This window comes from Myxocyprinus asiaticus, chromosome 6, assembly GCF_019703515.2.
Source record: "Myxocyprinus asiaticus isolate MX2 ecotype Aquarium Trade chromosome 6, UBuf_Myxa_2, whole genome shotgun sequence".
In the NCBI taxonomy this organism is placed as follows: domain Eukaryota; kingdom Metazoa; phylum Chordata; class Actinopteri; order Cypriniformes; family Catostomidae; genus Myxocyprinus; species Myxocyprinus asiaticus.
In genome coordinates this window covers 37713914-37774861 of record NC_059349.1, presented here as the reverse complement: position 1 = coordinate 37774861, position 60948 = coordinate 37713914, and the positions used below count along the sequence as shown (strand labels likewise).

The 60948-nt window shown below is 39.3% G+C and overlaps 3 protein-coding genes and 1 pseudogene across 4 annotated transcripts; 1 reads left to right on the top strand and 3 right to left on the bottom strand.

The window, feature by feature from the left end:
* Window positions 1–416: 416 nt before the first annotated feature.
* LOC127442225 (cyclin-L1-like) lies at window positions 417–7805 on the top strand. 2 transcript variants are annotated; one of them, XM_051700097.1, is made up of 11 exons: window positions 417–734; window positions 1031–1105; window positions 2058–2167; window positions 2277–2394; window positions 2476–2540; window positions 3623–3722; window positions 5667–5771; window positions 5876–6017; window positions 6111–6210; window positions 6325–6420; window positions 7024–7805. In XM_051700097.1, the coding sequence occupies exons 1-11, from the start codon at window positions 495–497 to the stop codon at window positions 7358–7360; spliced, it is 1488 nt and encodes a 495-aa protein (XP_051556057.1). In that variant the 5' UTR covers window positions 417–494; the 3' UTR covers window positions 7361–7805. The 2 variants fall into 2 exon arrangements, with proteins under 2 accessions (XP_051556057.1, XP_051556056.1); XM_051700096.1 differs by having other exon boundaries at window positions 418–734; window positions 6322–6420.
* Window positions 7806–10377: 2572 nt separating this feature from the next.
* On the bottom strand, window positions 10378–13309 carry LOC127442724 (kelch-like protein 6; annotated as a pseudogene).
* Window positions 13310–17173: 3864 nt separating this feature from the next.
* Window positions 17174–41458, bottom strand: LOC127442224 (serine/threonine-protein kinase PAK 2-like). Its single transcript, XM_051700095.1, has 14 exons — window positions 41051–41458; window positions 26629–26861; window positions 24280–24383; window positions 23883–24027; window positions 23674–23795; window positions 22277–22409; window positions 22072–22135; window positions 21867–21915; window positions 21602–21714; window positions 19276–19393; window positions 19090–19189; window positions 18760–18956; window positions 18349–18486; window positions 17174–18170 (listed from the first exon to the last, which is right to left on the bottom strand). Exons 2-14 carry the CDS (start codon window positions 26813–26815, stop codon window positions 18084–18086), a joined length of 1557 nt encoding a protein of 518 aa, XP_051556055.1. The 5' UTR covers window positions 26816–26861; window positions 41051–41458; the 3' UTR covers window positions 17174–18083.
* A 232-nt stretch (window positions 41459–41690) lies between these two features.
* On the bottom strand, window positions 41691–44055 carry LOC127442231 (inhibitor of growth protein 5-like). The gene is made up of 8 exons (XM_051700107.1): window positions 43915–44055; window positions 43478–43549; window positions 43127–43293; window positions 42937–43048; window positions 42661–42754; window positions 42279–42414; window positions 42076–42137; window positions 41691–41966 (listed from the first exon to the last, which is right to left on the bottom strand). Exons 1-8 carry the CDS (start codon window positions 43949–43951, stop codon window positions 41927–41929), a joined length of 720 nt encoding a protein of 239 aa, XP_051556067.1. The 5' UTR covers window positions 43952–44055; the 3' UTR covers window positions 41691–41926.
* Between the last annotated feature and the right edge of the window lie 16893 nt (window positions 44056–60948).

Sequence of the window (60948 nt, the reverse complement as noted above, 5' to 3'; positions counted from 1 at the left end):
AGAATATTATTATTTATTGTATGTGGGTTAATAATTTAAGCAGTAAAGACACATATTGCATGTGTAGTGGTAGTTTTTATATATCACATTTCTTAGGCTTTAGAAGCGTGTTAAACATGTGAGGATGTGTATTCATCAACCTGTAACGTCCGAAATGATCATGCTTACTGAACCAAGTTTAAACTTGTTTTGCTGATATTTCAGAAAATAACCCACATAATTTCTTCACTGTAAACCATAGATAACGCATTTATAATAACTTTTAATTAACATTAAAATACATAATTACATTCTATAAAGCTTAAAAGATTATTAAAACTGCAGCGCTGCCTATTTCAACCACTGAAATCTGCTGCTCAAAAGAACCCGGAAGCGCGGTTTCCTACGGTGTGACGTCAGAGAAACGCCATCTATTGCGTCAATTACGGAACGTAGCTATTTCCGCTTGGCAGAGGAAAGGTTTACGTTTCGCGATACCGATTTACTCCATCAAAATGTCTCTGGGTGTTTTATCTCCAAATGTGACCATTCCACCAAATAACCAAGGCATTCTCATCGGTGATAAAGTGTATTCGGAGGTGTTTCTGGCCATCGACAACTCGACAATACCCGAGGAAAGACTCGCCACGACCCCGTCCATGCTGGATGGCCTCGACCATGAGACAGAGACAGATCTTCGGATTCTGGGCTGCGAGCTCATCCAGTCCGCCGGGATTCTTCTTCGTCTGCCACAGGTCATTGTTTAAACGTGTATTTGTGAATTAGTTCAATGTTAAACTATCTAAAGGGTGGTGTTGATGTTAGCACGGCTGGCTAACTCTAGCCGGCATTTTGGAACCGGCGGCCTTTTGTCTTCCGAGTCCTACAGATTATGTGAAGAGTGTGTTTTTGAGATGTAATTTAAGTCTAATCGTTTGCTATTCCATGTTGTTTAACATTGTAACAGATTTGTGTTGCCCTTATGTAAGTTAAACAATGCTAATAACATAGTAAATACACGTCTTATGTTTATTTTGTTTACCTTTTATAGGTGGCGATGGCGACCGGACAAGTGCTTTTTCAACGATTATTTTACTCGAAGTCGTTTATCAAGCACAACTATGAGGTAAATCAAAAACTATGAATCAACGGAGTCAGGAAAACAAGTAATACAAGTTAAGCTCAATCGACAGCATTAGTGGCATAATGTTGATTACCACAACAACAACAAAAAAATCGACTCGTTCCTCCTTTAAAAACAAAAACAAAAATGGAGGTTACAGTGAGGTACTTAAAATAGAAGTGAATGAGGCCAATTTCTGCAGGTTTAAAGGCAGAAATGTGAAGCTTATTATTTTATAAAAGCACTTATTAATTATTCTGTTAAAACTCACATTATTTGAGCTGTAAAGTTGTTTAAATCAGTGGTTCTCAACCTTTTTGACTCCAAGGCCCCCCACTGTCCAAGACAATACTTAAAGGCCCCCTCACCCGAAACTAGAGGTGTATGATTAAAACAATTAATCATGGATAATTTTTTATTCTAGAAGTTTCAGAAAGAGTATGTTTATCATTTGTAAGCATACCTCTTAAAGTATTTTTTTTTTTTAATTTATTTTAATATTTCGAATTTTAAGTCAATTTAAGGGCCCCTTTGGAAGTGTGCTAAGGCCCCCTGGTTGAGAACCACTGGTTTAAATCATCATTTTTAAAGTAGTTTTTGTGGTTGACTACACCATCATGGCAATGAAGTTGTAAAATTAGCTATAACTTTACACAGAAAATGTCAAAGCGATTTTATCACACTAAAGTCATGTTAACACACAGGTTGTATATGTATTGTGGCAACAGTGTTGAAACAGTGATTATTTTAACGTTTACGGATTGGCCTCATTCACTTCCATTGCAAGTGCCTCACTGGTTTTTTGTTTTTTTGAGAAAAGGGTGTGCAAGTAAAAAAAAATGTTTTTGTGGTCATTAATATTATGTCAGAAATGCTGTCGATTGTGATCAAATCGCTTACTAACCTTGTATTGAACCCGCAATATTCCTTTAATGTTGTTTCCACTTTAAAACAGATTGTTGCTATGGCGTGTGTGAACTTAGCATCGAAGATTGAGGAATCACCAAGACGAGTGAGAGATGTGATCAACGTGTTCCACCATTTGAAACAAGGAAAGGGCAAAAGGTAAATTGATCTAATAGTTTTATGTAAGGCGGTGTAGCTATTGGAAGTAGTTTATGTTAGCTTTTCAAATAAGTCACTTGAATTCATTTATATTTGTGTCTTGAACCAGGAGCATCCCTCTTGTTCTTGATCAAAATTACATTAATACCAAGAACCAAGTGATCAAAGCGGAGCGTCGTGTCCTTAAAGAGCTGGGCTTCTGCGTGCACGTCAAACATCCACACAAGGTGAGTTTGGTTTGGTTCAGTGAACTTTCAATGATCCATTTTCTGTATATGAAAAGCCTGATTATCCATGGTTTATTTCAGATTGTAGTGATGTACCTGCAAGTTCTTGAATGTGAAAAGAATCAGATTCTGGTTCAAACAGCATGGTAAGTCTTGTTTTTTTGTCACTGGAGCTTATGAAAATGTCCTTAAAATCATGACTTGGAATTTTACCCCTTTTAGAGGAAAAATTGGATCAAGTTTATGGTTGGACTTCAGCCGTGTTTCCATTAGTAGACCCAAAACGTTGATATTATTTGCTGCTAAAAGATAGAAATTGTAAGAGATAGTACCTTGCCATGCTACTGGGGGCTCAGGTATCAACAGGATCTAGTGAAATTGTAAGAGAGAGTACCTTGCAGTGCTGCTGGGGGCTCAGGTATCAACAGGATCTAGTGGAAACACTGCATTATAAAGCATGAGTTGCATTATAGCTTGCTATACCTAAAGGTAAGATAGGTTCATGTTATTCTGGAATCAATCCTTCATTTTTATTTTATTTTTAAATGCAGGATTGATCTCCAGGTCATATTCTGTTAACCTTTTGCTCACATCATTGAGGTTAAGGCTTATGGAGAACTCTTTTTAACTTTGTCCTTTCTCTACTCCTTAATTAAAGGGTAGCCCATGGTGGTAAGTGTTACAGAAAACACCCGAACTCCTCAGGCACAAGACTCCAGAGCCCTCCCACCTCAATGGAAGGCCTTGGCCACCAGGCGCCATCAGCCTATTTTGCTGGGTGGTCCAGGATTTGTTTTTGTTCTTTCCAGAGCTCAAAAAAGTGCTAGTAGTTAATAATGCACGTTTTGCTCTTTATATTCAAATGCTCCCCCCCCCTTTTTTAAATTTTTTTTTTAGCATTGACACGGTATGTTACTTTTTCATATGAATCATATGTTCATGTGAATTTTGCTACAGTAAGTTGTCCCCTGACCATTGATTCTTGCCTCTCCTTAAATTGTTTTGATTTGGGGTATGATAAAGTTAAATTTCGTCAAGCATGCACGTTATTTGTGCTTTAATTTTAGAATTGAGATTACTTGTTAACTCATTGGTGTCGATTACATGCTTCTCTATCATGGCTAAGTTTATAAGATAGGGAAAGGACATCAAGTTAAGAGTCTCCAGAAAAAGCCATATGAGCAAGAAAATGGCAGGTTTTGCATAGGTATATCTCCTTGTTTTATAGGAACTACATGAATGATGCCCTCAGAACCGATGCATTTGTGAGATTTGAACCTGAGACCATTGCATGTGCTTGTATCTACCTTGCCGCTCGAGTACTACAGGTAAGACCTTGGATTTTTCTGGGCAAAATGTATTCTTCTAATTTATCTTCTCTTTTAATGCAGAACTCATTTGCATTGCATGCTGTTTTAAGCATAATAGTTAAAAGAATATTCCGGATTTAATACAAGTTTAACTCTATCGCATTTGTGTCATAATGTTTAATACAACAAAAATCTATTTTGACGTATCCCTCCTGTACTTTAAAAAAGCAAAAATCTGGGTTACAGTGAGGCACTTACAATGGAAGTGAATGGGGCCAATCTGTAAATGTTAAAATACTGTTTCAAAAGTATAGCCACAAGATGTAAACATTGTGCCTGTTAACATGATTTAAGTGTGATAGTCATTTACTTACCTTTTTTGTGTAAAGTTACACTGATCAGCCGCAACATTAAAACCACCTGCCTAATATCATATAGGTCCCCCTCGTGCTGCCAAAAAAGCTCTGACCCATCGAGGCATGACCTCCACAAGACCTCTGAAGGGGTCCCTTGTTATCTGGCACCAAGACGTTAGCAGCAGATCCTTTAAGTCCTGTAAGTTGCGAGGTGGGGCCTCCATGGATCGGACTTGTTGGTCCAGCACATCCCATAGATGGAGATCTGAGAAATTTGGAGGCCAAATTAACACCTTGAACTCTTTGGCATGTTCCTCAAACCATTCCTGAACAATTATTGCAGTGTGGCAGGTCGCATTATCCTGCTGAAAGAGGCCACTGCCATCAAGGAATACCATTGCCATGAAGGGGTGTACGTGGTCTGCAACAATCTCTAGGTAGGTGGGACATGTAACATCCACATGTATGCCAGGACCCAAGGTTTACCAGCAGAACATTGCCCAGAGCATCACAATTCCTCCACTGGCCTGCCTTGTTCCCATGGTGCATCCTGCTGCCATCTCTTCCCCAGGTAAATGATGCACACGCATCCGGCCGTCCACATGATCTAAAAGAAAACATGATTCATCAGACCAGGCCACCTTTCATTGCTCTATGGTCCAGTTCTGACGCTCACATGACCATTGTATGCGTTTTCGGCGGTGGACAGGGATTAACATGGGCACTCTGACTGGTCTGTTGCTACGCAGCCTCATACGTAGCAAGCTGCGATGCACTGTGTTCTAACACCTTTCTATCATGGCCAGCATTAAGTTTTTCAACAATTTGTGCTACAGTAGCTCTTCTGTGGGATCGGACCAGACGGGCTAGCCTTCGCTCCCCACATGCATCAATAAGCCTTGGGCACCACTGCATACTGGGAACACCCCACAAGACCTGCCGTTTTGGAGATGCTCTGACCCAGTCGTCTAGCCATCACAATTTGGCTCTTTTCAAAGTCGCTCAGATCCTTACACTTGCCCATCCAACACATGAAATTCAAGAACTGACTGTTGACTTGCTGCCTAATATATCCCACCCCTTGACAGGTGCCAATGTAACGAGATAATAAATGTTATTCACTTCACCTGTCAGTGGTTTTAATGTTGTGGCTGATCAGTGTATTTCCAAGTTTACAACTTCGTTGCCATGACAGCGTAACGCTATAAACACTAAAAGGACCATAAAAATTACGATTTAAACTTTACAGCTCAAATAATGCACATGTTTTAATAGAAGAATTAATGTTTTAATTAATGAATTAAGTGCTTTTATAAAATATAAGCTAAAATAAAAGCTTCATATTTCTGCTTTTTAAACCCTCCAAAATTGTGCCCATTCACTTTGATTGTAAGTGCTCTTCACTGAAACTTCGATTTTTGCTTTTTTTTAAAGAAAAGGTGGGACGAGTGGAAATTAGTTTTTGTGGTAATCAACATTATGCCACAAATGCTGTCAATTGAGCTCAATTTGTATTGACCCATATTCCTGTAAAATACTGAGACATATTGTGTATTGCATTAATTATTGTTGAACCTTGACAATAGCTTGTCTGTTATTGCCTCAGATTCCCCTTCCGGCAAAGCCACACTGGTATCTTCTGTTCGGTGCTACAAAGGAGGACATCAAAGACATCTGTATCAGCACAGTGAAGCTTTATTCTAGGAAAAAGGTAGTAATGGAGTGCACATAGATCTGGAGTATTGTAAATAAGTCCATCCTTATTTCTGCTTTGTTGTTGGTTTGCTGTCATTAATACCCTTATTCATCTCTCAGCCAAACAGTGAGAAGCTTGACAAAGAGGTGGAAAAAAGAAGGCTGGTCCTGGAGGAGGCTAGACTAAAAGCCAAGGGTCAAAATCCCAATGGCACGCCAGCTCTCATTGGCATTGGTAGCTTTTCGCCAGCATCAAAACCCTGTAAGTTGTGTGTCAGTTTGCCTTTTTCTATTGACTGAGCTTTCTGTAAGTACTTGTCAATTCACAGGGTGCTAAAATATTTTCTTTTTCCAGCTTCTCCACGAGACGTGAAGGTTGAAGAAAAATCGCCAAACTCTAAACTAGTAAAGGAGTCTGAGACCAGACAATTGTTCACCAAAAGTCCCTTGAATGGGTAGGTGTTTTAATATTCACTGCCTCACAGCTAAATAAGATTTAGTTAATATATTACTCTTCATATATTATTATAAACTGTATTGTTCACACTTGTATTTCTTTTGTACAGCAGCATGAAAAAGGAGGAAAGCAAAGTGTTTCAGAATGGCAAGAACCACATTCGGTCTCGATCCCGATCTCGCTCACTGTCTCGTTCTCCACACAGACAGTAAGTTTACAAGATGTAGTTTCATTTAACCATTACGGAAAAAGTTCATAATAGACAATTTAAGGGTGCACTTAGTACGTTTTTTTTTTTTTTTTTTTTTCGCCTAAAGAAATTAATAGTACTCTTGAATTTTTTCTTTATATTAAAAGATTTGGACACTCGCATGAGATTAATCCAGTCATATCAGTAGCCTAATAAAAGCTGATTTATTTTGTTTGAAGATGGGCTGCCTCATGGGGGCCACTATTTTGAGATCACATGACCAGTCTAATACTACTAGCTTTTTCTCAGTAACCTCCCTATTATCAGCCATTTTCACGCAAAGAATAAATTAATTCTGGCTAACTGTGAATGCACAATTTCTACAGTGTCACTGGTAACTTTGATTTTGTTTGATGCTGCATCCACAACATATTAGGTGTCAGTATACAGCCATGGCGACTCCCGTTTAGGCAAGCGCAGTGTAAACCAAAATAATTGCTGCATGCATCTTTAACACGTTCATATTTATACTTGCTGGCTTCTTGTTTCCCAAGATACATAACTGAATGTCAAGTAAATGATGAATACCTCTTCATTGATATGACTGTCTTCTTTTTTTAGTCTGAGAAGCCACTCAGGTACATACAGCTCTCACAGCAGCCACAGCTCATCTCCACGGCAACACAAAGGTCACAGGGCATCACCACTTACGCAACTCAGGCCGGAGCAGAGACAGAGCAAGTCTAGTCGGCATGGTAACAAAAGGAGGAGGTCACGAAGCCGTTCTCGCAGTAATTCCCGCGAACGAGGCCATGACCGCGACTATGTGAAACATAAGCCTGATCGTGGCAGCGGTCAACACTGGGACCATCGTGATCGCGAGCATGACCGTTCACACGATCACAGCAGAAGCAAACACCAGAGCAGATCACATTCTGGACACAGACACAGGAGATGAGGCACTCAACACTGCTAAAAGAAATGGAGAACTATTATGGCATTGGACAACAGGACTAAACTTTAGATTGTGGAACAATGCTGGCTTCAAACAATGATTTCCCAGAGTTCTGGGTACCTTGTTAAGAAGTGGATGTTCTCTTGATAATGAATGGTTCTTGCTTCTGACTGGGTTCAGGAAGGCAAAGTAGTGGTGCCTTTTTATATATTTGACAATTGCATTTTACTTGAACGTGAAAGTGTACAGCAATCTGCTAAAAGTCTGCAATATCAGGGATCACATTTGCACAGAGTAAGGAGCTTAAGACATCTGTGCATGTTAATTTACAAATAATGTACAGCTATGTGTTTGTTTGTGCACTGTACATATATAGCTTATTTTTGTCAGAAATGGAAGACGTCTTTGTATTCGTCTCTGAAAATAAAACTGATTGTTATAACTTTTAGATTTTGTAAACTTTGTGTTGCATACATTAAATTTTTTGAACTAATAATTTCATGTTTTTCAGAACTACTGCAAAACAATAGATCCTTAATATAAGCATTGGTATATTTCATATGTTGATTACATGACAAGAATAATTAAATGTATCCATCTATAACGTACCTTATATGTTAAATTTAAACAAAGCTAGGTTTTTATTAATATATTGTGAAAATATTCTCCAAAAGAAATAATATTTGAATAAAGCATTTGGTACAATGCAGTCAGTCAAAGAGGTGGAGTTACCAACACTGCTAAGGTTTAAGCAGGTTTAATATGTGCTGTAAGGGGGTGGCCGCCCAAGGACAGTATCCAGTGGTGTGGCTGAAAGTCTCCCGCACGTTCTGTCTTATCGTGCGCATTAAGTTTATTTCGTTCCGATTAAATAACTTGTTTTATGATCCCCGTTTATTTTATCTGACTCCAATTATAAAAGTTTCCAAGGATATATTAATGTTCCAATCTTAATTATTATTAAATTTGGTTTAACATTTGATCATCATATATAACTCTTTATTTTATATTGTATTCATTCATTCAGATTCCTATGTCGTTTAGAGAGTCTGGCGATCACAAACACGCCAGTCTTGGACATTAGACAGAGGTAATTGACTAAATACTATTTAGATGGCTGCTTATGCTTGCTCTTTTATCTAAAAGTTTTTTGTTTAGTCCCCTTAGATAGTAGACACTTAATTAGAGTAACATTATTTCTACTCAGAGGTCATGACCACTAAAATTTACAAAGATAGACCAATATTACCTAAGTTAAAAATAGCTTTATATAATCATGCCATAGTTTCCTATGTACACTTGGCTAGAAAAATATTACAGTAACCAGAGGTTTAGACTTCACCCTATTTAGGTTGGTTGATCAACTTCATGTTGACCTAAATGGAAATTCCATATCGAGCCTGTACACTCTAAGTACACTTGAACTAATGCCAATTTGTTAGTCGGAGCTCTAAAGTCTCAGTCAGTGTGCCCCATGCTTCACTCAGAACTGAGCTTTAGTCCGCTGCTAACCTGGTTGTAGATTTGCGGAAACGTGGATTTAACGTAATCTACTAAAGATGATAATTTCAGAGTAAATCAGAATAAACTCAAATGTAACAATTTATTTACCAGGTAAAATAATGCATTCATCAATTCCAATTAGACAATAATAAGTCAAATTCAAACATTTATCAAAACATAAGAAATAAGAATTGCATACCGCAATTGTGCGGGAGATCTGACTACAGATTCCCTGTCTCCTTTGCCATCTCTCCTTAAGTACCAAACCATTCTATTGTTATTTCAGATGTGTTTGTTTGATGTTATTCAGGATTTGGTTGACAATTTAGGGGGTTGTAAGTGGACCTTTGAAACTTGTAATTGAGTAGGTCGTTTGATGTTTACAATGAATACACCCAATCTGCATATAGCATATGATTCCTGTGAGAGACCTGGGAGGGGCATGCCCCTGAAAGAATACAGTATTTTACTAAGTTCTTAAATCTTACTTGTGATTTGACTTTGCTGAAGGGGAATAAGACCATTTTACCAGTTGCACTGAGACCTCTTGAATGATACCAAACATGTATGATCAGAAAACCTTTTACATTACAGAACAGGATAAGTCATAACTTAGTTCTTCGTGACTCTAAAGTGACCTGAGGTGTGGGGTATGGAAGAGAGGGAGCAGATGTGAGTGAGATTTGCATTTTATGGTCCTTACTCAGTAGGGTGTGTTATCTCATGTGGAGATGCTCTTCTGTTAGTGTAGTGTTTTAATAAACCTTTGCCCTGACTTACAGAACATGCTGAACCGTTACATTATATGAGCTGGATAATATGGACAGTCAAGTGCATAACCAATACATATGCAAAGGTTTGGGTACTCTGGAACTGTCAATTAAGGTCTGAAACACATCATGCTCTTTTGTGTGAGAGTTTTTTTGACTTTTACCGGAAATGACGCCTTTTGGGCGTAGACATCCTGGTGCCAGCCTTACAGTGCAAAGTCTAGTGACAGCTGCAAATGAAATTGGACAAATTTATGTGTAAACTGATGGTAAAACCATTCTTATGTAAATCTCCCCATTGAATTCAATGGAAAAATGTATGGAAAGATAAATTCATGAACGATTGCACACAAATTTGGGTTTGGGACTCCAAATAAACATAATAGGACCTATTCATGAAGTAGTAAAAACATTCTTATGTAAATTTCCCCATTCATTTCATTAGAAAAATTAACATAATGTTTTGCTTGTGTTTCATAAATAAGGCCCATTTTGTGTTTATTTTGGAGTCCCACAGAAACCCTAAACCTGACCCTAACCTTTAAGGTTTAGGGTTAGGTGACCGAGACTTTCACAGATCGAGATATACCTTCCAGACACCTTTGATCATTTGGGGTCTGGGTCTGGTTGCAAGAAACCTGTTAAGTTATGAAAACCCTTAGTGACAATAGCTTTACTTGTAGAATCATATTTCATATGATAATCACAAAACATAATGCATAGTCTTGTCAGTAAAGCTGCCATATGTCATCCATTGACTGTTCCAGGCACTATCCTGCTTATATGCATGTAGGATTTCCTGAGTGTCACGCTGACATGATGAGACACCACGCAGCAACACACACTCCTCAGTTAACTCTTTCGCCTCGGGATCCCAGCACAATACAGTTGCGATAACCTCATTCTTGTCATCATGACCACCAGTAATAAAGAACTTGTTGCTCCAGGCAGCAATGCCACAGCTGGCCCTTTCACATCCCAGCTGGGAAATTAGTGTCCAGGAGTCTTCAAGAGGGCTGTAGGAATACAAGGCCTTCATCACTTCACCTTTATTGTAGAGAAAGTTGTATAATTTAGTGTCCCAAATTGATTTGATCAAACGTATTACAGCAGTCTCTAGTTGGCTAGTGTATGGTTTTCAAGCAGTAACATCAAGACAAAAAGAGAGAAAAGAGTACAACAAATACCAACCAAAAACATAGATGGAGTGCTTAAAAGTTAAAGCTTTTGTGCATTTGGCCTCAGTGGGCATTGGGCACTTTAAGGTCCATGTATTTGATATTGAATCAAAGCACTGCATGCTGTTTGTGGCTAGCTTGCCATTGCGGCCTCCACAGATCACAAAGATCCACTTGTCATAGCTGACAGCAGAGAAGGAGCTTACACTGTGCATGAGGGGTGCTGCCTTGAAGGTGGACAAAAAACCCACGAGAAGTGCAATCAGGACTTCTGTATGTATTTTTTTTATGTGAGATTTAACTGAACTTATGTTGATAGGTTGAAGTAAACATGTCATGATAGGTTGTTAAAGATACCTTAGGTGGCCTAGTGCTAAGCCTTCATTCATTATCACATGGCTAAATGAAAGACTTTAGGGTGGGTCTTTTAGTGTAGTATTTTAATAAACCTTTGCCCTGACTTACAGAACACGCTGAACCTTTACATTATATGAGCTGGATAATATGGACAGTCAAGTGCATAACCAATACATATGCAAAGGTTTGGGCACTCTGGAACTGTCAATTAAGGTTTGAAACCATACAAAAATAATAATAATAAAACAATACAGTATTTACAGTTGTCTTCAGAACCAACCTCTGTCCAGAAGTTGTGAAATGGATCATATGCCCCGACACTGTTCACACTTAATTAATAAATAAAAAAAAAAAAAAAAAAAAAAAAAAAAAAAAAGGGGCAGTGGTAGCTCAGTGGTTAAGGCTCTGGGTTACTGATCAGAAGGTTGGGGGTTCAAGCCCCAGCACCGCCAAGATGCCACTGTTGGGCCCTTGAGCAAGGCCCTTGACCCTATCTGCTCCAGGGGCGCCGTATCATGGCTGACCCTGCACTCTGACCCCAGCCTAGCTGGGATATGTGAAAAAGAAGAATTTCACCATATATGTGCAAATGTATAATGTGTGATAAATAAAGAAAATTAATTAAATTAATTAAAATTAATTAATTAATTAATTAACTTTGGATTCCATCAAATCCACCCAATACATAAACCTTTCCTCCAACAACTGCCATCTTGTGTCTCCAGCGTCCAGTGTTGAGAAACTCAATCTGGATCCAATTGTTTAGTGATGCATTATACTTCCACTCATCATTCAACGTTTCCTTGTCACCTGTTTTAGTGTAAGATCATAGCCTACATCAGGGACTAAAAAGATCAGAAGTTCCGCAGCCTCCTTTCCAAAAGTTTACCGGTTAAAACATAAAAAAAGAACAGTTGATAACGTTCTTTTTAAAATGTTAATACCATGCGCTAATGGGTGGGTGAAATACCAATTACAGTGTTGCCAGATCTTGCAAGAGAAACAAGCGACCTGGTCTGGAAAAACAAAATAAGCCACTTGCCTCACCAAAATAAGTGGAAATAAGCAAATAATTGTTTTCCTGTGTGGTGGATTGATCGGCATAGAAATCATAACAAGCAGTTAATTAACAGTTAAGTATAATTTTATTTACAGATCTGATTCTGAGTCAAAACCCGGCAGCATCAAGTCTGTATTAATGCATCATATCTAACAATAATTCAGTGAAGACTTGGAAAGAACTAAGAAATGTACTTTTTACCTCTAATAATATTTTCCTTGTATCCTGCGCAGTGGGTCCAGACAGGTCACCTCCGATATGGACTTCTCATCCTTTGTGCAACCTCCAATGACCATGAGCACCTCTGACTGGAACTCTCGCACTCTTGGTTTGGTGCGCTTAGAGATCACCTATAAACCAAGATTCAGGGTGTGTCATTTAATGTGTTTGAAGAAAGGAACAGCTCTCTCAATCACAGATGGAAAAGAGTGTGTAATGGACCATTCGCTAAGCCCCGTCTTAAAAGCATTTCTGACCAGTCCTATCTTACCAGCTGTTGCTGTCTGCCATTTCTCCCAAGTAGGTATAGCTGCAGGCCACCGGAGACCTCCAAATGGGGGCGAAATCTCCAAAAGAGAGTAGTTCTGTTCACTTACACTTACGTTATCAGGTGTGTAATCGCCATCAAATGTCGCTTTTCTCTTTTTTAAGTTCAAATCGTTTTCAGTCAAATTAATGTGTAATTTAACAATTTCTTTAACAAAAAACTGTCAGATAAATATGCTTTAAAATGTCACTCTTCATTCCAGCCCATGTAAGAATATTATCAATTCTGTCTATGAGAATATTTAGCCAAAAACAGTGTTGTTCAAGACAATCTCCCATTCATTCGTATGGGAAGTTCTGCACAACTTTTCAGAGCAAGCAACGGTAACCAAGGGGGCAGATCTTAGCGTCAATTAAGCAATTGCACATGAGCAAGAGCGCTATTGTACAAAGGGTTGCCAACTTTTCAGTACATGTTTACGGATACTTAAGTTTTTGGCTCTTCAATATGAGACACAGGCTGCGTTCCACTTCACTTTTGACATCCACTGGCTAACTCCCTAAGCACTTTATCCCCGCTGCCATTTTGGAAGTCCATTCCACTTCGTTAAGCGAGCGAGGGAAGTTTCTGCTGACAGACCCTCAACCCCTTGATTTTGACCAAGGGAGCGAGCCTACTCTGATGTACTGTATGCTTCAGGCAGCTCCATATCCCACATTACAACTCGACTGAGACGTGACAGCAGATTGCACTTCATAAACCCCACCCCCCACACAACTCTAATGTATGATGGAAGTGAAGTTAGGTCAATTAAGCAATTTAGTAAAGTTATATTGAGATTTAACAGCATAATACTTGTAGCTACCTTAAACTGTTTATCACACAGTTATAGCCTATGTGTTCATTGTTATGTTAACATTTTTGTTTGTGTAGATCTTGATTAATCCTTTCTAACATTCTAATGAGAAAAAAATAAATAAACTCAAGATTTATACATACAGTGCATCCAGAAAGTATTCACAGCGCTTCACTTTTTCCACATTTTGTTATGTTACAGCCTTATTCCAAAATTGATTAAATTCATTATTTTCCTCAAAATTCTACAAACAATACCCCATAATGACAACGTGAAAGAAGTTTGTTTGAAATCTTTGCAAATTTATTAAAAATAAAAAACTAAAAAATCACATGTACATAAGTATTCACAGCCTTTGCTCAATACTTTGTTGAAGCACCTTTGGCACCAATTACAGCCTCAAGTCTTTTTGAGTATGATGCTACAAGCTTGGCACACCTATTTTTGGGCAGTTTCTCCCATTCTTCTTTGCAGGACCTCTCAAGCTCCATCAGGTTGGATGGGGAGCATCGGTGCACAGCAATTTTCAGATCTCTCCAGAGATGTTCAATCGGGTTCAAGTCTGGGCTCTGGCTGGGCCACTCAAGGACATTCACAGAGTTGTCCCGTAGCCACTCCTTTGTTATCTTGGCTGTGTGCTTAGTGTCATTGTCCTGTTGGAAGATGAACCTTCGCCCCAGTCTGAGGTCCAGAGCACTCTGGAGCAGGTTTTCATCAAGGATGTCTCTGTACATTGCTGCATTCATCTTTTCCTCGATCCCGACTAGTCTCCCAGTTCCTGCTGCTGAAAAACATCCCCACAGCATGATGCTGCCACAACAATGCTTCACTGTAGGGTTGGTATTGGCCATGTGATGAGCGGTGCCTGGTTTCCTCCAGACATGACGCTTGCCATTCAGGCCAAAGAGTTCAATCTTTGTTTCTCATGGTCTGAGAGTCCTTCAGGTGCCTTTTGGCAAACTCCAGGCGGGCTGTCATGTGCCTTTTACTGAGGAGTGGCTTCCATCTGGCCACTCTACCATACAGGCCTGATTGGTGGAGTGCTGCAGAAATGGGTGTTCTTCTGGAAGGTTCTCCCCTCTCCACAGAGAAATGCTGAGCTCTGTCAGAGTGACCATCAGGTTCTTGGTCACCTCCTTGATTAAGGCCCTTCTCCCCCGATTGCTCAGTTTGGCCAGGCGGCCAGCTCTAGGAAGAGTCCTGGTGGTTCCAAACTTCTTCCATTTACGGATGATGGAGGCCACTGTGCTCATTGGGACCTTCAATGCTGCAGAAATTTTTCTGTACACTTCCCCAGATCTGTGCCTCGATACAATCCTGTCTCGGAGGTCTACAGACAATTCCTTGGTCTTCATGGCTTGGTTTGTGCTCTGACATGCACTGTTAACTGTGGGACAGTGTGCCTTTCCAAATCATGTCCAATCAACTGAATTTACCACAGGTGGACTCCAATCAAGTTGTAGAAACATCTCAAGGATGATCAGTGGAAACAGGATGCACCTGAGCTCAATTTTGAGTGTCATGGCAAAGGCTGTGAATACTTATGTACATGTGATTTTTTTCGTTTTTTATTTTTAATAAATTTGCAAAGATTTCAAACAAACTACTTTAACGTTGTCATTATGGGGTATTGTTTGTAGAATTTTGAGGAAAATAATGAATTTAATTCATTTTGGAATAAGGCTGTAACATAACAAAATGTGGAAAAAGTGAAGCGCTGTGAATACTTTCCGGATGCACTGCAAGCCTCTGAAATCAATCTCAGAAAACATTGTTTTCTCAGGTGCAAAAATCACTAAATAAATCCACATATTGACATCAGCCTTCAACATGCTCCAAGTGATGTTCCAGTTAAACCCATTGCACGTCTTCGCCAGTAGTGGACCCTCGAGCAATGTAAGCAGTGACGTACATCCGAGTCCATGAGATGGAGTGAAGTTTGCGAGGGAAAGGGATACAAATTTGAAATGGAACGCAGCCACAATGGCTTCAACACGGGATGCTGGGTTGCCCCCTTGAGCATTTTGCTGCTTAAATATGCCATTAATCACAGTAGTGTCATCTTAATTTTTTGAGGAGAATGACAATGAGGCTGTGAGCGAAATCTCATAATTAAATAAATATTTTTCTCCAAAACAAGTTTGCCACAATTATTGGCACCCTTAGAAATTATTATGAGTAAAATATATCTTAAGTTTTCCCAATCATATTTTACGTTTTTAGTACACCTGGGTGACAAGGAACATGAAAATATTCAGCCATGACTTCCTGTTTCACAAATGAGGTAACACACAAGCCAAATTCCCTTAGTCATCGATCACAGAGGGTAAGACCAAAGAATAAAGTTATGATGTGCGGCAAAAGGTTGTTGAGCTTCACAAAATGGGAAGTGGCTATAAGAAAATAGCTAAAGCATTGAAAATGCCCATTTCCACCATCAGGGCAATAATTAACAAGTTCCAATCAACTGGAGATGTCAAGAATCGGCCTGGAAGAGGACGGGTGTCTATATTGTCTTCAAGCATGGTGAAGAGGGTGGTTAGAGTGGCCAAAAATTCTCCAAGGATCACAGCTGAAGAATTGCAGAAATTAGTTGGGTCTTGAGGTCAGAAAGTCTCCAAAACTACAATCAGATGTCACCTACTTCACAACAAGTTGTTTGGGAGGTGTTCAAGAAAGAAGCCTCTGCTCTCATCCCACAACAAACTCAAGCATCTGAAATTTAAAAAAATCTCTCCATTACCGTATACTTTGGAAAATTATGACATTAGGAAACTGAAAAGTTTTCAGACATAAACAGAGTAATGTGGATGTGGCCTTACTTCACAAAATTATCCACTGTTTGGAAGTTCCAAGTTGGAATGCCACTTTTCCAATCAGATTAGAGGACTGGAATTAACTGTTGTGTAGTTGCTTTTATTTTGTTGATTGATAGGTCTTTAGTGGAATTTAATATTTGTGAAAAAACTGTTGGTTCGGTCATGATAAATCTCGGAAAGTTTTAGCATGTTAATATGGGTATGATATAGTACAGAACACTACAAGGATATTGGTCTTGGCGGCATAGGTGAATGACGGACCGGGCCAATGGGCCCAGTGCTCAGGGGCCCTGACTACCAAGGGCCCAGGGGGTCCTGGGCTGCAAGGTCTTGCATCCTGGTCTCATGAAATTGTTCATTGTTAGTTCATAATGAATTACCTAATGTCAATGTGTACAACTAATTTTAAAAATGTATAAATTGAAATTAACATGAACCAATATTGACAAATGCAGTAAAAGTATTGTTCATTGTTAGGCCATGTTAACTAATGTTAACAAATACAACCTTGTTGTAAAGTAAACACTATAATCTGACCAAATAGTGTAAACTTAAATGCCATTTAGATTTGATCTAGAACTGTACTCAGTATAAAACTATTTCTTATGGTCATAACAGAATAATGCATGACACATTCAGCAATGCAAGTTATAGAAATTTACCAGCTAATGTTACAGTTTCAACAGTCTTTGCAGATTCAAAATTCTATTTGAATAATTTACAAAGGATATGTTTTAAAATGTTTTCATCAATTACAAAAATGTCTCATAGGAAATAAGCAGAAAGCAGATAAAAAGTGCATTTAATCTAATGGAATGTATGAAAATGTGAAAATGTTTCTCATTGAAATGTAGTTTTTACTTAAAAAACAAGTTAGATTTAACATGCAAAGAATATAGCAAATGTTTTATTTCTATGACAACAATAAATTCTGGTATTCTGTCAGACTGTTAGTTAAAATATAAAATACTTTATACATACACATAAATAGAAAACGGCTAGTCAAAAATGTCCTGATTCCTGTTTTTCCTTTTTTTTTTTTCATTTTGGCATGCTAATCAAGGTACATAATATACAAAAACACTTTATTAAACTTTGGATCTTTATTTTTTGTGCTAACCAAGGCAACAAAAAAAGTAGAAAGTGTTAATTAAATATCATATAGCAAAATATTTTTTTAAGACAAGCGAAGGCAAATAGGTAGTAGACACAAGTGACAGGTCATTATGAGACGAGGGAAATATAACTATTCAAGTATTAAAAAAAGTTTCTGGAAGATTAAAAAAAAAAGACAAAGTACTTTGTTAGGTAAGAATGCACAGATTCTCATAACTAATGAAATACATGACATTTTCAGGTACGCACACACAGACCAATGAAACGGTGACAGAACCGTTTACATGTAACAAATACAATAAGAGATATCAGCAGAAAACAAGAAAGATTACAGTTTTGGCTCCTCTGGTATTTTGGCCCCTTCAGGCACATTAAAAGAGAGTTTGGCATGAGGAGGCATGGCATGGTGATTGTGCAACTCTGTAGCCCAGGTGGAGATGACTAAGGTCCTCAGGGCTGAATAGCAAAGGTCCTTCACTGGGCTAGAAGGGGGACTCTGATGGAGTGATAGAAGTCTTCACAGGAACTGGTCGTAAGGAGGAATTTGGACATTGGCACATAGTGATAAACGGTTCTGATGCTAGCGATTACTCTTCATTGCCTCCTTGGCCGCAAGTATGAGAGGAGTGAGGCTGGAAAGGGGCTTTGCCAACTTGAGGAAAGGATGCTGCAAAACAGACATTGGATAGATGGAAATGAGTACATTCTTCATAAGATTACCTAGTCATCAACACCAGGTATCTCAAACATCACCATCATCTAAATCTGATTGACTATACAAGTTGAGTTGTAAACAGACAAAACCAATTTAGATATTTGTTGGGGCTTTCAAATTTGCTTCTTACTTGCAAAAGTTCTTTTCCTCCACCTCTCTTCTCCACGTCCATTTCAAGGCAGCGGTTGAGGAAGTCTCTAAAAATGGGTGACAGCTTCTCAGGGTTCTGCAGCTCTGGGGTGCCATTAGTGGCAATGAGGTACAGCGCCTGGAGATGGAGATGATGGACATTAACAACAACCACAATATAACACTGTAATAGAATTAATACAGAATGTTTTGCAGAAGTTATACAGATCACTTGAGTCATCATATTTACAAAAAGCTTTCCAAAGCTCAAGCTGTGTAGTCATTTTTTGGTCATTGCTCAAAAATACCTTTACACTCCTACTTTTGTTTCATATTACTTAGAAAAAAATCAAGAAATGTGTTTACAAATAAAAGACCTCTCATAGTCATTTATAAGACAACAAAGGCTTACCCTAAGTGGATTCTCATTGAGGTAAGGGGGTTCACCCTCTACCATCTCAATGGCCATGATACCCAGGGACCATATGTCCACTTTGGGTCCGTAGGCCTTACGTGTGACCACCTCAGGAGCCATCCAATAGGGTGTTCCCACCATGGTGCTCCTCTTACTTTGCTCAGGTGTGATCTGAGCACAGAACCCAAAATCAGCTAAGAAGAAGAAAGGAGACAAAAATATGCATAATGTTAGTTGTGTATCCCAAGAATGTGTTAACAATTTTTCCACCCTTTCTACATTGCTAACTTAGGAATAGAGCACTTCACAGTAGGACCATGAACTCACTTAGTTTGACAGATCCATCCATTCCTAATAGCACGTTGTCACTTTTAATGTCTCGATGAATGACCTGGTTTGCATGCAGGAACTCCAGGGCTTGTAAACACTGTGGAAGAACCAGACTACAATACTCAGACAATGATGGGAAAAACATACGTGTCTGATCTCATAATTATGCCCAAAATACAATACCTCTCTGCAGACAGCAGCAATCTGTGCCTCATCCATACAGGTTTCTGTTACCACATCGGTAAGAGAGCCTCCAGCAAGGTACTCCATCACCACAAAGAGCTCATCTCCTACCAAGAAGCTACACGAATGCAAAAGAAAACCAAAGGCAGATGATACTGCGATTGAAATGGATTTGAAATACTATAAAGGAATGCTCCATGTTCAATACAAGTAAAGCTCAATAGACAGCATTTGTGGCATAATGTTGATCACCACAAAAAAATATTTTGACTCATCCCTTGTTTATAAAAAAGAAAAAATCAAATTTATAGCCAGGAACTTACAATGGAAGTGAATAGGGCCAGTCTATAAACGTTAAAATACACACTAGTATAGCCACAAGACGTAAACGTTATACATGTTAACATGGTTTAAGTGTGCTAAAATCAGGGATTTACCTGTTTTACAGCAGTTACTAGATTAAAGGGTTTATTAGAATATATTATCATGACAATGAAGTTGTAATAATGGATATATCTTTACACAGATAAGATTAGTAAGTGATTTTATCTCACTAAAATTATGTTTAACGTATAATATTTACAGTACTGTGCAACAGTTTAAGGCACTTAAGATGTTTCACAAAAGCATTTGTCTTAAGATGGTTATTTATATCTTCAGCTTTAGTGTGTCAATAGGAAAAATACATTTTAGACTCTCAAACATTACTTTTGCAAATAGAAAAGATTAGAATAGAAGAACAGGGTGCTCTACAAGAGATGGCATTGCCCCCACAAAGCCCCCCCACTGAACATCGTGTCAGTCTGGGATTACACGATGATACAGAAGCAATTTTGACAGCCTAAATAGATAGAAGAACTGTGGTAAATTCTCCAAGAAGCTTGGAACATCCTATCTGCCAACAACCAAGAAAAACTGTGTCCAGGTGTAGCTAGGAGAATTGGGGCTGTTTTAAAGGCAAAGGTGGCCACACCAAATATTGATTTATCTTTTTATGTTTACTGGACTTTGTATGATGTTAATAGATAAATGAAAACTATTTATGGCATTAGTTTTGAAGACATCCTCACTATGCAACATTTTTCACAAGTGCCTAAAATTTTTGCACAGTACTATACTTCTTGTGGCTATACTTTTGGAACAGTTGGTATTTTAACGTTTATGGACTGGCCACATTCACTTCCATTGTAAGTGCCTCATGGAACCACAATTTTTGCTTCTTTTTTAGTAAACAAGAAGCGAAGGTCAAAACTATTTTTTGCAGTAATCAACATTATGCCACATATAATGTTGATTGAGCTTTACTTATTTTGAACCCAGAACATTCATTTAAGGAACACTGTGCATAAGTTTGATTTCATTTAATCCTTAAATGCTCTAGTGACACGGGACCTCATTCCACACCCTGTACCCCATCCATTTTTTGGAGTTGTGCCCACACCTCTTTAGTATTCCTCAATCTCTCTATTATCAATAACAATTATTATTATTTTTTTTTAATCGTTTAAGTACCAAAAGTGTGTAAGGTCATTAGAGACCCTAGGTATGTAAGAGTGTCATTTTTTTAATTTATGTTTTGGCACTTCCATGAAATATATTTCATATTATTTCATATCTATACAAGTTTACTATCAAATGATATCTATTTCTTTGTTTATTACAAGAGAAATTAGTACTATATTCATACGAATAAATACTATATCCCGTTGACTTTCTGTGCAACAATGAATTATCAACAATTGTGAATTATCAGAATTCTATTTGCTTGTTCACATACATATTAGACATGTTATTTCTTACTTAAGGTGGCCTGGTTTACATCTGGCATTGCTATTTGATGAAGAAACAATGTGGAAGTAAACTATAGCAAGTACAACACATGAACAGTTTGATATAACTATTTTCATTTAAATGTACTATTGAAATTATGTAAGTTGTGCATGTATTTAGATAATAAGTGCTTGATGTGTTACTTATGTGTAGCTCAATATGTATTTGACAGCCAGTTGCGTCTTATGAAATTTCAGTGTGAAAGTAATGAATCCTGTTCTAGATTTGTCCTGATTTGTTGCATTTTCTTTTTAATAAATGAAAAATAAAACATCAAAATATACAAAAAATAATTTTATTATATTATTTTCTTGTCTTGAAAATCTTTTGTAAATTTGACACTATCTGGGCACATTGTAGATCCATTTGTGATAGATATAAGTGCCGGGTCTCTAAAGATCCGAATATGTAAGACTGTTTGGCAAAATTCCCATGCATATAAGGTTTAACTGGGAGACTTTACATTTTTAAATCATCCCTTGAGCAATGTAACTACCTGTCTACAAAGTTGACGATGTTTGGGTTCTTTAGCTCCTTCATCACCAAGATCTCATTAATGATCAGCTCCTTCTTGGGCTGCTTCTGGAGGTTAATCTGCTTGATGGCGACCTAAAGAAACACATCACTGTTAGTTCACATAATCCAGATTATTTGGCCTATTTCAACTATATCAGAAGAAAAAAAGAGAAAAGCGAGAAGGAGAAAAGTAAAAATTCAATTAACAATTCAATAGTCAATAAACAATACAGAAAAAAACCTACCTCTTGGCCAGTAGCAACATCAATGGCTGTGTACACCGTGCCAGATGCACTGTTGAGACATAACATTCAATTCAAGCAAATTGATTCAAGCTACAACCAATGCAGTTATTGACTAATAAATCAGTAATAAACTATTCCTGAGATAAAGACTGATAGTATAAATGTAAAACTTGCAAAATGAGAATAGATCATTAAATATATTTACCCTTGTCCGATTTTTTCATATCGTGTGTACTTTTTCTTTGGGTCTCCAATACTGACAATAGTTCCTGAGATCAATCAAAAACAACCTTCATGCATTGTTTGACACTTTTGTGCTGATACATGTCTAATATACTGAGATGTGTTTAGTATTCCTGTACTAATAATGCAACACTCAAAGCTGAACAGGGAGAGTCAGAGAGACATACTAAGTTTTTCCATTATCTCCTCGTCGGTCATCTTGCCCTTGCCCTTCTTCTGTTTATCAGCGGCTTTGGAGGCTTCTGTGTCTGCGATGGCTGCAGGTGCTGGAATGGGATCGATGACAGAGCGTGTGTATACCTATCCAGACAACCGAGAAACAATGGTTTTTACTCCGATCCATAATATATGAAAGGAATATAAAATGTTAATTTTATAAGTAATCATGAATATTTGGATCAATGATATGAATTGAAATCATATCACTATGTGCTGATGAGACAATTGGGCTAAGAGATGTTCCTGTCAACCAGGGTCATCTAATATTTGATGTAATTCATGATTTGTTATTTTGATTTGCAATGGGTTTAATGCCTCGGCAGACACATAGTGACCTTTCTCTATCGCATTAGTCTTAAAGGAATATACCGCGTTCAATACAAGTTAAGCTCATATGACAGCATTTGCGGCATAATGTTGATAACCACAAAGTAATTGCGACTCGTCCATCCTTTTCTTAAAAAAAAGCAAAAATCGAGGTTACAGTGAGGCACTTACAATAGAAGTGAATGGGGAAAATTTTTGGAGGGTTTAAAGGCAGAAATGTGAAGCTTATAATTTGATAAAATCACTTACATTAATTCCTCTTTTAAAACTCAAAATTCAGTTGTTTAAATTGTAATTTTTACAGTCATTTTAGGGTTAGTTGACATTACATCGTCATGGCAGCGAAGTTGTAAAATTGGCAATAACTTTACACATAAAAAATTAGCGATTTTATAACACTAAAATCATGTTAACATGCATATTGTTTACGTCTTGTGGCTATACTTTTGAAACAGTGAGTATATTAACATTTACGGATTGGCTCCCACTGATTCCATTGTAGGTACCTCACTGGAACCCAGATTTTTGCTTATTTTAAAAGTCAAAATAATTTTTGTGGTAATCACTTTTATGCCATAAATGCTGTCAATTGAGCTTAACTTGTATTGAACCCAGAATATTCCTTGAAGAGGCGAGTGTTGTTGAATGGGTTGTTTTTCTTGAAAGGACTTTGATGAGAAAACTAAAAAATTGAAACTTTGATTATATCATGATGGTAGACAATAGAGAGCTGTATAATCTAACACAGAGACAGGCCAATTTTTCTAAATGTATTATGCATTGTGTTATTGTAACTTTTGATTTATTTACAGCTACTCTTGAAATTGATTTGATTTTAAAGGTAACCATTATTACTCAAAAAGTGAGTTTATTTGAATTAACTGATTAAATTGAAGGACTTTACATAAAAATGCTGTGGGTTTATAAACAGTATTGTAAAAATGCCCCTGAAAATCAATTCCAGAGTGCAAATATTATCCCTTAATAAACAAAGTTTCTGACTCTGTTGTCCACTCACAGACACGGTATGCTGTGGACGTGGTGCGACAATGGGGGGAGGGGCTTCATCGTCATCATCATCATCAGGGTCTTTTACTGGTGATTGCTCTGAGCCTTTTTTTGCTGGTGGTGCATCTTTATCTGAAATAAAGAAGAAAAGCATAGAAGGACATTATGGGTTGAATACAAATACAGATTGAGAAGGGGTGTGTTAATGTATTCATATACCTGTAAAGCTGAGGTATTTCTGTATGCCGTTGCCTGTGGAGTCGTAGAATTTTAGCACATCCAGCACAGCCTGAGGGTTTTTCTTCTGCTCTGATTTTGTGATATTGGAGGTCTGCAGCAGACGAGCCCACTGCTCTGGCATGCCCTGAGCGAGTAAAGAGAGAGGGAAAACAGGTAGAGATGGAAAAACAGGGAATGGGAGAGAGAACAAAGTGTGAGAGGAAGAAAGAGTTAGGACCCATCTAATAATTTGACTAATTAAACTCATATAGGCAAATCAAATCAGTTCAGAATCTGAATTGAAGATCCTCTGCAGTATTTGATGGATTAAGACGCAGATCAGGAGCAGCATGAGAAAATTACACCAGAGGAAAGGAAGAAAGTAGGTGTCACTCACAGTGAACTCCCCTGTGACAGAATCAAAGCCAACGTGTATGGTGTGCTCAAAGTCTGAAGGGCTAGAAATCTCTGGACGATCTTTATCCTTGTCTTTCTTTCTTCCTTTAACAGAAAGAATAGTTGTTGTTAGATGATTCTGGTTATTGGCAAAATGACAGATTTCTATGGACAATCTCACAATGTTAAAAAAAAAAAAAAAAAAGTCTGAGATGAGCACACCTCTGCTTCCAAGGCTACACAGGCTTATTTCAGGTTTGAGAAAGAAAAGACGAAAAGTTAGAACAAAAAGTAATTACAGATAGGAATACCACTTTTTCATTCCCGATTGCGGTATTGGCCGATACTGATACCAGTGTTCTATTTTTCTTGATAAGTTTAGAATATCCACACCTCACTGTTTGGAACTGACTGGGGGTCCTGTTTATTGTGTAAAGAAATGTGCATGAATCCCATGCGTGCTCTGGGTATATGACAGGACAGAGCAGCGCTCCTTCATTTTGAAGTGCGCAGTCAGGGTTTGAAATTAATTTTTTGGCTCACTGGCCACAGTGGCTAGTAGTGTTCCAAGGTCACTAGCCACTCAGCATTTCCTTCTTCTTCTTTAGCTTTTCCCATATGTGCCATTAGGCGTCTGGCTTCTGGCTCTGATGACTGTGTCGCAGACACAATCTCTCCTAGTCTTTTCCACCACATTTCGAAGATATCTCATCTCGGCTCTCTAGCCTCTTCTGCATAGTCAAGCTTTCCGCTCCATATATGAGTGTGGGCAAGTAGACGGCATTGTAGACGTGCATCTTGGTCTTCTGGCAGATTTCTCATTTGCCTGCTAAGGTGTTGTTGATGCTATAGTAGATCTGGCTGGCTTTGTGGATCCTGTTGTTGAGCATCCAACATGCCGTCTGACTTAAAGATGGTTCCAAGGTATTCAAACTGGTCGACTTGTTCGATTGGTTCGTTCTCCCAAATGATGTTGAGGGTTGCTGGCTCTCCTTTGGTGAACTGCATAACCTTGGTCTTCTTCGCATTGATGGTCATGCCGTGGTCCATGTCCAGGTCTCATCCTCCAGTTACCAACTTTCAGTCTCCACGTTCTCCACCGGCATTGTTTGATCACCTGGTTCATGAAGACCACAAAGAGAAGTGGGCTCAAGCTGTCCATCTGCTTCACACCTCTTCCCATCCCAAACTCTCACAAAAAGTGCTACAGGTAACTAGAGACTGTACTGCATTCATTCGTCTGGACATTTTATTTGAACGAGAATGATATTAGTTTAGCAGGACAAAGTCCTAATGATTTAAGTCATCTCTAATAATATCTGAAAGCAAACATGGCCAGTTAGAAAAGAAGTAGGATAGAACAAGAGGAAAATATCAATAATTTTTCCATAATTCATGGAAGTTTTAACCCATTCATTCTATATTGAACTTGCCTATGAAAGGTTACCTTTGTTCTACTATTGTTTAACAGCGGCATTTGTAATAATAAGGCAATTACCACAGGTAAGACCATGGATGGCTCCACAACTGAACATAAGCACACTTCATTCCCCCAGCACAGATGCACATGTAAGTTATGAGAGGCATATTTAGTGCTTATAAAGCACTGAACACGAGATGAATATAAACCCTGTATTTCAAACCCTGTGCACAGTGCATGCAGAATATGTATTTATTCATTAACTGCAGCCTTTTGCAATTCACAAAGGTATTGTATGGTTCAAGAGCCTTTAAATATAATGCAGGGGTCATATGTCCTACTTTAATGGTGTTTTTATGGTTCTTTAATGTCATATTTGAAGCTTGACAGTAACGACCATGACTAACGCATAGTATTGGGTTTGGATCAGTCTCGTCGGACTGATACCCAGTTTCAATACAAGTTACGCACTATCGTTTGCATTCATGGTATGCTGTCGATTATCACAGACAATAGACTTGTCCATCTTTCTTTCTTTTTTTTAATTTTTTTTTAAGTAAAAACTATAGTAACAGTAAGGCACTTAAAATGGAAGAAAACGAGACAGTGGAATAAACATTAAAGGTGAAATGTGTAATTTCAGCATCATTAGCCCCAGACAGAATTGCAAATATAAAGTTTAACCATGAACGCATGTAACGCCTGTGTTCCATGGAACACAAAAGATGTTAGGTTGAATGTTAGCTCCAGTCACCATACAATTTAATAGCAACTTTTTTAAATACCATGGAAGTGAATAGTGACTCAGGTTAACATTCTGCCAGGTATCACCTTTTGTGTTCAATGGAGGAAAGAATTTGTTTTAAGAACAACATGAAGGTGAGTAAATGATGACATTCAAACTATCCCTTCTCAGTCCACTAGTCTTACCTTTGTCTCCTGCAAGCATGGATATGATCCTGTTACGGTGTTTGTCCTTCTTTTCCTCTGGGAGGGAGGGTAGGGGTTTAGAGCTGGGGCCTGTTGACGTGTTGTCCTTGTTGCCAGTGTTAAAAGTGCTGCTCATTCTGACCGGTGGTGCAGGGGGTTTGTCCTCCAGCTCTCCGTTGTCGGACATGACAGGGAAACACACGCAGAAGGGTTATAGGGTTTCAGAGATCAACCTGCAGGGGGCGGTAGAGAAACAGACATTATTGCTGAGTAGGAGTTTATGCACTAATGACTATTAAGCTACATGGTATTGGACACCTTCGCTCACTGAATAAAGCATGGCTGACTGTGATGCAGAATCCACGCTGCTAGGTGTCAGTGTCAGTCCAACACAACTGCTATATTGACCAGGGCAACATAAAACAATTACTGAGTGCACCTTTAACCCCAGTGCCAAGGATCCACCTTGGCAAGAGACTTCTTTTTCAGACCATACCAGTTTCATCTATAACTGTTGCTGGCTGCTTACAAAGCGTGAAACAAAATTAGCAATAATAAAACAATGAAGCTATTTCAGTGAAATCTCAGTGGAATGATTTCTGAATTTTATTGTACAGACGTACCTTTTATAAAAGCTTTCCAACCACTATGATAGCCACACCAAGAGTCTGCAAAAATAGTTCCATGCAAACTAACCACTAACCAACAGCTGCTACTGTGTGCTAGAAACAGGCAATCAACAAGTTAGCATGGACAGAGAGAGACATAGCTGCCTATGTTCTCCCAGAGATGCAGCAACAATGTCTTCCCCTGTGTGAAAGCCACTGATACTTTTGGGCATTCACTGTCACACAATAACACAGAGAACTAAAAGTGAACTTAGCCAGAGACAGTATAAGGGAAGGAGACAGATGATTCAAAAAGGACAAATCATAACACTCAACAAGCTGCTAAGGGAGTCAGTAAATTTGGCATATTTCTTTATTCTGACTGCTGTAATCCACTGCTCCCTCTCTTTGTCCTCTTTTGGAAAGTTGTGGAAACAAAATAGTTTTTCTTTTGCTGTTGGAGCAAATGGGAATGCAAAAATAATATTTGCTGTGGTCTCCATTGAGAAGTCGACCAATTATTGGTTTTGCCAATTGTCGGTGCCGATAGCTACACTATTGGAGCAATCTGTTATTGGCAGAAATTAATGCCTATAGTTTTTCTTTCCGTGGGTGGCATTGGAAGGTTCCAGAGTATGAGGCCAGCCTCTGGAGGTAATATATTGTAAATAAACAATAATCAGATTTTCTAAATTGATTTTCTGGTATTACTGGGATTTCAGCTGCACAATAAACTACATCTAGGATTTAATTAAATTTGGACTCTTGTACCTCTATGTGCCTGTCATAGTAAAGCAAGACTCATAGAAAACACAATCAATAAATAGATTATAAAAACGAATCGCCTGACTAATCATTTTCTGCTTTTTCCAATGCCTTGGTTATTGCTATTGGCAAAATCCAATATCGATTGACCTCTACTCCCATTCACCGCTACAGATGTTTATCCTGCTATGGTTTCATTGATTAGAATACAAGGACATCACACAAATAAGCTTTAAACCAACAAGACATGATGCACTGATAAATTTGTTTTCGGATCTTCAAAATTTCAGAATAGAAGATCCAGAGGAATGGAAGTAGGCATGCGACCGTATAAAATTTTCATATCACGATAATTGCTTAATCTTTTATCACTGTATACGGTATTATTTAATTTTTGAATTACATTCCAAATATAGGTTTAAACATAAACAAATTGTATTGTTGTTCTCTTAATAACAAACTGGCCTTTTGAAATTAACAGATATCAAAGAAATTTGAAAAGAACCCTGAACTTTTAAAAAATGAATGCATGTTTTTTTCTGGATAGAAAGCCAGTTGCTAATATATAGCTAGGCGCTGGCTACAAATTTAATAACTGCAAGTTCACTCACACTGTATGGCTACATACAATTGCGTTGCATTCCAACTTGAATTTAATATTAAAATCATCATTGTGCCACATTGCAATTATGAATTACAGCAATTAATATAAGGTGATTACAAAGACACAAACTTTACTGCGCAGCTAGCATAGTTTTAGTAAACTACTCTTGCTGGCACCACTTACCTTTATCTAGCTGAACTGCACGGGATGATTGTCCTGCAGATGAGCGAACATGTTGGAGGTGTTCCTGTGTTTTGCTGCCACTTGTTTTACACATAGGCAAACCATTTTCGACCAACAATCCCACTGTATTTTTATGGAACCCAAAATACTCCCACACTTCCGACTTAACTCTTTTAAATGGCAGATAAAGGGTTTGATTGCATTCCTCCTTCAACCATGCTTCTTGTCCACGTTGGTTTTGTTTACATCAGAGTGTGCATGTGTCATTTATGCCGCATACACGCAGTGTTGTGAATCTTGATTCGTTGATGTAAAAAAAATGTACTGTGCGATCAGACAAAATCGAAACAATTTGGCTAAAAGGTTATCTAGAATTATTTACGGTATTTTGAAGTACCCACGATAACAATAACAATGTTAAGTACTGTGATGTACCGTATTACTGAATAACATCACATGCTTAAATGGAAGTACAGATTATTTATTCTAGAACATGCATTAACTGGACCAGCCTGAGAAAAAGTCTCTTTGCGTGATTTGAGCTAAAGAAGAATAATTTATGACACAACTGTATACCAAATTGAAACAGACTATTAAAATCTCATCTTGACAAACAGATTTGAAGATTTTTGTTTTTCCTCATTCACATAGTCTTTTTGACTATATAGAAAATAGCTGCCAGGGGCATGACCAATCTGGCCACCATAACTGGCTTGCCTCAAGAGGGATTAAGTTAGTATAACTGTCCTCAGACAATAACAGTGCAAGGAGATCATCGATTCATCTCAAAGTGCTGAGGTCAGGTCAGTGTGCAAATCTGCAAAACAGGATGTCTGGCAGTGAGACATGCAGCTAGAGGAGGTTATGGTACTCATGTGGCGATTTCTAATCTGAATATATACATTTCAGTTTAGTAGTTAAATACTAAACATGTGGCCTCAATTCGTACAAAGTTGTACTCGGCGACAGTCTGTCAAGTCATGTTAGAAATCAGTGCTGTCATGTGGCTGACTGCATTCTCTCCACCCGTCATCAACATGTCCAAATAAGGTAAAATCCTGTCTCACCTCCGTGAGGTCAATTCAGCAAATAAGTCATATGCAGCATAACCTCGATGTGACCACAATGTCTTCCTGTTTGACAGCACAGCTCTACTGTACCCCAGCACTATTCATACAACAAAGAACCTAAAAACTGGTGTGATTTAAACTGTAGAGAGAGAAGAAAGAAGAGTCTTGCATGATGAATCTTTCAGTTGAATCAGTTTGCACACAACACATTTTGATGTTAAAACGAGCAATTGCTTCATGAATCCCAGGCTTACACTCTTGGAACTGAATTAACATTTGAGATGCAATGGTCTAACTGAGCAATAGAACATTTCATTTGCAAAATATGTTTGAATGAAAATTACTAACAGTGATGCAAAATTTCAGTTTGTTTGAATGTTGCTTTTCATCTGGTATTTTATTTAGCTGTTATAATGGAAAGATAGATACATTCTGGTAAAATGCTTTTACCATGAAAACTTAAATTAACAAACAAACAAAAAACAAAACACATTTTCAAAATTAAATGTTTTGGTAAAAAAATAAAAATAAATAAATAATAATAAAAAAAAAATGTATAAGAAGATCAACAACTAAGGCCATTTTGGATATAATGACAACACTGCAAAATTGAGAAACGATCAATAAAAGTAAAACTATTGCAAAAGACTTGCATGATCTTAGAACGCCAGTCATGTTAAGCCAGTTCCTGTTTCCTTATAGAGAACAAACATGGCCAAAATAAAGCCAGTGCAGTCAATAAAAGACAGTTTTTGCTGTTAGTCCTGTCTGAAAAATATGCAATATTAATAATACAAAGACTGAATCCCAACAAAGAAAAACCTGTGAGTTCCAAATTGTTTACTGAGTCATCTTTTCAAACATAAAAGATATCAATGATACCATAAATACATCTATATGTTGCAAGGAAAAGAAAACAAATTAACCACTACTGGAGCCTGTTTAGTTTAAAATCCTGCTACTACGCAATACACTTAAGCTTGAGAAAACTGGGACATCTTACCCCAAGACAACACAAACTCCAAAAAGAGAAAACAAGGAAAAGGTTGCAATCAAAGCACGGTCTCACCCTGAGGAACCCTGATGTAGAGATCCAGCTGACGTCCCTGGTCCAGTTCTGGTACACTCCCGGGACATGGAGTGTCTTCCCTATGGTGTCCACTGTCTATATCTCCCTGTGCTTCCACTAAAGTGAACTGTGAGGGAGGCATGTTGATGCAGGCATGCTTCATTCCACAACAGATGAAATGCTGCGAGTGCAGTCATGCCTTTGTGCTGCACATTGCTATGGCGATGTACCAACCCTCAGGCTTGATGCAAGGCAATACAGCAGAGACACTAGGCTGGACATACCTTTACACACCACTGCCTCTCGCTTTGAAGAACTGTGCACAGCTACCCCCACAATTACAGATACCACTACACTACTAGAAATGAAAAGCATACAAATCTGGATTATAGGAGCTGTTTTAGGGTCTTGGTTAGAGAGCACAGTCTCAAAACTATGAAAGCATGAAAATCTAGAAGAAAATAAGGATCTGTTTTTTATCAGGCCTAACGCTACACAAAATTCAAGATTCTTGGAAATCTCTATGAAGATTTTCTCCAATTTTCATCAAGTCTTAACTTGCTTTTCCCATAATGACAGTTATTTTGAGATGGGTGTGGCTCCCCTGCACACAGCGCTTTATAGGCTCAAACACACTTATGCATATTCCATTTCATGAGGATTTTTCCACTTACGGCACAATGTTTCAGGTTTCTCCATCAAAAACTGTTGGCCTGGCCTATCACAACTCTTAAAGCCTCAGGCAATTGATTCGAAAACCCTTTCTGACAAGCCACGGATAACCTCACAGTAACTCTGAGCAAATGGTTAGAAGCAAACTGCAAGTAAGCATAACATGCATGCAAACAGACTTTGACAAAGGGCTGCACAATTAACAGAATAAATAATCAAGATTACAATTACAGCTGCCACAATCATGAAAAGTGTCAAAAACAGCATTTCATAGAGGTCTGCTCCTGTTGCACAAAAAAAAACATAGGCATATATACACTCACCGACCACTTTATTATATATACCTGCACACCTACTTATTCATGCAATTATCTGATCAGCCAATCGTGTGGCAGCAGTGCATAAAATCATGCAGATACGGGTAAGGAGCTTCAGTTAATGTTCACATCAACCATCAGAATGGGGAAAAATGTGATCTCAGTGATTTGGACCATGGCGTGATTGTTTGTATCAAATGGGCTGGTTTGAGTATTAATGTAACTGCTGATCTCCTGGGATTTTCAAGCACAAGTCTCTAGAATTTACTCAGAATGATGCCAAAAGCAAAAAAACATCCAGTAAGCAGCCGTTCTGTGGATGGAAATGCCTTGTTGATGGGAGAGGTCAACAGAGAATGGCCAGAATGGTTTGAACTGACAAAGTCTATGGTAACTCAAATAACCACTCTGTATAATTGTGGTGAGAAGAATAGCATCTCAGAATGCTTCATGGTTGGGATGGTGTTCTTCGGCTTGCAAGCCTCACCCTTTTTCCTCCAAACATAACGATGGTCATTATGGGCCAACAGTTAATTTTTTGTTTTATCAGGCCAGAGGACATTTCTCCAGAAAGTAAGATCTTTGCCCCCATGTGCAATTGCAAACTGTAGTCTGACTTTTTTATGGCAGTTTTGGAGCAGTGGCTTCTTCCTTGCTGAGCAGCCTTTCAGGTTATGTCGATATAGGACTTGTTTTACTGTGGATATAGATACTTGTCTACCTGTTTCTTCCAGCATCTTCTCAAGGTCCTTTGCTGTTGTTCTGGGACTGATTTGCACTTTTCACACCAAACTACATTCATCTCTAGGAGACAGAATGCGTCTCCTTCCTGAGTGGTATGATTGCTATGTGGTCCTATGGTGTATATACTTGCGTACTATTGTTTGTACAGATGAATGTGGTACCTTCAGGCATTTGGAAATTGCTCCCAAGGATGAACCAGACTTGTGGAGGTCCACAATTTTTTTTCTGAGGTCTTGGCTGATTTCCTTTGATTTTCCCATGATGTAAAGTAAAGAGGCACTGAGTTTGAAGGTAGGCCTTAAAATACATCCACACGTTTATTTGTCTAATTGTCTTAAGGCTTGATATAATTTTCTGGAATTTTCCAAGCTGCTTAAAAGCACAGTTAACTTAGTGTATGTAAACTGGAATTGTGATATAGTCAATTAAAAGTGAAACAATCTGTCTGTAAACAATTGTTGGACATGTGAGGTGTCTATTTCTCAAACTAGAGACACTGATGTACTTATCCACTTGTTTAGTTGTATCTGGGCCTTCCACATCTCTTTCTGTCCTTGTTAGAGCCAGTTGTCCTTTGTCTTTGAAGACTGTAATGTACACCTTTGTATGAAATCTTCATACAAGTGTTGTATAGCCTTCATTCCTTGACTGACGAGTTTCTAGAGAAAGCAGTTTCTTTTTTTGCCATTTTTTACCTAATATTGACCATAAGACATGCCAGTCAATTGCATACTGTGGCAACTCAAAAACAAACACAACGACAATGTTAAGCATCATTTAATGAACCAAATAGCTTTCAGCTGTGTTTGATATAACATCAAGTGATTTTCTAGTACCAAATTAGCAATTTAGAATGATTACTCAAGGATAAGGTGTTGGAGTGATGACTGCTGGAAATGGGGTCTGTCTAGATTTGATCAAAAAAGGACTTTTTTTCAAATAGTGATGGTGCTGTTTTTTATATCAGTAATGTCCTGACTATAATTTGTGATCATCTGAATGCCACTTTGGTGAACTAAAGTACCAATTTCCTTCTGAAACAGCAAAATCTGTACATTATTCCAAACTTCTGGCTGCCAGCATGTGTGTGTGTGTGTGTGTGTGTATATATATATATATATATACAGTTGTGCTCAAAAGTTTGCATACCCTTGGAGAATTGGTAATATATGTACCATTTTTAAAGAAAACATGAGTGAGCATGCAAAACACATTTCTTTTATTTCTTATGGGATTCATATTCAACTGTAGGTTATAACAGAATGGCACAATCATAAAACAAAACATGGCAACAAATAAAAAAATGAGGCTGCATACCCTTAGTTCTTAATACTGTGTATTGCCCCCTTTAGCATCAATGACAGCGTGCAGTCTTTTGTAATAGTTGTCTATGAGGCCCCAAATTCTTGCAGGTGGTATAGCTGCCCATTCGTCTTGGCAAAATGCCTCCAGGTCATGCAAAGTCTTTGGTCGTCTTGCATGAACTGCACGTTTGAGATCTCCCCAGAGTGGCTCGATGATATTAAGGTCAGGAGACTGTGATGGCCACTCCAGAACCTTCACCTTTTTCTGCTGTAACCACTGGAGGGTCAACTTGGCCTTGTGGTTAGGGTCACTGTCATGTTGGAAAGTCCAAGAGCGTCCCATGCACAGCTTTCTTGCTGAAGAATGCAAATTTTCTGCCACTATTTTCTGATAACATGCTGCATTCATCTCGCCATCAATTTTCACAAGATTCCCCATGCCTTTAGAGCTCACACACCCCCAAAACATCAGTGAGCCACCACCATGCTTCACAGTGGGGATGGTATTCTTTTCACTATAGGCGTTGTTGACCCCTCTCCAAACATAGCGCTTATGGTTGTGACCATAAAGCTCTATTATGGTCTTGTCACTCCAAATTACAGTGTGCCAGAAGATGTGAGGTGTGTCAAGGTGTTGTCGGGCATATTGTAACCGGGCTTTTTTGTGGCATTGGCGCAGTAAAGGCTTCTTTCTAGCAACTCGACCATGCAGCTCATTTTTGTTCAAGTATCGTCATATTGTGCTCCTTGAAACAACCACACCGTCTTTTTCCAGAGCAGCCTGTAGTTCTCCTGAGGTTACCTGTGGGTTTATCTTTGTATCCTGAACAATTCTTCTGGCAGTTGTGGCTGAAATCTTTCTTGGTCTACCTGACTTTGGCTTGATATCAAGAGATCCCCGAATTTTCCACTTCTTAATAAGTGATTAAACAGTACTGACTGGCATTTTCAAGGCTTTGGATATCTTTTTATATCCTTTTCCATCTTTATAAAGTTCCATTACCTTGTTATGCAGGTCTTTTGACAGTTCTTTTCTGCTCCCCATGGCTCAGTATCTAGCCTGCTCAGTGCATCCACGTGAGAGCTAACAAACTCATTCACTATTTATACACAGGCACTAATTGCAATTTAAAAAGCCACAGGCATGGGAAATTAACCTTTAATTGCCATTTAAACCTGTGTGTGTCACCTTGTGTGTCTGTAACAAGGCCAAACATTCAAGGGTATGTAAACTTTTGATCAGGGCCATTTGGGTGATTTCTGTTATCATTATGATTTAAAAAGGAGCCAAACAACTATGTGATAATAAATGGCTTCGTATGATCACTATCCTTAAATAAAAGACATTTTTTTTGCATGATCAGTCATATTTTCAAAATCAATGCTAAAATTTCACAATTTCTGCCAGGGTATTCAAACTTTTGACCACAACTGTAATATATATATATATATATATATTAGAGCTGTCAGAATTAACGCGTTAACGCATGCGATTAATTAAAAAAGTTTCATGCGTTACTTTTTCTTAATCGCGCTTAATACATTGACTGTTAATACAGCATAAACACTGGTATGAAGGGCGGAACTTTTGTAATGTATCCCCCCTTAGTCATTATACTGACGCACATGCCACAAACAAACAGCGCCAGAGCCCTTCTATCAAGGGAAGCCTACAAGCTAAGCATTAAACAGCATAATGCAGCGGTCCCATAGACATTCTATGGGCTGTACTGTCATAACACGCTACTTGACCATTACACTCTCTCCTATAATAGAGCCGCGGAGGTTGTTATCTTGGTAAATAAAAGAATCTCTGACAGCGCTTCCCTGTCAGTGATAAAATGATGGAGAAAGGAGCTCTTGGCACTATTCGATGTACAAAACAAGCCCAGATGGGACTTGTGATAGAAATCAAGTATTTTTCAGCCTTTGTTAATGTGTTTGTTTGCAAGCATTTCTCATATTGAGTTCAAAGCGGAGAGCGATGCAGGTGTTGATGCTCTGACGCGAATCCTGAATGCAGCTTCACAAATGCTGTAACAAAGCGGATAGCCACAGTCTACTGGCAGATTAATATTGTGGAGGATGAGAGATTAAGGGATTTAATGCCCACTGCAATGAACATGCAGCATATGTGGGGAATAGTTCTTTCAATTAGTCAAACTCTAGGGCTGCCCCCTAATAGTCGACCAAACGTTAGTCGATGAGAAGAGTCTTGGTCGACCAAGTTTTGATTAGTTGGTTGGTCGCAGAAAAAAAAAAAAAACTCAACAGGAAACCAACGAACACTGATATTACTGTTGATTGGATGCTAGGTGGTACTATGGGGTAATTTTCGTTAAGCAGGGTTAGGGTTAAGCCTACACAATAAAGCAAGACACCTTGATTTCAAACTTTGAACTTTATTTTTTATTTATTTTAACTTAAAATTCTAATGAAACTGGAAAAAAATTAAGTGCAATTAAAATGTGTGTTGTTCAACTTTTTGAAAGATGGCTTTACAACAGCTGTAAAGGACAACATCTCTCTTGCAAAGAACCTACTTCATCCGTGCATTCTCTACTAGTCAAAAGTTTTGAAACACTTGACTAAAATGTTTCTCATGATCTTAAAAATCTTTTGATCTGAAGGTGTATGCTTAAATGTTTGAAATTAGTTTTGTAGACAAAAATATAATTGTGCCACCATATTAATTTATTTCATTATAAAATTACAATTTAATAAAAATAAAAAAAAGTTTTTGAAATTGATGACCTGGACCAAATAATAAAGAAAAGCAGCCAATAAGTGCCCAACATAGATGGGAACTCCTTCAGTACTGTTTAAAAAGCATCCCAGGGTGATACCTCAAGAAGTTGGTTGAGAAAATGTCAAGAGTACATGTCTGCAAATTCTAGGCAAAGGGTGACTACTTTGAAGATGCTAAAATTTAACACAGTTTTGATTTATTGTTTAGTCACAACATAATTCCCATAGTTCCTTTTATGTTATTCCATAGTTTTGATGACTTTACTATTATTCTAAAATGTGAAAAATAAATTATAATAAAGAATGAGTAAGTGTTTCAAAACTTTTGACCGGTAGTGTGTGTGTGTGTGCGTGTATATATATATATATATATCGCAATATCCAATTACATCGGCAACCCCCTGGCTGAGGGATCGGTGAATATTCTTGCTTTAGTGATTTTGCACTGAAAATTTAATTTATTTAAAAAACGAAAAACTTAAATCAAATACATTTCTAAATTCAAATTGCACTCCAATCGAAATGAAAAAGCAATTAAAATAATGAAGTGTTCAAAAAAATAATATATATAAGTAACCTTCCATTTACCGTCAGGCAAGTCACAAATGAAGACATAAAAACAATTATAAATGTAAAAATAATAATTATAATGATGATAATATTCACTGAAATATAAAACATGGTTCGAGGTGAATGTGTTTTTGTATTATTTTATGTTTTAATTACAGATATATAGGCTGCAGAGTTGCGTTCACAGTGAACTGCTCTGTGGAAATAAAGCGAACTGAACTCAAAGCACCTCCTGAGCTGAGATGTCTCAGGTCATTTGCAGCACTCATAGATGATACTGTTCTTGCAAAAAAAAAAAAAAAAAAAAAAAAAAAAAAAAAAATATATATATATATATATATTTCAGAAGACAGAAACAAAGAGTGAGAACCTTTTACATGTGCGTTCCACGAGTCTGCACGCCTCCGTACAAACAGCGTGTCATGCATGCGTATAGACGGCTTTTCTATCATCTGTTCTTAATAATATAAAATGTGTTTCTTCAAGCACGTGTCTGTGTGCCTACAGGCAAATTATTTGTAATATTAATTTGATAATAACAATAGCCTAATAATAATAATAATAATTGTATACATTAATGGGAAAATAAGCCAAATATCATCTTGACATCGTCAAAGGCATCAGCTATTGGCGATCACTCTGATCATAGTCAATCTCCGAGATCATCATCTGTTGGCAAAACCCTAATGTGCATTTCTCTCTATAAATTAACAAAATGTTCAGAAAGTCTCCTTGCTGGTTTTTCCGACACATTTAGAATCAGTACCGCTTTTGCCGGTGTCACTGCGGCTTGCTTCGTGCGTGCGCTTGTAAAATGTATATTTTAAAGGCTCATTATTATGGTTTAGTATTTCTCTGTATTGTAGAATAGTGTTAGCAATGTTACTTATAACATTCTTTCTCAGCCCTCGAACTCAAACCATATTCTGATGCCCCTCAACATATATATATTTAAGTAATTAAATTAATATCATAAACGTGCGACAACTAGTCGACTAATAGCTTAAACTAATGCCTACTAGTCGAATAGGAAAATCTTTGGTCGGGGGCAGCCCACTTAGACTTTGAGAAACATTTAATGTTATTTGAGTTGGTGCTATACTAGTGCATTGCTATCTTTATTTTGTGGTAGACTTTGTTTGGAAAATGTTAATAAAGCATTATATTGCTACATACTGTTTTGTTTGCTGTCCTAAATTGGGAATACATGAATTTTGACAAGAAGTATATATATATATATTGTGAAATTTCAGCATTTTTAAAATCTGTGATTAATCGCAATTAACTACAAAAATTATGCGATGAAAATGTTTAACCGACTGTTAGCACTAATATATATATATTTTAGGGCTGTGGATTTATTGCGTTAATTCAGAGCAATTAATTATAAAAAAGAACACATTAAAAAAATGTATGCAATTAATCATGTCCTTGGACCATAATAAGGAATATTCCTTCCATCTGAGCAATTCAAGCTTGAAGTACCACTGGTTTTCTCAAGGGGGAAGTAAGCAAAATTTGCTGTATAGGCAACGCGCAGCTTATACAGACAGAGAACAAACCACACTTACCGAAAGCAGACAACACAAGATGAGAACACACTCTTACACTCAAACACAGCTTGATGGAGTGCAAAAAAGAAGGCAGGGATCTCAAAACGTGTTTCAAACTTCGTTTAACTTAACACAGCAACCTAAAAACGGTATGTTTATGACACGACGCAAAAGAGATGCTCCAAAATCATCCGTCAGATGCAGGTGTACACTGACGTCCTTAAAACAAGCCCTTATAATAAATCTTGGACTGATTGACAAATTCAGTGGCAAGATGGATTGCAGTGAACTTTAAGCCAATAATAGGCTTATGTTCAATAATATGGAAATAAATTATATATTGGATTCTAAAGCCACTTTTTGTGTTGTCTTTTTTAATGCTTTTTTTGTGTGCCAAAAATAATAAAATGCATTTTAATGATCTGTATTATTATTTTTTATATATATTTAAATAACTATTTATAATTATTTAATCATTATACGTTGAATTATTGTTATTTGAGGGGCTTTCTCAGCAAATATTTATCTATGCAATTAATATAATAACAGAATTTTCATTTTGGGGTGAACTATTCAAGATTAAAATATATAAACAGCAGGCTACTATCTTTTCCCCAAAGACATCACATACATATATATATATATATATATATATATATATACTCTTACTTTTTCCATCCATTGCATGCATAATAATTAGGTAGGAGCTCAGCCAAAGCCTGCAAGCTGTCCTCTCAGTTTCTGTGATGAAAAGTGGAAGCAAGAATAAAAATGCCAGAGAAAGCTCATGGGGAGAGGGCCTATGGACATTCCCATCTGCTCCCTTAAGCCGCTGTGATTCTCATTTAGCAATGCCAAGCCCTAACTAACCAGCATACTGTATACTCACTTTTCCCAGTTAGGGGCTTTTAGGGCAAAAGTAAACATAAGGTGCAAATGACTATACATGAGATAAGCTTTAAACCAAGAAGACATGTTGCGCTGATAAATCTGCATAGTTCTCAAAAATATCTAATCAAAAATATTTAAGCTATGTTAGTTTTGATAGTGATTAAAATCTTCAAGCAACCACTCGAGACACAGTTAATAATAATAAAAAAACATCAGCTGAGTGCATCCACTTCCTATTACTCACATCCCCTCAGTTTCTGATTGGAGGAAGGATAACAGAAGTATTTCCTGATCCAAGGGGTAACACGACCATTATACGTCACACACTTGCACTTAATCTCACCAACTGGACCAAAACAAGGCTATGTGAGCACGCCTTGCTTTTACAGATGTGTAGTTGTGTAGAGGAACTGTTTACAGGAAGACAGACCAGGGGCCTTTTGTATTTGCAGTTTCTATAAAAGGAAATACTGAGCAAGGCTTCCTGAACTAGTCAAGCTGCCCTCCTCTTTCTATGCTATTGGACAATGTAGGCATGTGTTTGTCCAGAGATGAGCAGCGAGAGCTTCCTAACCACCCAACTCCTGCTTGTCATTCATAACACAAGTACAACATCCAAGTGACTTTGAGCAGGACATATCACGTCATATTAAACAATAAAGGCCTTGTGGCTATAACTCATTAAAATGGAAAATGTAGTAAGTATGCAGACTATGTAGTATATAGTAAGTAGAGAAACATTAACATTCTCTATTTATTTAATTTAAATAAAGGCCCACAGTTTATAGATGGCATATATTGTGAAGATATCTTGAATATGCAATCTTAAACATCATCTACTTGAAATTCTACACTTCAGTTTACAGCAAAGTAGAACTGAGACACTTATTTGATTACAGTTTGACATAAAGAGTTGTTTATGAGGTATTTCAAACTATTTTAAACAAGTAATAGCCTAATTTAAGAAAAAAGATACTTAACAGTTCATGTATACATTCTTAATGGAAACTAAGATTAACACTTTGCAATGTTGCATCTAAGCAGTTGTAAGCAGTGACCTAACTACTAAATATTACCCATAGGGTTTGGTATTCTTAAAACAGCTCAACAGAGATTATTTCCTATTCTTTTAAAGAATAATAAGAAAGAAATAACATCCAGCAAACATATAATCGGAGAGGCGTTTCATGTCAAAACAGCTCTGCATTATCAAAACAAGGCTGTCCACGTGTTATAAACACACAAGCTCAATAAACATCTAACTTTGAGCTGATGCTGGCCTTGCAGATTTTAGGATTAAACTAGTTTAGCATGTTCAACTCACCAGAACTTCCGCAGATCTCTTCAAATTTTAGCTCCGCCTTTTCACCCTGCTAAATAGATTTTTCTGCAAGTATAACAAGGATAACTCCCTGGAGAGTATGGTTTGGGAAACCGTGTCGGCGTGCCTGTAGGTTCTTTGGAGTAGCTTCTCTTGGACCCGGGATCTGTCTGCTATGCATACGGAGGGGAAGCGGAACTGCCGACCCAGCCCAATCTTTGGACTTCACTAAGCGTTGATTTTTAAAATTGGCGTTTTTGTCTAGTATGCTGTTAATTTAAAAACTCGCAGGTGTATTCATATATAAAGCGAAATGTAAATTGTCCTTGGACGTTTTCTGCAAACTCAAACTACTTCTCTGGGTCTGCGAATAGGTTCCATGAGCTCTGGCGGCTCTGTTGCATGACGGGAAACGTAGTCCAGACTTCAACTAAGGAAGCTGAGATGAAGTGCTCTAAAAACTACATTTCCCTACCTCGGAGCCCAACTTTGCCAAAACACGTTTCATTCCTCACCGGGTTGAGAGGCGTGATAACGGGTATAAAGTTCTGTAAATCTGACGTTAATTATTTAGCTAAACGTATAAACAGACGTAATTTGTCAGACGTGTAATAATGAGGCATAAAGAGTGAATCAAAGTGTGCCTTATTATAAATAAACTTTATTTTGAATTCAAATGGAGAGATCCGAGCTCTCTGCAGGAACCAAAGAAAAAACATTTAACATTTTTCCTTGTCGTGACATTCCCAGTCATCTGCTATATGCATAGCAAAGGCACTGATACACAAAGATTATTGATTTTACCAAACACAGAATAATAGGCTGAAATTCCAGAAAGCGGCTGTATCTTTCATTCAGGATGCACTGTGGGAGTAGACTTTATTTTTTTCTCATATCTTGGGTGCATCGTGGGCAGTACCTATTAATGGAGAACATGATACTTAACAAATGCAGTATTTTATACAAAAGCAAGTCTGTGTGTGGGGAGTACATGTAAAAGGAGGAAACAGTGAGGGGAGTTGTCTTACCACTTTCCCTTTGGTTTAGTCGTTAGGCCGACACAAGCAAAGTGAAACCATTCTATTGGACACTGTAAGAAGAGAATAACCCCATTCATTCTTTAACATAACAATAACATGTAACATGACTTTCCCTATTATATATCGCAGTGTCAAGTAATTCCTAATGGACTGGCAGTACAGTGCAGTGGACAGATAAATCTACTACTCACATCTGCATTGTCACATCCAATCATTTCTCCATATGAAACTTGACTACACAAGCAGTATGTGGGTTCGTTAGGGTCCACCGGCATATCCAGGACATCTGATGGGTGCATGGAAAGGAGAGCTTCACTTATGCTGGGACTACAAAGAGGGTGTAAGAGAGAAAATACAAAGAAAAAGACAAAGCCATGTGGAAATGCTTTAATGTTTTCTAATAATGGCTAATCGTATGGTAGAGCATGTTATTGCGATATGTTAAAATTATGAATGTAAATAATTAGTTTGTGCTTTTTTTTTGTTGTTGCTAGAAATGGCATAATCAGACATTATTATATATATATATATATATAATTACATCTGTTAAATGTAACCATTTAATCTCAATACCTGTGTTTCTGTTTTTTGTGTTTGGGTGAGTCTTGATCTGATTCTTTCTTGTCCCTCCCATGGGATCCCTTCTTGTCTTTGGTATTCTTATCCTCTGAAACAACAATTTAGTTGGTTCTTATCATATGTGGCTTGAAACACAAATACAGCAAAAAAGGATTCATTGGGTGATTATTTTATTCACGTGTGAAATATAAATATATATATATATATATATATACACACACACACACACACACACACACATACTTGTGTGCTCTAATCAATAACACTTACTTTGAGATTGCTTTTCATCAGAGCTGTCCAGGCTACCTGGATCCAGTTTTTCTTTCAGATCATTCTCAAAGCGCGCTAGATCAGCATCCAACTGCCGAATATGTTTATCCACCTGGAAATGCAAGCAGAATGTTTTACTTGATGTATTACTATAAAAGCAACTCAAAAACATGAGGACTCTGCAACTCACCATTTCATATATCTGCATTGCAAGCTGAACTTTGTCATCGCTGTACTCTTTGCATTTGTTGTAGGCGTTTTCAATCTTCTTTAAATGCTGGACACGTTCTTCAGATTCCAGACTCCTTACCTTTTCAATATACTCAGCAGCTAGTTCACCAATCTCTGCTTTTTTCTCTGTGAATAACAGCAAAAATGTAATGGTTGGTGATTGAAAAAATATGTCAGCTATTTGTAGCAGATGTGGAGATAATACATTAATGGCACAGCGGTTTACAAATCATATTTACAAATACATTGTAATAACTCTATCATCTACAGTGCCACAATGTTTTTGTGATACTTAGCCAAACACACATACCTTCAGTCCTATTATCCAAATCGCCCATCAATGAAAAGTTTCTCTGCAACTCGAAGGGAAGTCCCTCAATACCTGGAGGGTATTATTGGATATATTTGGTAATAAAGCATCTTTCAAACTCTCATTACTTCGAAGGCTGGACAACAACAACACCACATGAATCTGCTGCAGGAAGCCAACTGGCAAAGGCATTTTAAGATATAAAAACATGATACAGGCACTCATTCATTTACATTTCAGAATTTTATCGGAACTTTTACACATATGGTACTAATAAGTAGCCAACCCCATCGTGAACATTAACTTATCAATGGTAGTTTATAAATAACTCCTCAACTTTCAAGTCGACTTCCAGAGGAATTGATCATATATACAACCTGACAGCGATTAAATGAATCCAGCAACAAGTTTAAAAGAGTGTGGTTAAAATAACTTACTGTCTAGATAATGTTCTAAATACATTCCTTTCGCCATTTTAGTAGAATGGGCTTTTTACTGCAAACGTGCACGATGGTGAGATTTATTTAGCCCGCGCCGGATTTCCTTGCGCAAATTAAAGGATCTTTATGTAAAAATGACCAACCTAAAAACTCTAAAGTCAAGACATAACACTACCAATATGATTTATATATCATGTGTATCCTGTTACATCTTCATCTTTGGTAAATGTAGTGACAACTTTCTCTACATCGCCATCTGCTGCAGTGGGGTCTGTTTTTGTTTTTGTTTTAGTAGCATCTCCGCTCTCTATGGAAGCGTTGGATACTAGATAAACGAATTTTGGTAGGCATTATACATTTTTAAAAGTATAATTTATCGATAGGTATCGTAAGTTTTCAACTGCAGCATTACATTTTTCTATCACATTTTAATCTACTTTGACAAGACAAACTTAAGATGGCAGTGTTGTCCTTCAGTAGGTATTTACTTCACCTTTTGCCCATATCCGAAGAAATACAATTGAATGCTGCCTTGTCATAAGTTGAGCTTCATATTCATGAGTGAAACCAAATGATGGTTTGGTTGGAGGTGATGGCATTGACAGCAGGAAACAATTTCAGCAGTTTAAATTTCAGTTTAATAATATGGTTTTAAAGTTAATATAGGACTACCCTCAACATTCCACTTAGTATAATTTCATAATTGCTGATTGGATCATGGTTTTACTCCCTCTTATAACATGGTTTCTTGGTTTGCAATCTGTTGCTTTTTTTTTTTTTTACATTAGAAATGAACCATTTCAGGCTTTGTGATCTCCCATAATTTAATTAGCCTTGCTGTTCTCCTTTTTCCAGGCTACCAAGCACAGGAATCAGTTAGCAGAAGCCTGAATTGCTTCAGAAGATCAAGTTGTAATTTTCCGCTGTACATATGAAGCAACTGCATTCTTAAACCTCTTATGGTATCAACAAAAAGTAACTGGATTTCCTAAATACATGCTGATGAGATCCTGGCAACAAAGATGAAGAGAAATTTCATTGGAGATCTCAACACAGATCACACCGATATTCCTGAATCTGCTGTGCACTAGGGCTATTGTGACTAAAACACATTCAACACTCAAACAAAAATGGAAACAATAGTTATATCCAATAAAATAATATTTGCACTCCACAAAAACAAAGCTGTAATGTAAAAAAATGAAAATAGGGTTAGGGTTAGGGTTAGGGCAAATGTGAAAATTAGCAAAACATAAATGGACTGGATAGCCCTGGACTATATTCCAACATTATTATATGGTAATACAAACAATACAAATCCCTCAGAGTCCAAAGATGGGGTTACATTGTGTCTTTGAAGCAAGCCAGATAATGTCCAATTTGTTTTAGTTAAAGTATAATGTGAGACAATAAGGAAAGTTTGGTGCCTCCATAAATTACTCCTCCCTGGTTTAGCATTTTTAAGTGATGGAAGAAGTAACACAACCTACCACAGGTGTTTAAAGCTCCGAATATCTCATTTCTTTTTAAATGTAACACAATTATTCACACTGCAAAGATATGACACTGTGGTATAGAAAATGTTTGTGACAGAGTTTATCTTTTGTAAGCATTTTTACTTTCTTGGCATTTTTATTCGTAAAGTTAATATGTTTTCATGGACAATAATTTATGTTTGATTCTACAGGATGCACAGCACAGGACAAAGTAGCACAGTTCAAAAGATTTATGACAGCTTATGAAGATAGAACAGTCACTCTTGATTGCACTTACAGTGCAACCAGCACTCAATATCCAGATCTCCTCTGGTACCAACCAAAGACAAATGGATCCCCTAAATACATGCTGATAAGACTTTCTGGATCTTCTGACAATGATGAAGAGTTCAAGGGGAGATTTAATGCAAGTCTAAATACGTCTTCATTGTCAGTTCCTCTGACCATCCAGAATCTGCATGTGTCTGACTCTACTGTGTACTATGTGCTTTGAAGGCCACAGTGACTAAAGCACATTCAGCATGCAAACAATAACCCCTATTACTTTATTTCTAAACACTGTTACTAAAAAGACTTCCTGTTTGGTAAATACAATATATTTTGCAAACATGGAAAGTGTCATGCAAACCATGTGTTTGTACACAAACCATTTGGCGATGATGTGTAATTAGCGATAATTCCTTGTGTTTTAAAAGTAGTTTAAAAAGCATTCATATTTTAGGAATTTTTATAATGTTTTATGGTGGTTTAAAGTATTCATAATGCTTTAAATGGAGCTGTATTAATACTTTGTAATAATACTGTAATGACTGCCTATAAGGGGGTAGAATACATCACAAAGCCAACCCTGAGCCTGGGAGGAGATTTATCAGGAACATTCACAGAATAAATCCGATCACTCTTTACTTGTACTTGAATGTTATTCTATTTCAGCCTGCAGATGGTGAATTTGATTAAGAATTTGTTTATTTTTGTTGTAGGTATGGGAGTAATATTCTTATTGAACATTTTCATAGGCATTTCTATCTAGATGATTAATGCCATATGTAACTAATTTAATTTGATATGTTTTTACAGAATGCAGAGCAGAAGACACAGTCAGCAATCCAGTAAGACATCAGACTGAATCTAAGGGAGAATCACTAACATTAGATTGTAAACATAACTCTGCTTCATCAGCACCAGAACTTTTCTGGTACATCTAAAGAGCAAATGACTTTCCTAAATACACCCAGAGGAGAAACAAATACAGAGGAGATAATGGCACTGAGTTCCAAGAGAGATTTCACTCTGAAGTGCAGCCATCAGAATCAGTTCCACTAGCAATCCAGAATCTGCGTGTGTCTGCTGTGTACTACTGTGCTTTGAGGCCCACAGTGACTGTAGCATATGAGAGGCCATTCAAGACATATTTGCACAATAAAGTGATTTGATTTGATTGATTTGATTTCAAACATTACTCTCACACACACTATCAAACCTCTCACACGCACTATCATACTCTCACACACACCATCATACTTTCACACGCACCATCAAACTTTCTCTCTCACACACTATCAAATTGTCTCACACACACCATCATACTCTCTCTCACACATTATCAAACTTTCTCTCTCACACACCACCAAACTGTCTCACACACACTACAACATCATTCTCTCACACATTATCAAACTTTCTCACACACACACACACACACACCATCATACTCTATCTCATACACTATCAAACTCTCTCACGCTTTGGGTGTGTTGGAGAGATTTATATGTTCGTGGTTTCTGATTGGCTAAGTATTTGGTGCCGTTTTTGCTTCAGCTGTGCGTGCCCTTACCCCCTCCCCAACATTGCCCAGAGTGAGAAGATGAGCAACCTAATAAATGCCATCGACATTTTGTGAAACATTTTAAGGTGGTATGTTTTTTGTGTCACGAGAGCGCAGCGCCAAAAAGCCAAAGGTCTGCACATGACCTTTACATGCGGCATACACAAGAGTTTTGTAAGATTGACACTGACTGTGGATTTACGGACATCGGGACTTAATAATAGTAAGATTGGGTATTGTGGGGAACTTTTAGTAGGAATATAAATCGATGGCCTGTATAGGTCTGGAACGGTATTCTTACACTGTTCCTTGCAAACTCAGACAGGATGGCAGGGAGGGAGATGGATGGTGACAAAAACAGCATGAAGTGTATTGAGGAAGATGGGAGGATGGAAAGTGAGTGGGAAGAGGTGGTGAAAGGAAGTAAAGCTATGAAGGTGAAAAGTTGTAAGAGAAAGAAAAAAAGAGGCATTTAGCATAGGTGAGTCGGAAAGTGAGGGAAGAGAAGATGAGGAGAAGAGCCCGAAGGCAGGATTGCTGAATGCAGTGGTAAGATTCGAGGGGGATGGGGGAGTAAAGAAAGTTAACAAAAATCATTAGAGGGCACGTTGGGGAAGTGAAACATGCAAGAGTTTTAGGAGATGGAAACTTGCTAATAGGATGTATTACTGAAGTGCAGGTGGAGAAGGCAAAAAAGATGACTAGTGTTGGGAAATTCAAAGTGTCTAGGGTTGGGGAAAAGAGGTTCAATGGTTGCAAGGGGGTGATATCTGGGGTTCCTCTCAGTGTTAATATGAGGGAACTAGTGGAACACATGAGAGTGTGGAATAGTACAGTGAAGAGTGTGAAAAGAATCACAAGGGGAGTAGAAAAAAGGGAGACTGAAACATCTTCATTGAATTTGAGGAAAAGGTGCTTCCAAAGGAGTTATATTTTGGATTTCTAAAATATAGTATAAGAATATTCTCACCAAAACCTATGAGATGTTTCAGTTGTCAGGAGTTTGGGCATGTGGCCAAAGTGTGCAATGGAAAGAGAAGATGTGCTAGGTGTGGTGGGGAACATGAATATGGGAAATGTGGAGAGGGAGTGAATCAAAAGTGTTGTAATTGCTGAAGTAATCACAGTGTAGCTTTTGGGGATGTGGAATGTTGAAAAAAGAGGTGGAGGTGCAACAGATAAGGATGAAGGAAAAAATATGATATGCCGAGGCAGTTAAGTTGGCAGGACAGAAAAAACAGAATAAGGAGGGAGGAAGTAACAAAGAGCAAGTGATAGCAAAAGAGCAGCAAGATAAGAAGAATGCACGGATTTCAGCAGGAGTGATAAATGCAACATATGAGATCAAATCTAAAACAGAAAGGATTCAGGTTATTGTGAAAGCGGCAGAGCACCATTAGGTTTAAAATGGGAAGAAGTAAATGATGAACTCAGGATACAGTCAAGTCAAGAGATGGCATGTGTGGGTTGATACTACTAATAACTTTAATTCTTCAGTGGAAAGCGAGAAGCCTGATTGCTAATGGACAAGATTTCAAGCAGTTTATAGTTAATAGGAGAGTAAAAACAGATATTGTATGTATTCAAGGGTCCTGGTTAAAGCCTAATTTGGATTTTGTTTTATATGGTTATGTGTCAGTGAGGCAAGACAGGAGAGAGGGGGGAGGAGGAGAATGTGTCAATTTTGTAAAGCAAGGCATTCCGTACAGATTGTTGGGTATAGGAAGTGAACAAGAGTATGTGGTAGTGAAAGTATGGGCTGAAAGGTAAGAGTTGGTGATTGTGAACTATTATAACCCATGCAAAAGACTAGAGTTAAGGAAGTTAGAGGAGATAGAAGTACAGAATAGTAGTAACATTGTGTGGTGTGGTGATTTTAATGGACACAACACGTTATGGGGGAGTGACAGAACAGACATTAATCCTCAGGTAAAAGAAGAGTTGCTAGATGAGAAGAATTTAGTATGTGTAAACGATGGCAGAAACACAAGAATAGATGTTAATACAGGAAAAGAATCTGTGCTTGATCTAACATTTGTATCAAACACCATTGCATCAGTATGTGACTGGACAGTGTATTAAGAGGGAACTATAGGGAGTGATCATTACCCAGTCTAGTGCAAGATAAATATTGCTACTTCACTGACCACAGAGAGCACAGGTGGGAAATGGAACTTTGAGAAAGCTAATTTGGAGAAATTTCTGGAAGAAAGTGATAGATATCTAAGTCAGGTTATTAATGAAATGAGCATAGAAACACTTGACAACAGAATAAAGCCAGGCAAAATATCAGCTGCATTAGAATCCATTTTTAAGAGTAAAGGCAGTATAAAGATGAAAGTAGTACCATGGTGGGATTGTAACTGTAAGAAAGCAGTGAGAAATAGAATTAAGGCATATAAACTTGTTAAAAGAACTCATAATTTTCAACATATGATTCAGTACAAGCAAGTCCAGGCAGTAGTAAGGAGGACAATAAAACAGGCAAAAAGGACATACTGGAGGAAGTACTGTGATCCAATCGGAAATACAACCTAGGTAGGAGAGGTGTGGGGGATGATAAAAAAGATGGGAGGGGACAGAAGGGAATGGAGTAATACATTTCTGATTGATGGAAATGAGACTGCAGTAACAAATAAAGAAAAGGTTGTGATGATGGCAAACACTTTTGTTATGATGAATAGATCCAATAATTTGTCTGAAGAAGGAAGAAGAGGCAGAGAGAGAACAAAATATAAAAACATTGAGGGATTATGTAGAAAAGGAAAAAGTGCTGGTGAGCAAGATGTCCCTTTCAGCATGGGAGAATTAAGAAGGGCACTGAATAAAACAGGAGAAACTGCACCTGGTAAAGATGAAATATGTTATAGCATGTTAAAACATCTAAGTGTAGAAAGCTTGGAGAAACTATTGATGCTGTATAAAAAAGTGTGGGATGAGGGAAGATTGCCAGTGAAATGGAAAGAGGTGATAATTATTCCAATAAGGAAACTTGGAAAAGATGCTAGCAAATCTGGAAACTACAGACCAATAGCCTTGACATCACACATCTGTAAATTAATGGAACGTATGATAAATGAGAGGTTAATGTATTTCCTGGAGAATAGAGGTATGGTGGCTACATATCAAAGCGGATTCAGGAAAGGAAGGAACACTATTAATCCAGTGCAGTTTCTAGAGGACGAAATAAGGAAAGCCCAGTAAATAAAGAAACAGTGGTGGCAGTGTTTCTTGATGTTGAGAAAGCCTATGATATGTTGTGGAAGGAGAGGAGGGGCTTCTAATCAAACTGCACTTTAAGGGAATCAGAGGAAAAATGTTCAATTGGGTTATGGACATTTTAGATGGAAGAACTATTCAGGTGAAGATAGGGTCAGAGTTTTCAAGCCAATATGTTGTAGAAAACAGGATGCCTCAGGGGAGTGTATTAACTACATCTTTATTTTCCATAATGATAAATGATATATTTGTAAATATTCCAATGGATATGGGGAAATCACTGTTTGCAGATGATGGGTCTTTGTGGAAAAGAGGAAGAAATTTTGAACATATACACCTCTGTCACAGGCAGCGAAATTACCCATTATGCTTAGCGCGTTCTTCCAATGGGGATGCAACAGACTTCCACTTCACAACTTATTCCCATTACAAAGCACTATAATATCACTAACAACAGTCAAAAACGGAAGAACAGTCTATGTTTACTTAACATAAATCACTTTCTCACTAATGTCTTAGGTTTCGGTTAGGTTAGGACATTAGGTTTCGACGGCAATCCCGAATAGATGAGAACACAATTGATCAATTTCAAGCATTGTATAGTCTTCATTCCTCAAAACAATGATTGACTGATGAGTTCCTAGAGAAAGCTGTTTCTTTTTTTTGCCATTTTTGACCTAATATTGACCTTAAGACATGCCAGTCTATTGCATACTGTGGAAACTCAAAAACAAACACAAAGACAATGTTAAGCTTCATTTAATGAACCAAATAGCTTTCAGCTGTGTTTGATATAACATCAAGTGATTTTCTAGTACCAAATTAGCAATTGAGCATGATTACTCAAGGATAAGGTGTTGGAGTGATGGCTGCTGGAAATGGGGCTTGTCTAAATTTGATCAAAAATGACTTCAAATAGTGATGGTGCTGTTTTTTACATCAGTAATGTCCTGACTATACTTTGTGATCAGTTAAATGCCACTTTGGTGAATTAAAGTACCAATTTCCTTTCGAAACAGCAACATCTGTACATTATTCTCTCTCTATCTCTCTCTATATATAGAAGTGTTCTGCACAAAATAGTAGTACTATATTAAGTCTTTTATAACCTTTTTGCTGTTTTACTTATATTACTTTAGAAAATAAAGCCATAAGTGTCCTGTTACAGGAAATACCAAAATATAGCCTGTAGCCCAAAAGGTTCCAAAGCTGCATTCATTTTAGTTAGGGTATGTCATTTCATGGTATGTGCTCAAAAAGTGTCTCAACATGAACTGCCAATATGATAATACATGTGTTTAGTAATTAGTATGTTTTGAAACTACATGGATTTTTTTTTTATCAATCTCTGAACATATGTATAAATAAAGTATTCAAACAATATAAAAAAACAAAAATATTTATATAGGGTGAATTCAGGTAAATTGGAACACTTTTTGACATTGAGGTGACAAAGTGGCCCAATTTCTCTAAATGAATACAAATGGTCTAGATAATTTATTAAATAATGCAAACAAAATTATGTTATTCCAGCCCATAATCATGCCTACATGACATTTACTGCAGTGAAACAGACAACTATGTCAAAATAAACATCAGATGTTTTTTAAAACTTCACACTCAGTCTTGAGGGTCTAAAGGTTTCTACTCTGTTTTATGGTCAACATAAACAACAAAATAACTACCTACATGTTGGTTATACCAGGAATTTCATTTTGTGGACAAAAGCATTTTTAAACATGAATCATATTTTAAAACACAATTGTTTCACTGCTTATTTTTTTTTTAAAGAAATAACAATAAAAGATTATTCTGCACTAGTCTTGCTAACATTTCTTTTTTCAGGAATTTCAGCTTTTAATGAGACTTTTTTTTTTTATTTATTTATTTATTTATTTATTTTTTAATGTCTCCAGACACCACAGGACATTTTTTACTTTACTTTTTGACTTGAAAATATGAAATTATGCTCATCATAGAAGAGGTTTATTCATGTAAATGGTTCCCTATCTGTCACTCACTCGACGTTGTGTCGAGGTAGTGACACTAGGGGTCACTCTTGGGAGCCTGAGACACCTCTGGTCTTTGATAAAAGGCCAATGAAAATTGGTGAGTGGTATTTGCATGCCACTCCCCCGGACATACGGGTATAAAAGGAGCTGGTATGCAACCACTCATTCAGATTTTCTCTTCGGAGCCGAACGGTCATGCTCACTGAGCTGAATTCTCACGACTGTTCATTCACCTCTGCTGGATCTGAGGGTGCATTTCAGCGACTTCTCCCTCCTCTGCACTGGTGCACTGCAGAGAACGCCCCTGGGCGCTTCGGCAGAAAAAAAAGAGTATATTTTTCTGAAAGGGTATATTTCTCTAAAAGAGCAGCACACACGGAACGTCTTTCTAAAGATGCGTCTTTTTAAAGATGCCTTTCCGATTGTGTGTTATTCCAAGTTGTGGTCGTTACCTCTCAACTTCAGATGGTTACGATCGCTGTCTTTTGTGTCTGGGCGCAACCCACACGGAGGCAGCATTCGTGGATGGTTCATGTTCTCACTCACCTTTGGCTTAACCTGGTCGAGATGGGTTCCTTGCTGCCCCCATCTCCCAGGCTGGCCTATTCGGCGACACCATCGAGGACTTTGCCCAGCAGTTCTCGACGTTGAAGCAGCAGACGGAGGCTATCCGGCATATCCTGCCCCGGCGCGGCTCAAGATCCCGCACCCTGTCTGCTCGTCGCCAAGGGCGTACCACTGTGGTGACTGCACCGGCTCTGCCGCAGCCCGCCCCTTCGGCCCGGCCCCGGCGTGGAGCCCACCGCAGGAAGCAGATGCCACCCATCCCACGGCCGGCTGCCAAGAACCCACGAAGGTGAGATGGGCAACCCAGGGTCGTTGAAACCAAATACACTGGAGCTGGTAGTAAGACCACTCCATCCCCCGGTGGAGGGCCGGGTGGAGAATCTTTTGTTGCCTTTTTATTTGATTTTGCTGCATGCCCAAGTGGCTGCAGTACCCAACAGTTTAGCAAAAGAACGGTTTCCTCCTTCCCTGGGTCACATACCCGGTGTGCACGGTCGTCATCACGACCACCATCCACCTTTTTTCCCTTGCAGGATTGGTGCTCCAGTGGCGGTCTCCCCGCCCCTGCGCGCCCAGCTGTGGCATACATCCGCCCCGATTTGACAGTCTCCACGGGTTGCGAGGACAGGCCTCTTCCTCCCCCTGTCCCAGGCTGTTCCGGGGGTGGTCAAAAGGAGCCAGGTAAGTGCTTCGATGTCCCTAGACTCCGTACGGCCACGACATGGTGTGGCACCTTGAGCTCTGCCTCGCCGCGAGGTCCCACCTGCCGGTACGTCTGACGACGTTGTCCCTTTGGTCCCCCTCTCATGGAACTTGGATGCGTGGCTTGCGCTTTCCAATCCATTGCCATGGCTGGTCCGGACCGTCCGACTCGGCTACGTGATTCAGTTCGCCAGGCGTACGCCCAGGTTCAGCGGTATCCACTTCACCTTGGTGAAGGACGAAAACGCTGCTATCTTGCGCGTGGAGATCGCCACCCTCCTACGGAAGGGTGCGATAGAACTGTCCCTCCGGCCAAGATGAAAAAAAGGCGGTGGGTTGCGGCCAATCTTGGACCTGCGAGTACTGAACCGGGCTTTACTCAGACTCCCGTTCAAGATGCTGATGCAAAAACGCATTCTGGCGAGCGTCCGGCATCAAGATTGGTTCGCGGCGGTAGACCTGAAGGACGCGTACTTTCACATCTCGAGTCAACCTCGACGCAGACCCTTCCTGCAGTTTGCATTTGAGGGTCAGGCATATCAGTACAAGGTCCTCCCTTTCAGCCTGTCCTTGGCCCCTCGCGTTTTCACGAAGGTCGCAGAGGCAGCTCTTGCACCGTTAAGGGAAGTGGGCATTAGCATTCTCAACTATCTCGACGATTGGCTAATCCTAGCTCACTCTCGGGACATATTGTATGCACACAGGGACTTGGTGCTCTCGCACCTCAGCCGATTAGGACTTCGGGTCAACTGGGAAAAGAGCAAGCTCCTCCCGGTTCAGAGCATCTCTTTTCTCGAATTGGAGTTGGACTCAGTCTCATTGACAGCGCACCTTACGAACGAGCATGCACAGTTGGTGCTGACCTGTTTGAAGGGATTCAAACAGAAAACAGCGGTTCCACTGAAACACTTTCAGAGGCTCCTAGGGCATATGGCATCCTCAGCGGTGGCCACCCCACTCGGATTGATGCATATGAGACCGCTTCAGCACTGGCTTCAGACTCAAATCCCGAGAATTGGGCATGGTGCCGCTGGTCATCACGCCGGTCTGTCACCGTCTCTTCAGCCCTTGGACCGACCTCTCATTTCTACGGGCAGGTGTTCCCCTAGAGCAGGTCTCCATGGCTATGTTGGCACATCAACTGCCTCGAGGCAATTCTGCTCACCCTGTGGAGGTTCCGGCCGTTGATCCATGGCAAGCACATGTTAGTTCGGACAGACAACACGGCAATGGTAGCATATGTCAACCGCCAAGGTGGTCTCGTTGTATGTCACAACTTGCCCGCCGTCTCCTCCTCTGGAGTCAGCAGCACTTCAAGTCGCTGCGAGCCACTCACATCCTGGGCGACCTTAACACTGCAGTGGACGCGCTGTCAAGTCAGGTTACCCTCAGGGAAGAGTGGAGACTCCACCCTCAGGTGGTCCAGCTGATTTGGAGTCGATTCAGACAGGCACAGGTAGACCTGTTCACTTCCCAAGAATCCTCCCACTGCCCGCTCTGGTACGCCCTGACCGAGGCACCTCTCGGCATAGATGCGCTGGCACACAGCTGGCCTCCTGGCCTACGCAAATATGCATTTCCCCCAGTGAGCCTACTTGCACAGACCCTGTGCAAGGTCAGGGAGGACGAGGAGCAGATTGTCCTGGCAGCACCCCACTGGCCCACCCAGACGTGGTTCTCGGACCTCACGCTCCTCACGACAGCCCCCCCCGGCGAATTCCCCTGAGGAAGGACCTTCTTTCTCAGGGATGGGGCACCATCTGGTACCCACGAACAGACCTCTGGAATCTTCATGTCTGGCCCCAGGATGGGATGTGGAAGACCTAAGCGGTCTACCACCTGCAGTGGTAGACATGATCACACAGGCTAGGGCCCCCTCTACGAGGCGCCTGTATGCCTTTAAGTGGCGTCTGTTCGCTAAGTGGTGTTCTTCCTGACGGGAAGACCCCAGAGATGCACAGTTGGATCGGTGCTTTCCTTCCTGCAGGAGAGGTTGGAAGGGCAGCTGTCCCCTTCCACCTTGAAGGTGTACATTGCTGCTATAGCAGCACACCACGACACAGTGGACGGTAAGTCCTTAGGGAAGCACAACCTGATCATCAGGTTCCTGAGAGGCGCCAGGAGGCTGAACCCCTCCAGACTGCGCCTTGTTCCCTCATGGAACCTCTCTGTAGTTCTTCAGGGTCTACAGAGAGCCCCCTTTGAGCCTTTGCAGTCAGCTGAGCTTAAGGCACTCTCCTTGAAGACTGTCCTCCTGACTGTGCTCACTTCCATCAAGAGGGTAGGAGACCTGCAAGCGTTCTCTGTCAGCAAAACGTGCCTGGAGTTCGGTCCGGGTTACTCTCACATGATCTTGAGACCCCAACCGAGCTATGTTCCCAAGGTTCTCATGATCCCTTCTAGGGACCAGGTAGTGAACCTGCGAGCGCTGCCCCAGGAGGAGGCAGACCAAGCCCTGTCGTTGCTGTGTCTAGTGCGCGCTTTACGCATCTATTTGGATCACATGCAGAGCTTTAGTATCTCTGAGCATCTCTTTGTCTGCTTTGGTGCACAGCGGAAAGGAAGCACTGTCTCCAAGAAGAGGATCGCCCATTTGGCTCATTGACGCCATAGCTATGGCATATCACGCCCAGGACATAGGGCTATGAGCCCGTTCTACCAGGGGTATAGCGGCCTCCTGAGCCCTGGCCAGGGGTGCCTCCCTAACAAACATTTGCAGAGCAGCAGGCTGAGCAACACCCAACACCTTTGCAAGGTTCTACAACCTCTGGGTGGAACTGGTTTCATCCCAGGTAGTGGCAAGCAGATAAGCCTGGGATAGCCGGCCGGGTGTATTGCTTGCACATAGCGCCTTTCACCTCCTCTGAGCTGAAAACGTGCGCCATTAATTCCCAGTAGTGTTCACAAACTATGTTCCCTGGTTGACTTCCTCTGAGCCCTGTGGCAGTCGAGTTTTCAGAGAGACTCACTGCCGGCTCAGTACACATGCTAACTAAGAGCACTGTTCTGGGGTAGATGCTCCACATGTGGCGGTTCCCTGTAAGGTAACCCCATGCGATGTATATCTTCCATTAATTCGTTTCTCTGTTGGCAAACTGCGTCTTCCTTGGGCAGAGCCCCCTCTGCCACAGTCTCCATGTTTGTAGCAACTCCTCCCCCGTTGGGTAGGATCTACCATGAGACTCTCCACATGGTCGGCAAGGGAGTGGAAAAAAAGAAGGGGAAAAGAGGCCAAGACTGGATTAGCCTGTCTCTGTCTTTTGGGTAGTCGACTTGTCCCCAAAGGGCCATTCGACACTCATAACTATGTTGGGGGAGGTTATGTGTCGGCCTGGTGCGCTGGCTACGAGGCCACAGTTGTCTGCACGTCACACACCGCCAGTTCACGTAACACAGTTCAGCCAGTTGTGGCATTTTGTATAGGGACCCCTAGTGTCACTACATCGACACAACGTCGAGTGAGCGACAGATAGGGAACGTCCTGGTTACTTGTGTAACCTCCGTTCCCTGATGGAGGGAACGAGACGTTGTGTCCCTCCTGCCGAGGGTTGAACTACCCACTGAAATGGCCGGACCTTGTCTCGGCTCCTCAGCATAAAACCTGAATGAGTGGTTGCATACCAGCTCCTTTTATATCCGTATGTCCGGGGGAGTGGCATGCAAATACCACTCGTCAATTTTCATTGGCCTTTTATCAAAGACCAGAGGTGTCTCAGGCTCCCAAAATTGACCCCTAGTGTCACTACATCGACACAACTTCTTGTTCTCTCCATCAGGGAACAAAGGTTACGCAAGTAACCAGGACGTTTCTGTGAATTGCATTTTTTTAAAATGTATTTTTAATTTAATAGATCTGGACAACAATGAGTGTCACTTCATTGACCCTTAGGATATATGGCCATAAAATGCACCTGTTACCATCTGTTATTGTATTTTACGATGAATTCTGTGAAAGAATCCACATTATGATCATGAAAAATGTGTGTGTTTTTTTTTTTTAATCGTTCACCCACTGTCACAGACACACATTTTTTCTAGTCCAACAAGGATGCTTAACAGTGGTGTAAAAAAGTTGTTCTACACACAAAAACGTTTTATGGGAGAAATCCTGAAAATTGTTTGAGTCAAAAACATGTATCAAATCAAATCAAATCAAATCACTTTATTGTCACACAGCCATATACACAAGTGCAATGGTGTGTGAAATTCTTGGGTGCAGTTCCGATCAACATAGCAGTCGTGACAGTGATGAGACATACGCCAATCTACAATAAACATCAAATTAACACAACACAATTTAAACATCTGTTATACATAATTAAACTCGACTTAAAACATCAAATTAACACAACACAATTTAAACATCTGTTATACATAATTAAACTCGACTTAAAACATCAAATTAACACAGCACAATTTAAACATCTGTTATACATAATTAAACTCGACTTAAAACATCAAATTAACACAGCACAATTTAAACATCTGTTATACATAATTACACAACTTAAAACATCAAATTAACACAACACAATTTAAACATCTGTTATACACAATTACACTCAACAATATACAATAATAACATACATTGCACAGTATACAATATGCTGTTTTTTTTTTTTTTTTTTTTTTTTTTTTTTTTTTTTTTTTGTTTTGTTTTTTACTATATAGATACTATATAGATACACATTATTCAATAAAAATTAAAATATATATGAAAAAAGTATATATATAGAATGTACAGTATTGTACTGTATTGACATTCAGGCTGTCGGTTGATAGTCAGTTGTTAAGAGAGACATAATATAATGACAGTAATGTAATTTATGACAGTCCGGTGTGAGATAAAAGAGTAATAAAGTGCAGGGATGATGTATTTTGATCGTGGGAGATCAAGAGTTCAGAAGTCTGATTGCTTGGGGGAAGAAGCTATCATGGAGTCGGCTGGTGCGTGTCCTGATGCTGCGATACCGCCTACCTGATGGTAGCAGTGAGAACAGCCCATGGCTCGGGTGGCTGGAGTCTCTGATGATCCTCCGAGCTTTTTCACACACCGCCTTGTATATATTTCCTGGAGGGAGGGAAGCTCACCTCCGATGATGTGTTTGGCAGTTCGCACCACCCTTTGCAGTGCTTTGCGGTTGTGGGCAGTGCTATTGCCGTACCAGGCGGAGATGCAGCCAGTCAGGATGCTCTCCACAGTGCAGGTGTAGAACCGTGTGAGGATGTGGCGGTTCATTCCAAACTTCCTCAGCCGTCTCAGGAAGAAAAGGCGCTGATGAGCCTTCTTCACAACGACTTCAGTGTGGACGGACCATGTGAGTTCCTCAGTGATGTGGACACCCAGGAACTTGAAGCTGCTGACTCTCTCCACTGGTGCCCCATTGATGGTGATGGGACTGTGTTCTCTGTCTTTTCTTCTGAAGTCCACCACAAGCTCCTTTGTCTTACTGACGTTGAGGGAGAGGTTGTGCTCCTGACACCAGTGTGTCAGAGTGTGCACCTCCTCTCTGTAGGCTGTTTCATCATTGTCAGTGATCAGACCTACCACCGTCGTGTCATCAGCAAACTTAATGATGGCATTGGAGTTATGTGTTGCCACACAGTCATGTGTGTACAGGGAATACAGTAGTGGGCTGAGAACACAGCCCTGCGGGGCTCCAGTGTTGAGGGTCAGTGATGAGGAGATGTTGCTGCCTATTCTAACCACCTGGCGTCTGCTTGACAGGAAGTCCAGGATCCAGCTGCACAGCGAGCTGTTTAAGCCCAGAGCCCGGAGTTTCTCATCTAGCTTGGAGGGCACTATGGTGTTGAATGCTGAGCTGTAGTCTACAAACAGCATTCTCACATAAGTGTTCTTTTTTTCCAGGTGGGAGAGAGCAGTGTGTATTGTAGATGCAATGGCATCATCAGTGGAGCGGTTGTTACGGTAAGCAAACTGCAGCGGGTCAAGATTGAGTGGTAATACAGAGCAGATGTAATCTCTGATTAGTCTCTCAAAACATTTGCTGATGATGGGGGTCAGAGCAACAGGACGCCAGTCATTTAAACAAGTTATTTTCGATTGTTTTGGAACAGGCACAATGGTGGATGTTTTAAAGCATGTGGGGACTACAGACAAAGAGAGGGAGAGGTTGAAAATGTCCGTAAAAACACCAGCCAGCTGGTTCGCGCACGCTCTGATGACGCGGCCCGGAATGCCGTCTGGACCCGCGGCTTTGCGGATATTCACCCGTCGGAATGATCGGGTTACATCCGCTACAGAGACGGAGAGTGAACTAACCTCTGTAGCTTCGGCCGTGAGAGCTCTCTCCGCGAGGGCGGTGTTATTTCCCTCGAAACGAGCATAAAAAGTATTTAGCTCATCTGGGAGAGAGGCAGCGGTGTTCATGGCGGAGTTTTTATTCCCTTTAAAGTCCGTGATGATGTTAATTCCCTGCCACATGCTTCTAGAGTTGGTGGTGTTAAACTGTCCCTCAATCTTACTCCTGTACTGGCGTTTTGCTGTTTTGATAGTTTTTCGGAGGGCATAACTGGCTTGTTTATGCTCCTCCGCGTTCCCGGAATTAAAAGCGGAGGTCCGCACATTAAGTGCTGCGCGAACATCGCTGTTGATCCACGGCTTCTGATTCGGATAGATTCGCACAGTTCTGGTCGGAATCACTTCCTCTACACACGTTCTGATGAAGCACATTACGCTATCAGCGTAAAGCTCGATGTCGTCATCAGAGGCGGACCGGAACATCTCCCAGTCCGTGCGATCAAAACAGTCTTGTAGCGTAGAGTCTGATTGGTCCGACCAGCACTGGATCGTTCTGAGGGTGGGTGCTTCCTGTTTCAGTTTCTGCCTGTAAGCGGGCAGAAGCAGAATGGAAGAGTGGTCCGATTTTCCAAATGGTGGGCGGGGGAGGGATTTGTAGCCATCCCGGAACGGAGAGTAGCAATGGTCCAAAACCCGGTCCCCTCGTGTGTTGAAACTAATGTGCTGGTGATATTTTGGTGCGACTGATTTTAAACTGGCTTTATTAAAGTCCCCGGTCACAATGAACGCGGCCTCAGGGTGCGCGGTTTCCTGCTCACTTATACTCCCATACAGTTCCTTGAGTGCCCGGTCTGTGTCGGCTTGTGGGGGGATGTACACAGCAGTGATAATGACCGCTGTGAATTCCCTCGGTAGCCAGAATGGTCGACACAGAAGCATAAGAAATTC

Excerpts from the sequence above, each read along its gene's own strand:
- LOC127442224 (XM_051700095.1), bottom strand. The coding sequence starts at position 26,815 with ATGTCCGACAACGGAGAGCTGGAGGACAAACCCCCTGCACCACCGGTC. Across the intron at positions 24,384-26,628 it reads CATGCTTGCAGGAGACAAAG|GAAGAAAGAAAGACAAGGAT; the intron begins GTAAGACTAGTG and ends TTTCTGTTAAAG. Across the intron at positions 21,916-22,071 it reads TATGAAAAAATCGGACAAGG|TGCATCTGGCACGGTGTACA; the intron begins GTAAATATATTT and ends ATGTCTCAACAG.
- LOC127442231 (XM_051700107.1), bottom strand. The coding sequence starts at position 43,951 with ATGGCGAAAGGAATGTATTTAGAACATTATCTAGACA. Across the intron at positions 42,755-42,936 it reads TGATGAAAAGCAATCTCAAA|AGGATAAGAATACCAAAGAC; the intron begins GTAAGTGTTATT and ends TTGTTGTTTCAG. Across the intron at positions 42,138-42,278 it reads TTGGATGTGACAATGCAGAT|TGTCCAATAGAATGGTTTCA; the intron begins GTGAGTAGTAGA and ends CTCTTCTTACAG.
- LOC127442225 (XM_051700096.1), top strand. The coding sequence starts at position 495 with ATGTCTCTGGGTGTTTTATCTCCAAATGTGACCATTCCACCAAATAAC. Across the intron at positions 3,723-5,666 it reads TTGCCGCTCGAGTACTACAG|ATTCCCCTTCCGGCAAAGCC; the intron begins GTAAGACCTTGG and ends TTATTGCCTCAG. Across the intron at positions 6,421-7,023 it reads TCTCGTTCTCCACACAGACA|TCTGAGAAGCCACTCAGGTA; the intron begins GTAAGTTTACAA and ends TTCTTTTTTTAG.